Source organism: Dermacentor silvarum, chromosome 7 (genome assembly GCF_013339745.2).
Source record: "Dermacentor silvarum isolate Dsil-2018 chromosome 7, BIME_Dsil_1.4, whole genome shotgun sequence".
Classification (NCBI taxonomy): domain Eukaryota; kingdom Metazoa; phylum Arthropoda; class Arachnida; order Ixodida; family Ixodidae; genus Dermacentor; species Dermacentor silvarum.
The window spans coordinates 9,689,855-9,761,708 of NC_051160.1; the positions used below are offsets into that span (position 1 = coordinate 9,689,855).

Sequence of the window (71,854 nt, forward strand, 5' to 3'; positions counted from 1 at the left end):
TGAAAGCACCGTCTCGAGCATTCCGGGACTGTCAGGAACGGATAATCGAAGAGGCCCATTGCTTAAGGCCGTATGAGCCCATTAGCGGTACATCACTGCATGCTTCGCACCTGCAGGTTTCACGTTAGTGAAGCTACATTTCGCTCTTACGCATAATTATGCGGGACGCGTTTTTTCTTAGAATACTGAGATATGTTACGACCAGCGTAAACAAAAGAAATTCGATGCACTGAAGTAAGCGCAATATGCAATTACCTTTTAATGTGAGGGTTAATACAGGTGCATTAAGGATAAAATCTGCAACACATCGAAGGTATATTGGTTTTTGTGCAGGAGAAAATTGATACATCAGAAAAATGAGATAAAACTGTTTAAATAATGCTTCGAAAACAAATTGGCAATGCTGCTTATTCCCAGTCAAAGCGTTAAATATGCTATTGTAGAACATTGATTACGATATATAGTTTGCACGTTCGCTTTGCGAGCTTGATAAGCAGTCGCGTCTCGCAGCAGAAGTAACAGAACCTTGAAATAGGATAATTCATTGGGGAAAATGCGGATGAAAGCCCAAACCAACCGACTGCAACTAAATGGTCGCGCGTATAGCGTGACCATTTGACCGTAGCATTTGTCCGTAGTTGCATATTCTTTAAATTGTTCCGTCCGTAAAAGTATACCGCGCTACAACTGTGGCGTTTTCGTATATCGCGAGTAGCTTGTACAACCAGAAAATTGGGACGACAACCGAAGGCTACGCCTTCCTCGTAGTATTTACGAACTCGCAGCGCGCGTGAATAACGGAAACGCGCGCAAAACTACATACTGTCAGCTCCCGAAGCCAACGTAAAAAAAAAAAAAAAAAAAAAAAAAAAAGAACGTCGCGCGATTATATAGCAACGTAGCGTGTCACCAAACGCATAGAAATCACAGCATTGAACCTGACCTACGAGTTTTTATCGGCCCTGTTCGCGTGTCGGTGCTGATGGTACGTACCGCTTGCGCAATCCGCGGCTCCACTCAATTAGTTGCACTGTTTGAGGCTTGTTGAGCCAAAATTTATAGACAAAAGTTCAGTGCCCTTCCACTACTGTGAAGATGGAATCCAGCAAAGCTGGGACTATGATGGGTCTGCTATAGTGAACTTTGCTATAGTGAATTTATATATTATCATTATTGACTATATTGAGCGTCTTCGGCATGCTCGTCAAAGAGAAAGGACACCGGCGTCTTGTTTTTCTTGTTTTCGCCCGACGCGATGGCCAAGGAGTGCGTTTGCTGCGCCAAGTCCGCCCCATCGTCATAGACTAGTATATGAGCCACAGCGTTCGTAGCCGTGGCACACTGCATGGCAACGTCAGGATCCTGACGTCAGCATACTGGAACATGTGGTTAAACAAGCGTCCGTCCCATAGCGAGTCCAAAGGACCCCTGCTGATAACAGCGCTAGCGCCATCTACGTCACGAGACAAAGGGGCACAACGATTGGTGGGAGGTGCCGCCGCCGAGTATTGTGACACTTCTGAAAGAGGCATCGGCGGTGGCGAGTGGTATAACAATGGGCCATCCATCATCACTTTTCCTGTGCTAAGGCCCAAGTGGCGTGAAACCGCCACATACATGGAGCCAAACCACCCCGCACATGAAGCCAAAGTCAATGATGATGATGATGATGATGATAGTTGTTTTTTCTACACGCGGACACGATTCTGGGGGACCTAGCCCTTAACAGCTTCGCTGTATAAGTATCTATAAACATTGTGTTGAGCGACCGACGCCATTTCCCAAAACAAACCGCGAAATAGATCTCGGCGCAGAAGAAGAAGAAGTAGTTTATTGATGTGAAAAAGTAGAGAGGTCGGCCGGAATATGGAGCATCTGGCCTGCTACTCTACGTAAGGGAAGATGAGAAGGGGAAGAAAGAGGGTCACAATGGGGGGATGATAATGGGAGGAACTAGGTGAAAGGACACATTGCACAAATGATTATCACAAGCGTGAGTCCGGGCCCGTGTCGCCTAAGAAGCGTGAAAAAGCAAGCATTGCCTCTGTTGTCTGACAACTCTGTGGCCCTGCGCCTAGCAAGAGGTCCTCCGACAGTGGTCTATTATATAAATGCCTCAAGGTGGCTGCCAGTGTGAGTCTTTCGCGTGCATACTCAGGGCACACCACGAGCACATGGTCTATAGTCTCTATAACACCACACACTGAACATTCCGGGGAGTCTGTCCGTCCAATGATGTGCAAATATTTGCGCGTGAAAGCGACGCCTAGTCGCAGTCTGTGTATCAAGCATGTATGAGGGCGTGGAATTCCACGCAGAACAGGAAATTGCATATTGGGATCCAGCCTTTTAAGGCGAACGTGACGAGCGTCTGGCTGGGCCCAGTATGTTTTCGTCGCACTCCTCATTAATTTCGACAGGAGGCATGTGATGTCTGGTCTAGAGAACGGCACTACAGTTCGCAGGCCATTGCTGAGGGCGCGCTTTGCTTCAGCATCGGCTATCTCATTACCATTGAGCCCACAGTGTCCTGGGATCCATTGGAACACTATGCGGTGGTGTTTTTCTTGAGCGCATGAAAGTAGCTCGGCGATCTGCAGTGCGAGAACCTGATATGCGGTGTGGCGCAGGAAGCATCTCAAAATTTGCAGCGCGGGTTTTGAATCCATGAAAATGCACCATTCTTGAGGTCTTTCCCTGCAGATGTGGCGAATCGCTTCCCGTATAGCCACAAGCTCTGCAGCGGTTGAAGTTGAATTATGATCTAGAATGAAACCTCGAGTCATCTGCTGGGCTGGTATCACCACAGCTGCTGTCGATGCCGTTGATGACGCGGACCCGTCTGTGTAAACATGAACATAGGTCTGGTATTCTGACCAGATGTATGCCAAAGTAAGTTGTTGTAGTCCGCTAACGGCAACCATTGATTTCTTTAGTATGCCGGGGACGTTCACGCATACCGAAGGTTGAATCATCACCCACGGTGGTTTGACGGGGTCATATGGAAGGGCATAGCCTGATGTTATGTGGGGTAGATGGCTGCGGAGTGCACTTGTGAAACTGCTGTCCGACCGCTCATGTAGAACCGACGTCAATGGATGGCAATGGTGTCGTGTAAGTAAGCGTAGATATACTCGAAGTGGTTCGTGGGACAGGTATACCGATAATGGGCATACGCGGGCTTCCTCAATTGTGCCTTTGTTGGAGGCACGCCGTGGCAAGCCGAGGCATATTTTGAGTGCCTGCGCTTGAACGCTCTCTAATGTCCGTAAGCAGGAAATACTCAAGTTTGAGAGTATCGGGAGGCTGTATCGAATGTAGCCTATAAATAGAGACTGATAAAGTCGTAGTAGGGAGCCTTCCGTGGGGCCCCATTTCATGCCTGCTACGAAGCGAAGAACATGGCAAAACAGATTAAGTTTTTGCTTCAACATATTCACATGCCTCGACCACGACAAACCACGGTCAATGATAATGCCCAAGAATCTGTGGTGGGAGACATAAGGTATTATAACACCGTTAATGGAGATCGGATAGCGGCAGACGGATTTTCGCGTGAATGCAACCACAGCACATTTCTCAGCAGCTAAGAGCAAACCCTGACGCCGTATGTATCGTGAAGTAGATGACACAGCACGTTGTAATCTCGCACGTAGTTGTGGGCGTGTTGTACCAGAAGCCCAGATGCAGATGTCATCTGCATATGCACTGATGTGGATGATGAGCTGGAAGTTCGCTCACCAGGCGAATGAGGGCCACATTAAATAATGTTGGGCTGAGGACTCCTCCCTGAGGAACTCCACGGCATATCTGATGACGATTAGTCTCTCCGTCAGGCGTGGACATGTAAACGAAACGGCCGCTGAGATAGCGAACAATCCACAGATAGAGCCGGCCGCCAATTCCCAAGTCATCTAGGGCATCGAGAATGGCTTCATGAAGGATGTTGTCGTATGCCCCTTTGATGTCTAAGAAAACAGCGGCGACAAGTCGGCGTCGATGTTTTGCATGTTCCACTGTCGTAACGAGGTCAATGACGCTGTCAATCGAAGAACGACCTCGCCGAAAGCCGGTCATCATGTTCGGATAAAGATCATTTCTCTCCAGAAACCATTCGAGTCTCGCCAGTACCATTCGTTCCATAACTTTTCCAACACAGCTGGCTAATGCAACTGGCCGGTATGAGGTAAGCTCATAAGGAGTCTTTCCTGGCTTCAAGAGAGCAACCAGGCGGCTGATCTTCCACTGCTCCGGAACAATACCGGTGACCCATGTGTCATTGTAATAATTGAGCAGCGCATTGCGACCAGCCCTGCCAAGGTGAGAGAGAGACGAATATGAAATCCCGTCAGGACCAGGGGCAGATGAATGGCGACACGACGCAAGAGCAGCCTCTAATTCAGGCATCGTAAAGAGCAAGTCGTAGTGGTCACTGGGGGAAGGTGGCGCAAAAACTTCGAATTGAATTGAGGCTGGCCGAGTTGTGCCCACAATCATCTTGCAGAAATCGTCCGCTACCTCTACATCAGTGCGACGCTGGTAAAGGGCCAGAGCACTGAAAGGGTACCTTTCTTGTGGGGCAGAACGCAGGATCTCGGCGCAATTTCGACGGAAAATCGCTGCGACGTTGCGACGCTATGACCAAGAACCGGTTGGTCGCAGCCGAAAATCGCGGTGTCGGCATTCCGACTGCGGTTCTCGTCGCAGGCGACGGAAATCGCACTTCTGGTGCGATTGAAATCGCATCACAGCCCTAACACTTCTTTACTTTTGTAGGAAACTCTATGGGACGTACAACAGAAATGTTAGTAGATAGCAGCACAGTGGGCTTTCCAGTGCTCTTGGAGCCAACAAAATAACGGGGCCAAGTGAAGGCGATGCTACTCAGCCACCTAAGCTACTCCGGCACTCCGCATTGTTTTCATCCGAAGGCTGATTTAAACCTCATGTGCAGCGCGCAGCGCAAGCAGCATTTCAGAGACATACATCAAGAGCAACGGTCTTTTAACTAATAACGTTCATTGTGACTCTTGTGGTCTGTGGAATAACTTGGCCTTAACTTCTCTTCCGGGCTAACGAGTATACGCGCGATCTGCGCTCTGAAATTCGTCAAGACCCCCATTTATATACGAAAGCCATACGTACACAACAAAGGCTTAATTATTTCAGCATTGATTTCTGCGACATAACATGGCACTGGCACCGCGGTTCCGTAGCTACCAGCTGAACGTAAGCAAAACGATTCCATGGTGTCTTTTTGTTAATTATTTCGGCTCTGTTACGCGCGATGCCTATTGTCGGCTCCGACAGAGGTCGGCACTCATTGAGTAATTAGTTGTTGCATGTTCGAACCACCGTATCAGGGCGCTTTGGCAGTTCTACAAAACTTGTGTGAGGCTAGAATTAAGCTTTTGCGTGTACTAGGCTATCACCTCTGATATGTTGAATCTCTAGTCGGGTTAGCGTATAGGCTAGAATGGGGAATGTCTCTTGACATTCTGTGTTCTGAGTAAACTTAAAGGTGTTTACTAATTACGAGGTGCTTCTATATTTTTTTTTATTGCCAGTGCAATCGCTTGCTCCGAAATGGGAGCCGTTGGTGCGCCTTATTTCAGTGAGTTGCCGCGATGTGACGCTACCCAGAGGGTACGACTGCTTACGTCACGCGTGCGTCTGAGCGCGCGCCGCTGCCGTTCCGTAGGAGATACGGTAGATGCTTCACGCCTCTGTCCACGGCCGCCTGGATCGGCTGTATGACGAACTCAGATGTGTCACAAACACCACTTGTGACGCATCCTAGGCACGTACTCAGTGCGACTCCCCCCCCCCCCCCTCTCTGGTTATGCCACTGCTCAAGCCATAATTTGAGGATCATCTTAGCAGTAGGCATGAAAATATGATCATCTAGTTCAATGGATAGTACTTGGTTTGCTTATAAGAAGGGGTAACATGGCTTGTTATGGCAAGCTTACCCACATTTCAAGACTAACAAGAAACAGTTCACTGCGGCCTGCATCTAAGCTTTCTAAAAGGCATGAAATTATTTTCATTTATGAGATACGCAGTGGGGTTCATTTTTGACAGACTCGACTCATGCTGCAGTTTGAAATCTAGCATTTTACATACTTGAAAGCATGTAAAAGCTTCAGTTAGACTAACGTTATTAGTTCATTAGACCAACTCCTAGTTTGTGTATGACAGAGGACTGGTAAGGTAACATTTTACTTTGATACTTTATTTCTCCACTAAAAATATGAAAGCGGTAAATACATTTCAATCTGCCCTGCAATAGCAAAATGCACATAGCTTACGCTAGGAACCCCAAGAGGAAGGTTGATTTAGCTGTTCATACAACATAATTTTCAAGTGAACTCATACCAGCAAATCCAAAACATATCCAAAACAGTAAACCAGGCATATCCAGGCATATCCAAAACAGTAAACGTGGAGACCGAGCCAACAGCAACAATGCAGAACGCCACTGCCATTGTAATCCTACAACAGTAACCGTTATATTCTATTCCGGTGCATAAATCGCCGCTTGACCAGTCATCGAGATTATACACATAAGTACCCGTGCTCGAAAACGGAAACACGCGAAACAATATCCGACATAAATTCACATCATGTTAATACATGAGCCAAGACAGGTCAGACTTATTCAGCCCAAAACATGAATTCCCAATGCGGTTTTAAGCAGTTCAAGATTACGCGCCAAACTGACCTCACGCAGCGCGCAGCTGTATCCTTGCGGCAAGTTTCTAACTGGCACTAGCGCTGCACGTAACTTCAGTGGCCGCAGATTACCCATGGGCGAAACGCACTGTCAAGCGCGCGCCTAAATAAAACGAAGGCATGCCGCCAGCAAGTTTACGCCTTTTGTTATGTAACTCCATAGTTAAACAGCGCTCCGCACATAGTAGACTGCCAAATTGAATTAATTCAAACACAGAAGACGCACGCTAAGCACGCTCCGCATAGGCGCGGAATCACGGGCTGGTAAACAAACCTTTTCATGCAACCCCGCGCCTCAGTTCTTATTCAACAGACCGTGGCTCACTCAGCGTTCGCGATTTTCAAAGCTCTTACGGATAGCGGCAAGTGATAAAATCACATGCAGTAACCGCGACGACTGACTTTTTCGATTGACATCGAACGACGCAGCATGCATACCTATAGTCCGTTGTCAATCGCGGCGGCTAAACCACAGAACACCAATGACTGTCTGGCGATAGCATGTCATATACGTGAATGTGCCACGTAAGTTAGAAATCACTTACCACGGAGGATTTGTAGTTCAATACAATGAACAACTGTCCTCTTTTCGCGGCGGCGAAAGATGGCTGACACAAGTTCTTGGATGGCCTTGGCCCCTTGGCGCCTGCCGCAGTGTCACCTGTCACTTACCCGCTGGACTTAAAGCTGGACTACGCTGGACGGATCGTTTCTCCGGTGCTGTGCTGTTCCGCGATGTTGTGCGGGCGCGCGGTGGGGCAACTCCGAATAAAAAAGTAGTGCGCTGATCTCCGCACCCGTTTGCGCTCTCGATACCTGCTTTCCTGGGCCGATATTTTGTAGCGATGCCTTTTAAGTAATAATGCCTTTTCGCGCTTTTCGCGCTTTGTCAGTGGTCGGAGCGACGGTCCGCTCGCGTTATCAACGGGATCCGGCGGCCGTGAGCGGTGGATGATAAGACTAGAGTAGAATAAGTCATAATGCCTCGCTACAAAATCGCGGCCCTGCTCTCTTACGGTGTCCTCTTTGCTCTGCGTGCGTGAGCGATACGTCGCCATGTTCTGGACCAGCCTCCTGCAGTTTAAGCAGCAGTATATGCTACGCCTTGCTCTCTGTTGCCGCAAGAATAGAACCGGCATTCTACTCTCTCTCTCTCTCTCTCTCTCAATCGTAAGGGCAGAGTATAACATTTCAATCTCTCGCTGCGGATGGAGTGACCAATGCATTTCACTCTACCCTACATTTCGCGAGAGAGAGAGAGACATTTTGCCTTTTTCATTCATTCATTCTTTATATGTTTCTTTCTGCACAAAGGACAGAAAATGGAGTAAATCGGCCCCTTCACTCCTGCGATACTCCCCCTAGTTTTTAGAGTGATATGAAACCCTGCGCGAGACCTATTTAAGCGACAGGCGAAGTAATTAATTATTTATTATTGCGCGAGCAATTATATGGACTCTCCAGGCGCATTTCTGCCGTCGGCGTCGTCTTGAGGTTCCCAAAAAAGTCCAAGGGGGATAAAATCCTCTCCGCGCGCCGTACTCTGTTGCGCGAGTGAAGGCGTGCGAGGGTGGGCCGGCGATCGCGGCTCAATTTCGCGCACGCAAGGGCGGGAAGCGGGAAGGAAGCCCAAACGTCTTCCAGTCGCGCCAACGCTCCTGAGGGAAGGGGAGGGAGGGGGGGGGGGGGGTCGTTTTACTCCGCGCGCCCGCCCGGCCGCTAGTCTTTGGGGGGAGTGTAGAGAGGAGGGAGGCCGCGTAATACGCCACGTGCTTCCGCCCGGACAACTTAAAGGGCTTTAGGGCAACTGTATCTTGAAAGCCATCTGCGGCGGGGGCAGAGTCCTTCCTCCCTGCGCTAGGGTGCCTGTGCTGTTTTCGCGGCTTAGTTCGCGCTGATGCGAGCAGCGGAACGAAGGTCAATTCGCTCGCTGCTGCTGCGTTTTGACAGTGAGTTTCTGCAGCCATCGAGTGAGATGCGTTCATGTTTGCTGGAGCGCGCGTGATGCCATGCTTGTTAATTAAATCCTATGTTTACAAGTCTGCACGGTCGATAAAACTACTATCTGGAGACTGAGTGGCGCACCGACGGGGGGGGTCTGGTGTTGTAACCTCCCCCCTGAGGCCAAGTTAACAGCCCCCCCCCCCCCCCCCACACGGGTCCAGCCTCGCCAGTCCAACGTGTACCTTCAGTGCTCTGTTCACATTGTCATTACAATTCAGGAGGTGGCTTGAGGTCGAATTTTCCCTGATTAACAAAACACTTTATCACTGTCTTGGATTTATGCATTCACTCTGAAATTACTTCGAGTAAAACACTGAAGAAATAAACATTGTCATCTTCCTTGGTGTCACTATATTATTATAATTATTAGGCATTTTATTTGCTGTTGGATTCCTTTGGCCTAAAGCAAGGAAATTGCATATTATGCAAAGTGATTGCTCCCCCCCCCCCCCCTTACCACACCCACACAAATTACCCACCCCCCCTGGCAGAGATCTTGGGTGCGCCTGTGTCAACTAGTTTACTATCGTAATCGATGCTTCGCCTTTCGGGTGAAACTGCGACTTCTTTATTTATTTTGTGACCCGCACCACTAACATTTGCCCCTGCTAAGGCCACGGAGCCATCCTCATGAATGCATACGTTGAGTAAACCTCAGTCTTCTTCCTCAAACGTCACAAGGAGATCGGCTCGTGGTGAAGTCACGAGACGCAACCGCCAATCGTTCATGATAAACATCACCTTTTTTCTTCATCATTATCATCATCATCGAGGATGACACGCACATAAAGCAGCAAGCTGTGATCACCACCCGATAGTTCTTAATCGATAGAACGACGCAACGCCCATCACGCATCTGACAAAGGTACAAGCAATTTTGTGATTTCGATACTCTGACACATCAATTGATGCTTACTGTATAGCCTAAACAGTTTAATGCAGCCATCCGTCTTGGGTGTTTCGGTCCTTTAACTGTACCGGTATGCGCCATAGAAGCAGCCGATCGACGTCTTTCATCTAAGCTATCTGAAAGTCTATAAATTGTTCTCCGACTCACTCTCTCTCAGATTCAAGAAGCGGTGTAGCTTCGTAAGTTGAGCAGTACGTGTGCTTGGTATCAACTATATTGTGTTTACTCGCTTAATCATGTACGTTCGTTTTACTGCAAGTACGTTAGCACTGGTCTGATTCACTGCGGTATATATTAGTCACAGATCGAATTTGCACAGGACAATACGTGCAGCCATTGTGGTTACGCAAATATGTTTCATCTGCTTCTTGCAAAAGAAGTCTGGTGCTGTTATCGCAGTAGTGTTGTTTGTGCAACCTCATTCAGTGCATTTGTAGAGACGCGATCGTTTCTAAGCAGCTTTCAACGTGACAAAAAAAGAAAAAAGGACACAGTACGACCTCGACACTTCAGACAGACGGCTGTTCTAAACGTAAGTAAACGACTTACATTCGATTTTTGTGGCCTAGCTATACCGGCAAGGTGATCGATGATTAATCAGTAACAAACTACTGTTTCAGCGCCGTTATGGTAAGTATTGCATTAATGAAAGCCTGAACGCCCATTAATCGGTAATAAATTAAAATTTCAGACGCAAGCCTTGGTGAGTAGCTTAATTCAGGCAACGAATTCGGTGCATGAGTCATTTTCCTGCAATGCTCCTAAGAAATGTAAGGTAAACGCACTCTGTTGTGATGTGCGGGATCGCATGGTGTTCAAGTTGAAAGGTGGCTCGAACAAAACATTTTGTCCCATATCAATCAAAGTTACACGTGTAAAACTCGCGGTGATTCGCGCATTGCGTTTGTGCACCCTTTGCACCAATCTTTGCTTTCATCGTTCCGTACACACGTGACATGCGCGTCTATAGACCTACAGGTCCGAGGCCCAAACCACTCCGGGACAGAAACCCGAACGTCAGTTGCATTCCTGTGCCACTCGCGCGCGCACTCGTCCGTTCTAATTTTGCTAGCTTTTGCGCACGTCTCTGCCGCCCGTTTTCGTCGATGTTTTCCACGAAGCAACGACTCTTCTTTTTCGCATTCTGCGTTGGACCTATACAATGGTGCGGTAAGTTTACAAGATTTGCATTCTTCTTCTTCTTTTTCGTCTTTTACATTCGTAATCGGTCGACGCGTATTGATATGTAGCTTTCAAAGGGAGTACGAACATATACGTATATTCTAAGTTGTAGAAATTAACTCTACCGTAACCCGGCCCGGTTGCTTATAGTGGCTTTGGCGTTTCGCTGCAAAGCACGAGGTCGCGGGATGAAATCGCGGCGGCTGCAATTCGATGGGGGCGAAATACAAAAACGACGTCCGTGAAACGTGCATTGGGCGCACGTTAAAGAAAAAGCCTAGATAGTCAAAATTAATCTAGAGTCCTCCCACTACGACATGTCTCATAATCAGATCACTGTTTGAGCACATATAAAACCCCCAGAATTAAAAAAAAAAAAAAAAAAAAAAAAGCACAGCTCTACCGTACGGTTTTTTTTTTTTTTTTTTTTTTTTTCGCGCGTAGCTCGATCACGCTTAGATACACCGTGAAGGCTAGGAAAATTAGATATTTGAGCGAACCTTTCTTAGCTAACCCTCCCTGGAACTTCCTGGCCGTGGCTGCCGCTGCTCTCTCGTTGAACAGGCGAGTGCCTCACTACGTGAAGCATGTGCACACGTGACCACGTTCACGCGAGAGCATTTGCACATGCGCACGCCTAATTTCCATGAGGCGAAAGACACAACAATGAAACGGTAAAAAAAAAAAAAACTGTCGAGAGAGAAGGAAAGATAGGCGGTTGTTAAAAACAGATTAAAAAAAGCTGGCAGCCCTTCCACTGGGGTGGAGATGAATGACCAGCGAAGCTGTACTATGGTGGGAATTATGTATTTCCAATTATGACTGTTAAGATGTGATGGTGTAATTGGTTATTTGAACTATTGAATAATGAGAAATACATATGATTCGGCGGTTTTCATTTATTTAGTGATCACAAGGACCATGGCCTTATGGTCGCTACGGTACACCGCCATAGGGTGTACGGCAAAGGTTGGCACGTTCTTCATAAACACGTCCCCAAGCCGCGCGCGTTCGGTGCGAACACGGGCAAAACACCGCCGCCGACGACACCAGTTCTGCGCATTGCTTGTGTGACCGCACACAACCGCTGTCAAAACGCTGGCTACGTGACGAAACGGCTCGTAAACAACGATGCAATAAACATTGCATTGCATCAATGTTGCGACCGGTACGGTGCACAATCTAAACCATGCATATCATATTACACGTTCCATGTAGATGACGTTAAAGACGATATTGTATACGCATCGCAAACAGCTTCGCGAAAGTTTCGTTTCACAGATTGCGACACGCGCGTTGGACCTACTTAATTTTTGTAACTTGATAGCGAAGTCTTGTCTCCGATATGGTGGACCATGACGTCATCGACATCTTCGTAACGCATGACGCAGAGAAAAAAGATTCGCTGATCAATAAATAAATGTGCTGAACGCGTTCTTTCTTTTTTTCTTTTTCTGGCCGCGCTTGTCTGTGAAAGCGCTAGCGAGCGCAGGAGCGGAGCCAGCTAATGTATCATGACGTCATGACTTTTCGCATCAGGGTTTGGAAACCGAAATTGTTTCGTAAATTATTAAAGTTATTATCATGCTAAATCATCTAGGACGCTCTGGCGCTATAGCTTGCCAGTGCATATTGTAAGGTACAGTGTAAAATAATTTACATCCTTAAAAGTGAATACTGGTGTAAATCGCTCTACAACTCCATCCTATAGACCCAAAAAGGGTCTAAGAATTATCATACCGATTTACACCGAATCGGTCTACAACTCAATCCCTTACGCCCAAAAAGGGTCTAAGGGTGTTTTAGACAAATTTACACCGCTTTTTTTTTTTTTTTTTTGAAGGGTGTATGTTATTGTGCAGTGAGGTGTGCACCTTCAATCAACGCCACAAAAAAAGGACATGTGGAAAATATACATTTCTATACTACTGAAGATCGTCATATATAGTGGTCACTGGTGGCAGAATTAAAACTACAGTTCACGAGACGGTTACGAAGCATACACCGTGGTCACTGAACACGGCCCACTTCCCCCCTCTTCGCAGGACTCGACAAAGGCTGGGATTCTGTGCCTTCGAGCGTCGCCGCTTCATTACCTCCAACAGCTGTCCAAGTGCCTCGGGGACAACCACTTTCCAAGACTAGCGCCTCTTCCTTTAAATATTATGTCATTGTCACCACCGTCGTGATGATGAAACATTATACATATAACTAAAAAAAGAAAAAGTCGGCGAGTGCCTGAGCTAGCTACGGTGAAACTAAAATGAAAACATTAAGCGCGGTATATAGATCGAGAAACTATGTAGTTTAAACGCATACAGGAAGGCGCGGAAGCGAACAGCAGCGCCTGTGTAACGACACGTTGCGATACTGCGTTTAGTCAAATCAACAACAGAACACGTATTGCAATGATCGAGTGTGCCCACTGATGTGATAGCTGAAATGGTTCGTCGCGAAATAACTTTCTTTTTTTTTTTTTGCCCCTCCTCAACTTTTCTTTAAGCGAGACTTGAGAAATCGTCCTTCTTTTTAAAGTTTGCTTTATTCCCATGGTGTAGACAATTTCCCACATAAAGCAAATCATTGACGCTCATGTGTTATTCTTTTTTTTTGTTTTTTCTTATTCAGTCTTCGCAGAAGAGGAGACTGCGATACCCGGTAACGTATACAAGTCCATTTCTATCATACGGTTTTCGCCGGCATGCTTGTCAAGTGCTTTCTTTATTTTTATTTTGGACGCACTTTGCTGGCTTTAATCTTTCCCTGCGATTTTTCCCTGCGATTTTAATCTTTCCCTTTAATCTTTCCCTGCGAAAATAACGATTTACGAAATACCACGGAGGAAGGAAAGCCTCTATACATGAATGTCAATTCATGCAACTCATGCAGAAGAATACGAATCTCCCATAAGGGAGTTATCACATGCTTCAGAAGTCCTAGGGTACTGGTTGCCAGCTGCCCGAAATCTAACCAAGACTTTGCAAACACCTCACTATAACCGGTGGGGTTGCTGCGCTGTGTATTCCCGCGCCTTTCCAGACGAAATCACAATATGCGAGTTAAAGCACTCTATATAGATCTTTCTTATATCCGACGTTCCTGTATCCTGCGCCGGCTCTGCCGACGCCGCAGCATCCGGGGTTACACTGTTCTGGAAATTGACAACTTCCGCCATACTGTCATTCACCTATCTTGTCAGATCTGATTGGCTGAGAGAGCTATTGAGATTCGATACGAGAGCTCAGCATTCAAAGTTGCCAAACTATTCTCTCTATTCGAATAGAAAGGGACAGCAGGAGCTTTTTTCCCATCTATACTGGGAGAAAAGCTGATGCAAGTTGAAACTCTTTCCGAATGATTCCCCTGCAGCATAGCAGCGGTTCTTGTGCAGACAAACCAGTTCCCGAGCGAGCGCATGGAGGAACTCGCATTGTAACATACTTGACACCCTTAAAAGTGAATAAGGGTGTAAATCAATCTATATCTCCCATTCTTACGCCCAATAGGTTGTAACGGCGTGAGTTATGACCAATTTAAACACTTAAACATCAACAAGGCTGTAAATCGATCTATAACTCAAACCCCAACATCCAATAGGTGTAACGGCATGAGCTACGACCCATTTACACCTTTATTCACTATTAAGCGTGTAAAGTATTTTAGAATGAACTGTGTGCACAGCAGTTTCCATTTGTGAAATAAACATGTCTTGCCTTGGGTTGCTTAGGAATTTGCTCTGTCGATTCTATCAAAGCAGTTTTAGTATTTCGCCGATGTTGCCGTGTTCAGATTCCTTTAAAACGGTCTGCCATGCTGTAGTAATGCACTATTAGCTCCTTCAACGAGCACCGTCACGCAATTCTACGCGAGCATCTGCCGACATGCCATTTGTACGTTTCGTTATACATTCATTGTGACGGCGCACCTGATACAATCTATACAATTGTATTTCCTTTGTTTCTCATTTACAATCTACTCATTCGAACTGAAATCCAGGTGATAAATCAATTAGACGTGTCGATTATCGCCGAATAAGTGTTGCGATAAGGAGACCCCACGGAAGCTTTTATGCATCACTTTGTTTAGAAATTGTAAATAATCGGCATATTCCATTCGTTATCACGAAGTTGTTTTTTCTCGAATATTCGTATTTGGTTCAATTTGAAAATCACTAGCACTTTTTCCCCTTTATAAATGATTAGTTGAGAATTGGTGCATGCCCCGTTTCTACTTCCTATTGCCTTCGTCTCAGTAGCGCTGCTGCCATACCATGGTACTAAAAGTCTATCAAATTTCACAGGAATTTTATTCCCATATGACTTTGGGGCGACGTGACGAGTGCTACACACACGTGCGTTGCATGTGCAGGGATGTGCGATCGTCCGCCAGTGGCCCTCTGCCGAAAGACTGGAAGCGATCGCGAGGTGATGGTGGTGTACGACCCAACCGACGACACGTGCAACTACTATCGGCCCGGTCGTAGCTGCCTCGCCGGTGACAACCGCTTCCGTGACATGGCGTCCTGCGAGGCCGCCTGCAGTAAGAAGCAGTTTCTTTAGATCTGAGAATCAATCAGTCAACCACAAAGGTTTACGGACCACAGGCTCTCGGAAAACGTATAACTTCCTAGCAGCCTGCGACATACACATTCAGTAAAACCGCACGTCACAGTGTTGTTCGCATGTATTAGAAGAGGCGGGAAATGCGACTGCGTTTTGAAGATGTGGAGATATTCGGCTTTTTCTCCGATCCCGCAGTCCGTAAGCTTTTGTGGTAGACTGTACACGCTGAGTTGCGCGATACCTTCCAAAGTCATCACATGGATGCTAATTGAGTTTTAATTTCTTGCGTTACTCGAAGGTCCCAAACTTCGAAACTATAGAAACAAATACTTCCAATACTTCAGTGCACCCTCAATAATTTACTCATCATAATACCAAAGACTCAACTTAGTAAGTATCGAAAAGTGTTTGCGCGCGAACACGGTCGAAATATGGGGAAATATCTTGAAATGCGTGACGTAAACCCTACCGGCGCTCAGGTTTCGATTCGAAAGTTAAAGGGAAATTTGGACGATGTTTCCCGATACTAAAGAACCCTTTCCCGCTAATAGAGAAAAAATAGAGCGTTGGATAGTTTACCAGTTTAAACATGACTAGTGTTACCCTATATTATCCAATCATCGGCCTATTTTATCTTGCTCGGGGTTTGCAGCAGCTTTTGTTGAAAAAGTACATTTACGCCGTATCGCTTGAAAATAATCAAAACGTAGCCGTAAGCAACAAGTAAACATATGTATATTGCACAAGCATTGAAAGGACAAAATGTATTTGCTAAGCCTTTTTCGCATAAAGCATGGCCTATGGAGTTTTCCATAAAAATTACTAGAGGGCGGTAGTGTCTAAGGAAGCTCCAACATAGCCTCCTCCAACATAGCCTCCATGTGGCTCCAAGCATGGCGCTTCAGTCAACATGGGTGGCATTACACCCTAGTAGCATGGGAATCGCGGTTAGTAGATGGATTTGCCTAGACTTCGTTCTTCTAGCTTCAAATGGCTTTGTGATTGCGCTTCCAACAAAATCTTGCGCTAAAACGCCACAATTCACAGCGATTGTGCTTGTACGATCTTTTTTACCATCTTCTGATTTAAAGAAAGTAGAAATACTTCAAAGTCTGCGGAAATAAAGTCAGATGCATCGTAGTAAACGAAGACATAAGAACGTCTTAAGCCACAAGCGTAAAGATCAGACAAATCCATGAGCCAACCATCATTCCCCCCACGGTAGGGTGGCTGCCACCCTACCCACAGTGGCTGAACGATCGCAGCGCCAAATTTCCCTCTAGTAATTTTTGTAGGAAACTATGACATCACCAGTCGTCACCGAGATGGCTCCGTGCCACAAAGATCAAGCTCTTGTCGATAATGTTATTCACAAGAGACCAGATGTTCAGGCACTAAACAAATGCTGTTATAGGCGCCCATAGCAGGCACTTAACTTTCAATTACACATAGGTGCAAAATACTGTCCTTTAGGTCCCATGTATACGCTCAATCAGAACTTCAGCTGTGCGTCTGTGGATGAATTATGGTTTTCTGGGGAACACAGCTAGCCCACTACACCCCTGTTTTGTTGAGTTCATTTTATTTTGTCGATAAAACGTAATGAGGCAAGTTGCATAGGATACAAGATTTATGTGAAATTTATTTTGTCTAGACACCATGAGAAAATTTGCGAGCAGTGACAAACAAGCACCATAGCAATATTTCGATATTTCACGTTGCGCCTTTTTTTACCGAATATTGGTTTGTATGCAAAAAAAAAAAGAAGGAAATGCTCAACATCCACTGAAGTTAGGGGCACGTATTTGTACATCAGTATACATTCGATGATCCAACCCCGTCTGTCATTACAGAATTGTCACGAGTCGGAACCTTTGACAGTTCTTTCAGTACTAGAAACCCAGAATTTTTTCCCGAGACAGATTAAAATACTGAACCAACTCTATTAGCAACATGTTCATTAGGGATGGTGGCGAGACTTTCCTAAAAGTCCAAAATGAGCCCCATATTCCGGGTCAGAGTTGTGGCCGAGCAATCAAGTTTATCGATGATGTCCACCTTGAAGAAAATTCAGTGCCATTCCACTCTGTGAAGGTGGATGACCAGTGCAGCTGTGTATGTGGTGATTGACCGTTGTTCCGGTGAATCGTTCCAAGTGAGTTGGATCGGGGCCACATGGACAGTTCGCATTTCTTTCCGCCTCGTGGTCCTGGCAGGCAGCGCACTAATGCTTGGCGTCTGCGGCCCGCTCATCGTAGGTGGTCTATACTTCCGCCGTCGCTGCGCTCATTACCTTTTCTATGTGAAACCCCGAAGATTTCAGTGGGCGCCACAAGGTCGCACTACGCTTTAGAGCGATGTACGTTTCGCTTTGAAGCGATGCAACTTTCAGACGGCGCCGCAAGGGGGCGCGACGCGTCTGAAAGTTGCATCGCTTCAAAGCGAAACGTACATCACTCTAAAGAGTAGTGCGACCTTGTGGCGACGCGTCTTAAATTGTTTTACGATCCCTAAGTTTAAGAACGCCGCCATCCCGACGTTTTCATAGGACGCCACAAGGTTGCGCGACGTTGCCTATCTACCCCCGTTGCCGGACACGATTTCCTGGAACTTAGCCTATAACAGCTTCGCTGTAATATATCATTGTGCAGTGCAGTTTGAGCGCTTCTAACAGCGAAGCTCTCGGTGCAAAGCTGTCAAGCACTTTGCCTTTACACCAGCGAATTGTTTGTTGTAATAATCGGCTGCCTTCAGTCAAGTTCCTCAGCGGGTAATAACATTATAAATAAAAGAAAGCTAGGACAAAACATGGAGAAAGCCATTTTTTAGGCTCTGAAAATCTAACATAGGAACGAACCTCTAAGTAGGCATTTGGGAGCACAAAACGCAGTTCATGCTTAGAGTTAAATGGCCACGATGAGGACCTTTTTTGTAAATATATATGTTGAAAATTTAGTTTTTATGTTGAACACCGACAGCAGATGTACTGCTGCCGTACGAGGGCCTTCAGGCACATTCAAGCTGTATGTTGCGGGTTTTCACTTGGACGGCCCCCAACAAACTTGTTGGAAAATAAGAATATTCTGTGTTCTGTATAAGGCAAAAAATAGGGATTTGCCTAAAGGTGCGGTCTGTGCTAATTAGACTGAATTGCCTACAATTTCCTCTTCCATAAACGTTGTGGTCAAGTACACTGATAAGATTCATTATAAGCTTAGCTGAAAGCAAGCTTTAAGCATCTATTAGGCCTCTGCGAAATTTAAGGGCTTTGAAGGACTTCAAAATGGCAGTTTGTAGCGTTTGCTATGGGATGAAGATGTCTCCCAGTGATAAGCCTCATTAAAGTAGCACGTGCCTGTAACAGCTGTGTTTCCTGTAAGAAAGAAAATCTGGGGACGGTCCGCAGGTGGTCCACAACGCATGCCCGCTTGCTCGGCACCCGTGCACATGCATAACTGCGTTCCGGGCATCGACACCAACACCTCGACGTACTACCACTTTGGAGATTGGTGCCTCCACGTGGACAGGGGTTCGTGCCTCGTCGGCCAGGGCTTCAACTCCGAGGAAGAGTGTAAAGAGGCGTGCAAAGGTGAACACTTCGCAGATCACAATATTTTCTGCTCCGTCATGTGAACTTTCTCGGCAAGCTGGAGGATGCTCTGCTTTTTGCAGTGACAGCTATGATGAGCTACATCAGCTCGCGACATGTCCAAATACGTCCATCCATTCGTAAGGCGTGCCACAAAACTACTAGTAGTACTTTTTTTTATTCAAATATTTTCTTTGTCGTACAGCAAAGCTGTTAAAGGGCAACTGCAATGAAATATTACATTAGATAAATTTGATATAAATGAGTGGGATGTGACACTAAACCAATTTTGGAAAAGCCACAGAGCTGAAAATTGTATACATTTACTTAGCAGCATTTAAACAGCACCTAAGCAAACGATGCTTGCACCTGGTGGTGTCGCTATGACTTAAATCTTAGCATCGATGGCGAGACCCAACTTTACCGCAAGCCTTCACATACACACACACGCGCGCATTTGTGTATGTGTGTGTGTGCGTGTGCACGCGTGATTCCATATAAAAAAAACTGTTATTTTTCTAGCTGTTCACAATGCTTCCGCTCTTAATGCAAATGTCAAAATTTGCATAGAGGCTCTTCTATATCAATATTAGTATCTTAAACTAGGCTTTTTATGCCGTCCAAAATTTCTTTGCAGTTGGCCGTTAAATGTGTTTAAATGGCCGCACAAGTGTTCTCGTGCGGTGACGGTGAAAGCTGGCGGCGGCATGCGGTGGCTTGGTTGGTTGGTATCAAATGTCAAAGGTCAGACAGCAAAGCAGCCCCAAGCGGTCAAGGCATCATCGAGAACACGCAGCCGGATGCCGCCATCATTGATGAGTTATCACTAAGAAAAGCCAGCAAGGGGCCTTAGGAATGCGCGGCCAGACGCCGACATGCAGCATGCATGCAGCCATTAAACATACGTTGCATATAACGGAGAATTAATCTACAAGTAGTACTAAGCTCAGACAGAGCGAAGCATGTGAAAAGGCTTGTCTATAGCGAAGAATTTCGGAATTGCACAGGATATACTCGACTTTGCGTTTGAAAAGTCTCGATGGATTCTAGGCAGTGGCAAAACAAGCCGTTAAGACAACCTAAGGATGCGAGAACTCACTTATACAGCTTCGCTGTCCTTGAAATATGAGCTGCTCGGACTGGCATACATCCGGGAAAGAGTTTTTCTTAATCAGACAGACGATATTACACAATTTGTCCTGGTCAAGTTGATTACATAAAGAGGCAGACATTACTTGCACGACACGTGGTAAGCGCTGCACATGGAAACCCCAATCCCCCTCTCACACCCAGTGGTGAAGCAGTACGTGCCTTACACACACAAACCACAACCCTACGGCCTGCTCTAGCTTCACGTACACAGGAGATGTCGCCTGCAACACGTGCACCACCTCTGCATATAAAGTCATCATTGTTATACAACACAAACCTTGTAGGCCTTGTGTGTCTGCCCATGTGTACTACTCGCGACTGAAATAACCACGTCACTACGTGTGCAGAGGAGAACACTGGCCCAGCCGAGTGCGACAACATCGACTTGGGCGTGTGCAACCTGTCGGCACACCTTTACCAGGTGGCGTTCTTCCGGGGACACTGCGAGCCGCGGGCCAACATCTGCCCGAAATCAGTAGGGCTCACCAGCCTCGACCAATGCTCCCGCATGTGCCGAAGGTCAGACACAATTCGTATATATATCACGCCCCGCATGCTTACATACAATGTAAACAAAAGCTCGTTATAACGAACTCATCAGGACAGGAAATGTACCTCGTTAAAAGTGGCATTTCGCTATGTAGGCTTTAAAGAGTCCTGGTAAGGTGGGATGCGCACTCCAGCAGACCTAGTCCTCCATGCTTGTGCAGTAAAGAAAACCACATTATACCGAACTCCTCGGGACAAGAAACGTACTTCATTGTAAGTGGCATTGCGCCAGAGCTGAGAAGCTCTACAGAGCCATGTAATGAAGGCGGGGACGCACTCCTACAGTGCAGGAGCTCATAAAACATATGCTGAAACATGTTTGCGCTCTACGGTGGGGACACCACAGTGTAGAAATTCTGCTGACGGCCATGATTAGCTGCTTCAGTCTTATACTGGTTATTACGTGATGCAGTTAGGCTCAAGGTGCTGCCGTCACGTGGTGACCGTCACAGTGCTACTTGCCTCTTCCGGTTGATACGAAGAATTGCCACAGGTCACTGCTTGTGCTGTAACATGCAGTACCCTGCGGGTTTCTCGTTTCGAACTTGTTGTAAAGCGGAGCCCAACTCCCCTATACTTCAAATATTCTGGTTGAAAATCCATATGCTGTGGTCGGGGCACTGAAAAACTTTCAACAAGCAACAACAACAATTTACTGCACAACCAGCTCCTGATAAAGCATTTCTTTAAAAAACATTAAAATAAGTTTTACTATATATCTTCTAAAATTCAATACAGTCAATTCAAATGCTTGAATAAATTTTTAGCCATTTGGTACTGAAGAGAACGACAAAAGTTTACGGACAGTGAGATCTGAGGAAAACCTGAATATTTCTGCAGCCCGCGCATGCAGCCTGGTGTCCATATTTCAAACCTTCATTAACATGTTGGAATAACATCTGTATGGTTTTACTGGCTGTGGTCACAAGCTGGTCAAGAAATTGATTTTTTCCTGAAATCCCATGGTCCGTAAACTTTCGGTGCCGACTGAACATCACCATAATTGCACTGTAGGCACAAGGCTTCAAAGGAGGGTTCCAAATGCAACTGCAAAATGTAAAGAAACTTGAAATTCAATTGATACGGAGGCTATTTTACCATCTTGCCAAGACGGCAGAATACAGACTGCATCATTTATGTATACACAAGAATGCTAATCAGGTGCGTGCTTTGGCAAAAAAACATTAATAAATTTTCTACACAACTAAGAAAAAAGAACGACCCAGCCAGATTCTTATCTTTTATATGTACTGTGAGAGCTGTATTTACAACAAATAACAAAACGAAACAACCTGCTGTTTCTGACAATAAAAAATGAATTAATGAATAGTGTCACAACTACTCAAAACCATCACGATGTTCCCCGGGAGCAATGATGACAATGTCCGTGTGACTGAAGCTCCGAGATGCCCTGAAGCCTGCACTTTCTTCGTGCACTGTAGATTAACGAGTTTCAACCAGCTACTGCCGTCTAAATACATCTTTTCGTCGAGGTGCATACTTCAGACACCCATACATCTCATCTAAATACTCCCCCGAGCAATATTTCCCTCATCTCTAACAAACATATCTGAATACGCCCATACATTCACAATGTCGTAAATATTGGTTGGCCCATTCTTAAGACTACCAGTCTGAGTACTAGTGTCGTTCACAGCGTCGAACTTGAGCCTCACTCAGGGAATTCAGTTGACAAATAAGGAAAGACCAGAAAAAAGTGTAGGCCACAAGCTGTGGCCAGTTCTGATTTACTTTCCAGCACATGTGGCCAAAAAAATATGAGCAGTTGTACATAGGGCTGCACTGCGTTGATGCACTTGCCGACGGTCAGAGGTGCAGATGAGCCTACTGCGCACATAGCAAACTGCTCACCATCACATTGCAGTTTTGTTAGCACTTATGTTCTGTGCCACTTCACGTCAACTAGGACGTACCTTAGTCGAGAGAGGCTGTTGGCTCTCAATGGAGCACTAACATATCATTTTCAACTTTTCATTTTACTTTGCCTAAGTGAAAGTCCTCAACCCTGATAAACATAATATAGCTATAAGCTATATATTATAATAATACTATAACATATACTATACTTAGAGTTTACTACGATAGCTTTTCTACAAACCTGTTTCGGTTTAGTTTCCCTGGAAGTGTGTGTGTCATGACGGGATGACACAGGGGGTCACATGGAAGCAGGACGTTGTGACGTCAAGACTAGGAGTATGTGAATACTCTAAGCTTTTGAATAACGAATCGAATAGTTGCTATTAAAAAATATGAATACTTTTCTTAATAGCTTTCGGATATTTCAAATCGCCAACTGTACGCTATCAAGCATACAACTGGAGCAAATGAGTGACATGTTTAATCCTGGCGGCCATAGCAAGATCTAGAACATGAGAAGTTATTACAAGTAATGCAGCACACTGAATTACCCAGGGAGCCACACTTTTAAGGCTAAAGCCCAAATCCCATTAGAGCGATTTTGTGTGCGGCAGCTGTAAACGATGGCTTCGTGTGGCGAAACAGACCGTCGCGCAAACAGATTGCACGTTCTCGTCGCTCAATCGCTTGGTTTTGGAAATCTACTCGTCGCCTGCAAGTGCTATCCAATAGCGTTACTCGTCACACGGAAGACTGGCCAATAGAGCAAAGCTGTAACGGGATGTACAACAGTGATACTACCAGTTGTCACACGAAACAAGCAAACGATTAAATTTTGATACGTGTAAGAATAAAAAAAACCTACTGCAAGGCCTTCAGTAACGCTTTATGCTTTATGCAAAAGGTGGGGGGTGTGGCCCTTACACGAGTCTATACGGTAATGTTAGGTTTGATAGCTGAACCATGAAAAACACTTTTTTTTAAGTTCAAAGCTTTGCGAGTAACGCGCACAGGATTCCTTTGTAGCTCATTTCTATTACTGCATGAATTACAATTTTCTGTTCAACTCAAAAGTTCAACAAATGCAACCAAAAATTATTCAACCTCATGGCATTACATGTACCATCACTACTTTCAATTGCAGTGCATTCATCACGATCCCAGTGCCCACCCCACTAAGGCAGTGAAATGCTGCCTCGGTTGCACGAACATGTGCCCGTGCGTTGGTGCGACGCCAAGCGAAGACTGCAAATACAACATGAATGTCGTCTTCATAAATACCTTTTTTTTGCATCGGTGTTTCTACAGAAATCTGCCGCAGTGGAATACCACTTAACATAGGAATTGTGCGCCATCCAAGAAAACAGTCCTTGGAAATCCCTAAAGTACAGCATTTTCCAGAACCTGTGCAATCCGCATTTTTTTGTAGCCATATTGCAAAGGACAGGCTGGGTGAGGACACTTAAAATTTGTGAAAAGTGCTGCAAAATCCGGATCCTTGTGCTTCGAACAATTTTCTGAAAAAGTACCTGCGAATATGCCATATGTTATGGCCAGCCACATACTGAATGCAAAAAAAAAAATCTAACAGCAGCATCATAATGTGCCATTTGAATAGCTTTACGTACAAAGCTTTACTTCGATCCTGGCATCACCTTCATAATTCATAAACAGACAGTTAGTAGCGCACAAGTTCTGTGCTGAACTGATTTCTGTGAAATCCATTGCACATGTAAAAAAAGAAGGAAAAAAAAAAAGTAGATTGAGTGCAAAGCACTCCTAGCTTTTTTTTGTGGGGATGCGCAACTCGCACGCGACAATGTGCTCTTGGGACAAAGGAACGACAACACAGTAGTGCAAACAATCAAAAGGGCATGTATTGCATCTTTCATACACTAATACACGCTAGCCGAATTACTACCAACAGAACGTTCACATGGGCGCGCGACAAATCAAGGAAGTCCGACTCACCGCGACCCGATAGCGAGCGAATATGTTCGCCCCATGCTGTGACACCATCACCTAGTCGTTCACGTGTACGGTCACGCGAACGGTGGTGCGTTCGAACGATCCGTGTTCGTCCATACCAATGTCCTGCTCTCAGCCTCGTGAGACAGGTCCCGCGAAGCGGGCTGGCGCACGCGCGAAGTGTTCGTGCGTGTTGGTCGCCGATCCCAAGCCAAAAAGAAAGCGCCTTCTTCCTTCTGCGCCCAAGTCACCCCGCCGTTCAGTGGCGCTAGCATCGCGACACTCGCGCCATCTCTCGCAATGCGCCGCAACCACTATGACCACCGCCAGCGCTTAGCCACGCGGAGAAGCCGGATTATGGGAGATGCGAGCTATGCGGGGAAAACAACATTAGGGGACGCGTGCGAGTCGCGCAGCCCCACAGTTTTCAGATCACCTTTCAAATAAAAAAATTATCCCAATTACAAGCTTGCAGTCGGTAAACTATGTCTGTTGAATCATTTGAGCTGCCAAAATTATTATCACACATTTGGCTCTAAAAACATGCCATTATTTCAAAAGTACGTATTATATTTAAAAGACTTGCCAATAAGCCTAATTACCTTAAGTGCAATTTAAGTATACTATGTCTATGTCGACTTAAGATCACCCATCACATGTAGTTTACATAATTTCATAGTCTGCTATCATTGAGGAACTTTGAGCTGTCAAATGCCACGTTCATTCTTTAGTATATATATAAATCTATTTACAATGTTCCCATGCTAGAATTCATTATGACTCCTGCAGACTCCTAATTCTGTGTATAAAGGGTTTCATCTAATCGGGTGATCGGGTGCAAAGGAGAGCATTTCTATATTTTAAATTTAATTGAACAGAGACCCTATTAGACGCTTTTTTTTTCTAGAGGAAGTTTTACCCCTAGAACCCCAAGAACGGTGGTGTACCAAGATTTGGGTGCACATTAATGAACCCAATGTTTTCAAGATTAATCCAGAGCCCTCACTACGACACCTCTGTAGCTTTGGGATGTTTTACCCTAACAATCCATCAACCAGTCCTCAATGCTCAACCCTAACAATCAATGAACCAATCAGTCCTCTATGCTATATCTAACAGTCAATCAACGAATCATTCCTCGGTGCTAAAGCCTAAGAATCAATCAAAAGCCACTACTCAATGCTATAGCCTAACAATCTACAAACCAATCGGTCCTCAGTGCAAAACCCTAACAATCAACCACCCAATCAGTCCTCAATGTTATACCGTAACAGTAAACCAATCAGTCCTCAATGCTAAACCCAAACAATCAATCAATCAGTAATCAATGCTAAACCCTAACAATCTATGAACCAATCAGTCTTCAATGCTAAACCCTAACAACCAACCACCCAATCAGTCATCGATGTTATATCCTAGCAATCAATCAACCAATCAGTCTTCAATGCTAAACCCTAACAATCAACCAACCAATCAGATATCAATACGAACCAATCAGTCTTCAATGCTAAACCCTAACAACCAACCACCCAATCAGTCATCGATGTTATATCCTAGCAATCAATCAACCAATCAGTCTTCAATGCTAAACCCTAACCATCAACCAACCAATCAGATATCAATGCTATATCCTAGCAATCAATCAACGAATCAGTTAAAACACACAGATTAGCTTTCAGCGAGGTTTTATTAGAGCATCGAAGGTACTTAAACTGGGATCCTAGCATGCACATTGTTGAGTCAGTTTTTACAACCACAGATAACTCCTTCACAACTGCTCAGTACTAACAAAGAGAATAGGTGGGACAAACAAATAGGACAACCATTTGGAAAACAAATAAGACAACTGTACAAACAACTTGACAATCAGAAAAGCTTATCTACAGAAGGTTCTTGCTATCCAGGGCCTTCACTGGGTGCATTGTGCAGCTTAAGTTTTTCCTTGGCCTTCATGACCTCTTCCAGCTCTGTCGCCTTCTCACGTGCGCGGATGATGACTTGCTCTGGAATCTTTGCAAGTCTGGCTACATTAAGTCCATAACTTTTCTCAGCAGCGCCAGGCTGTAGACTATACAAAAATGTCACTGCATCTGAAACAAAAAAAGAAAGAAAAACTGGACAAAGATTGTACTGCAGCCAGTACAGCTTGCCAATACAATGAGGTATTAAGAGAAAGCTTTACCTTGGAAGGTGCTGTCTAAATGCATGGGAACGGAAAAATCTTTTTGCTCAGCATCCACTGCATTGAACTTAATTAGCTTTGTTGCATTTAAAATAAAAAGCTTACATGTTTTATTTTAGAAGTAGACTTTTTTTATTAGGTCATCAATATATATATTTTTCAACTGTTGAAGTGCCAGGACATCACAATGTTCACAATTAAAACAGCACGACAAAGGCTTGTGTCACTCATCTGTTCACTTACCTTCGACATCTGCTCACTCTGTGTCGTCTGCTCATTTCAGTGTAAATGATTTTTTTTTTCTTTTATTGTTGGTTTTTTCACGCCCATAACCTAACCAACCAACCCAAGTAAAGAGATTGCTACGCAGTTTGAAGAACGTTTTAAACAATGTATAGTGCGGTTTCATTTCAGTGTAAATGATTTTTTTTCTTCTTTTCTTGGTTTTTTTTCACGCCCATAACCTAACCAACCAACCCAAGTAAAGAAATTGCTACGCAGTTTGAAGAACGTTTTAAACAATGTATAGTGTGGGCCATTATGAAAGAGAACGCCTATTTGTGAAATGAGTTTGCCGACTGTCTGTTTTTTTGCCGAAGTGAGAAAAACTATTACGAGAAGCATTCAAAAATGGAGGTATTTAGCTTTTATCAGTACATTATATTGAAACCGACCAATTTGAATACCAATTAGATGTACCCTTGCATACTATACACTCATGCACAACCCGCTATGGTGGTGTAGTGGCTATGGCCTGGCATTGCGCTGCTAAGCCCCCCGAGGGTGCCGTATCAAACCCCAGCCGCAACGGCCGCATTTTGATGGGGCCACGTTAAACAACCCCCCTGAGACTCCCACTACGGCATGTCCCATAGTCATGTCATGGTTTTGACACGTCGAACCCCAGACTTTAATTTAAATATTTAGCTCGTGCACACATTTCAATGCCCCTCAAGCACAGTGCAATGGTCATAACAAGCAATCTTGGCTTTCTTCATGACACACTCGCAATTTTTGCTCAATTGCACTAAAAAGGTATATGTACAGCACGCCTAATGGTGCTCAAGACAACCCATGTGATAGCAGGGGGGTAATAAATTATGACTGAACTCATCTTTCAAGCAGCACAGATTTGCCTACACTTAAGGAGGTGTGTTTATACATGTGCTCTTTCGTGTGCTTATACATGTATAACATGAATGCAATAATGTATGCACCAATTATATGCAAAAATGGACTTGCATGTATTTAAATCCATCAATGTATGCACTAATAATTTACATGCATTGATGCCTTTACACGTAGAGCTCCAGCAAATAAATATATACATTTATTAATTGCATGCATTAATGCATCTACATGATGCTCGAGCATACAAAAATGAATGCAAACATACTCTCACTCAGTTATTAAATTTATGTGCATTAATTATGTGCGTTATTGTTTACACTAATGACAAAGATTAATATATTTATGTGCAATTTCAGAAAAGGGACGAATGCAAACCTTCTCTCAGATTCCTCTACACCGCTTAAAATAGTTTCGCATCACAAACATAATTCACAGAGCCCAATAAAAATATACTGGAAAATGACATTGGTCTATGACTTACCTTCATGGTCCACATCAAAAGCTGTGTGGCAGTTCACAACATTGTTAGGATATAAATTTTTCATCTGCGTAACTGGTGGGTAGTGTGTTACGAACAAGACCAAGCACCGTTTCTGTGAATGAAATGCAGACAGTCAGTCGCAGACTGGTAGTATACTATATTTCTCCACGTATAACCCGCCCCCACATATAACCAGCAGCCACAATTAGAAGAGCCCAGAAACAAATTTTTTTTAAAGTTGTTCTCAACCTCAATTTCACTACAGTAGCGCTTTTTCCTCTATTGCACATCTGTAATGGCCTCATGCTTTGAGGCGTTACTGAAAGTATACACTACACTTGCGCTTAAAGCCATCTTCCTGCTCTGCAGTGGAAAAAGTTCCGCAAGGAGGAAGCTTTCATTTGCATGTTTACAGGAGGTCCTCCTTGTACACATTACTAGGTACAGTGGAATCTCGTTGATACGATTTTAACGGGAACCAAAAAATAAAGCGTATCATCCGAAAATCGTACTATCCAACGTATTATCCAACCAAATCGTATTATCGGGAAAATAAAATAAAAGGTAATATCCCGAAAAACGTATTAAGCAGAATTGTGTCAACGAGATTGCACTGTATTTCCTTTCATACTGGTGAGGAGTTGTACAATCTAAATGCAAAAAGCACGTGTATCCAGCCTGGCAGGCGTGATTTATGTTGGCTGTCGAGTAACAAGCATTCCTCCTGCCCGACTGGCAGCACCAGCAACAGGGGCAGCAGGACTAACCGCCCGGTCTGGGCCGCCTCGTGCAACCTGCCAGACGAGGTTGACGTCGCACACAACCTGGGCCCGGCAATCGTGTACGAGATGCTCGACTCCATGGCCAACCATGCGCGGGCCACCAGCGACAAGGCCAACGAGGCCAAGCACACGTTCGTCGAGGGGACCTTCACAGACTCGGAGTTTGAGCAGTCGGTGGCCGACTACTCGCAGCCGTGGCTGCCCGAGATGCCGACGAATGACTTCGAGTCCACGACCAAACGCGAAGCGTATCAGATGGTGTACCAGACAGCGTACACCGACTTGCAGTACTACGCAGGTGGCCATGGAGCAGGCCACGCTGGACCAGGTCACCTACCACAAGCCCTTCCATCAGCTATTTGCCGATGTGCAGCAGAGCAATGTTCAACTGTTGTGCGAGCTGCGGTTCGGAATCGAAAGCTTTCAGCTGTACGGAGGGCCGGACGTGCCGCCTAGTGTGATGCCCGACGAGTTCCGCAACATCGAGGAAGGTGGCCAGCGCAACGTGCGCGACTACATCACCTGCGTGACTACGGGCGGCTCACCCGGCGCATATACGAACTTTTCACCTACTTGCGTGACCGCCACTAATGGCGGCGGGGCCGTGAATGTTGGTGCGGACTGTGCCAACCCTGCCTTCTGATTCGTTTCTGTTTACGTACTCACTCATGGACCGTGGTAAAACTCGCTGCGTATTGCGATTTGTCTGCACATGTCACCTCAGCAGCCGCCTAGACGATTCCAGCTCTATTACATCATTAGTTGCAAGTCAGTACCTTGTCCTTGTGTTTCATTCTTTCCATCCTTAAGAGGAAGTTTTACCTAATGAGCTCCTGTCTAATTACAGTCGAGCCTCGATAGAATAACGAACATGGTCAACAAATTACTGGATATAATAAAGTAAATAGAACATTGTCTTACTGACATTACAGACTAAGAGCTATATGTTTATAACGAAGTCTGGATATAACGAAGCTATTTTTGTGTTGTATGCCACTTCGTTATAACGCCATTCGGCTATACAGAAGCATGGAGAAATCGTTTTGCTTAGCATACACTGAACGGAATTTGATGAGGTTTGTTGCATTAAAAAAAAAAAAAAACTTGATATCTTGGGGCTGCAGGAAGAAAATTAGTCGGAAAGTTAGGAAGAAAGTAGACAGAAATTATGCATTGTCCATCACTCTGAAATATAAGGTTATTTGTGATTAGAACTAAAAAAACCCTTGTACGCATTGTAACAATTTCGCGCAACCTGTAAATTTGTATATCAAATTTGTTCGCTTCAGATGCTCCTAACCTTAAAGAACTGCGATGCACGTTTTCAGTACAGTGTTCTGAATTTGTAAGCTTCGTGCTTCAATTTCTATTTAGTTTGCCGCTTTTCGGCAATGTTAACGAGGCCCTGAATAAAAATTCTGCATCTTACAGTTGTTAGAGCTTACTTTTCTCCCGCAAATGAAAAAAAGTTTCATCTAAATTGGTCTCATGAGGGCATTTGTGCATTTTACGTGTATTTTAATGGGGAAATTGAAGTTAGCCACGAGCTAAAGCTTTCTTTTAAGTTGTGTGCAGTGTTGCTCTACAAAGACATCGGTAGCAGGCTGTGCATTGCATTTTGTGTTGTGGTTTGTTCAGAACACCGATCTCTAACTGCTTTTTCATGCTTTTGCGGGTGTGATAAAATTCCGTGCACCATTTCTATTACGCATTCTTCCAACATATGTTTTCCTAGGAATCCTTCGCAAAATCAGGTACGACAGTGAAATTCGCTTTGTTCGACTGTGTTCGTGAGTGCAAAAAAAAATATGTTAACAAAGTCGGTGAGATGCAGTGCTGTTGCTTCTTGCTGATGAGCTTAGGCAAGTTCGACCACGGCTTTAAAGGGGCCCTGAAACACTTTTCCAAGTAATCGTAGAAGGGCCTCACTATTAAAGTACGTCGTCCCACGAATCTCATGCTGCACATTTTTTCTAATACTTCAACTAAGAGGAGTTACTTGCACCTGACATCCGGTCTTCTCTTCTTTTTGTCTCCACTAGCACGGTAGAAGCTACACAGTGGGGAAGCTAGAGGGCAAAGCCCCGGCCTAAAAGTTGAACGCCGCGTCGGCGAAAAGGCTTGTTGTGGCACCCCGTGGCGGCCGCTATAAACCACGCTACAGCAGCACGCCGCTGCCACCTCAGAGGCCACACGCAGCAGATGCAGCTACACGCAATGCAAAGACAAAATTATTTTTCTGTCTTTTTGAGATCGCAGACATATTTTTATTTTCATATATTTAACTCTAAATTAGCAATTATGCATTACAGAGAATGTTCTCAGCGATCGCAAAATCAACCAACAGCGTTTGTCGGCCAACTGCTTTCAATCAGCTTTCGACAACGACATTGCAGGTGCGAGAGCAAGCGTCTGTTCGCTGCTTTTGACACGAGATTGCAATTCCCTGCTGCATGCAGTGAAATATTATTTGGCTCACATGTTCACAGTAGATACATTAACTTACAGTATTGTTTTTTTTTAATACGTTCAAGAAAGGAGACACGTTAACTTACAGTAGTGGTTTTTTTTTTAATACGTTCAAAAAGCATTTCAAGGCCTCTTTAACGACATCACTACAGCTTGCAACGGAAAAAAAACGAATTTGGCAGTAAAACCGACAAGCATGCAAAATCGAATTTCTCAAGCTCATGTTTAAAGTGTGGTAGCCACATAATGCTAGACACGACTGTGGAGAAACACCTCTCTTTCTCTCTCCGTATGCAGATGCTATCAGTATAATTCAAGGCCAACGGCAACAAATGTTTTACTGCTGGAAAAGCCTAGTTTCAGACAGTGTAGGTATAACGCAACCTTCATGCAAAATTTTACGTTTGAAATACATGTGTATGGTTCCTAGAAAGCTTACAGAAATAGATGTTCGACAATAAAAAGAAAATCGCCAGCATTGCCATTTGCCGAAAAGGGCACAGAACCTAGAATGCTAAGAACCAGTGCAGTGTTTTGGCATGACCTCCAAGATTGGGGCCGGCAGCCGCGGCGCGCTGACACTCTTGAAGGTGATGTGCTGAGATTTACATCAGATCCGCTAACCACCAGGCTTGCCCATTGTCTGCTAAGGCACTTTTTATAAGCTGTTGATCAGAAAATTTGACGATTATCAGCCCTGTTGTTTTGCCTAGATTGCTTCAATAGTACTGTTAGGAGTCAAATAAATTGCTAACAGCAGTGGTTGGGCCCGAAGCATCCAAATTGGAAAAAATCATGCAAAATCAAAGAATACAGAAGCAAAACTATTGCAGTCAAATTTCTATGCACTTCTCCTTGACTAACACTGGTCTCCAAAGCCTCAAAAATGCTTGAAAACTTGCCTCTTCCACGATGTGACGAAGTGTAGCCCAGGCGATAGCGGTGCCGTCGTGTGTGGCGGTGCCTCGACCCAGCTCGTCCAGGATGACCAAGGAGTGGTTGGTGCACTTGTCCAGGATCTCTGTGGTTTCCAGCATCTCACTGAGGAACGTGCTTCTCCAGCGAGTGATGTCATCCTCAGCGCCCATTCTGTTAGTCAAAAAGCACAACACAACCTTGCAAGAGTGCACTACGGGAAGGACACAAGAAAATGAACAAGTGCAACAAACATGGTGCTACTTTGAATTGGCACTTACTAAAAGGTCAGCAGAAAATATACCAAGAAAAAAAATATACATATAACACACAGACACAACGGATAATCTTGTGACCGAGAGGTTTGACAAATCTGGTCAGGTGAAATCACTATTACAAAAAAAATGCAGATCACTGACCACAGTCACGACATACTGTTGTTTCGAGACCCGTATGGGTGCCTTTTTCATACGGGTCCCTTACCCGTATGGATTTTGAAACTACTTTTTTTTTACCGTGGTCAGTGACTTGCTTCGTTCACAATAACAGATAATCTCTTGACTTCAAGTAGTCTGGACAAATGTGCAAAGTACCAGAGTTTATTATCCAATAATGCAGACAGAGAGCTGATGGTCTTCCCTTCAGAATGAATTTCTGCTGCTTCGATTCCCACGTGCACTTGTGCCCATCACGACTAATGGTTCAAAAAGCAGCGAGCACCCACACCTTTCACAGTGCTGCGACATGTTACATCCTTGTTTATATTGGATAAAAAACTCTAGTAACTTGAATTATTTGCATTTCATTAATAAATTACCGTCAACAGCACTAAAAAAAGGCCACTCTTACCACAAGAGGAGGATTGATAATCCAGAAAATGCAAAAAACAAAAGATGGTTGGCAATGCCACCTCAATGTTCGCGCACCAGTGCACCATCATGTCGTGGATGTTGATGACGCCTGCTAGCACTTGTTTCATTTTTTACCTGTGAACTGCATTTTAAAAGAGCCAAAGACTGAACTAAGCAAGTTTCGAGAATTTTAATTGAGTCCCAACAGCCCAAATATGAAGGCATGCGTTGAAATCTGTGACTGTCCCACTGACGTATCCTCTACGGGGTATCAGCATGAAATTTTAGAAAACGGAACTTTGACCTTCATTTTCTCATCTAGTAATCAGTCTAATTCCGTAAAAAGTTTTTAAAAAATACAGTTTTGAATGAATACTGTCTAAGCCTACATTAGTGCTTCTTTTAGTGTCCTTTTAACCACATGAAGACAAGATTAACTGCTGTGTCTGCGTGTTATCTTGACTTTTATTTTTCCTGGGCACCTTTCAATATGAAACGCCAGTTGGAAGTAACACTCTGCTTGTTGTGATTGTCTTCTCTGTAACATGCTTTCCTACTTTTGTCGAGGAAGAGCCTTACTAAGGGTACAAAGAAAAGGGAGCTGACAGGAATCCATGTCCTGTCACCTTCTTTCATTCCTTAAGAGGAAGCTTTCGCTCAGGTGCTCGTATCTAAATACATGTAAAAGGAGAATTCGTTTTTCTTGGCAACCACTGCACCAATTTTGATGAGGTTTGTTGCATTTAAAAGAAAAACTTAAAATCTAGTGACTGTTGGTTTCGAATTTCTTATTTAGGTTATTAAAAATTGGCGAAAATCACAAATTTTCAGAAAACGAAACTATATAGTTTGCAACTCTGTAACTCAGCAATGAAAAATGATATCACAGTTATGTGCATTGCATCTAATAGAACATCTACAGCGGACAAAATTGATACGCTAAATATGAATGTCAAAAAATTTAGTAATATGGAAATACAGCTTTTGCAGAACCCTTGCACACAACATAACAAATTCATGTAAGATATAAATTGACATATCGAATTTGGCTGCTTTGAATGATCTAATGGATGCCATTTACAGAACCACGATGTCTGTTCTTGATGCAGAGTTATTGATTTGTAAACTTCGTGCTTCTATTTTCTCGAACGTTCGAAGTTTTGAAATTCTTTTTAAAACATTCAGGCCCTAAATAGAAATTCTGCTTCCAACAGTCACTAGAACTTAACCTTCTCTCTCAAATGCTACAAATTTCATTAAAATCGGTCCAGGGGTTATCTCAGAAATGTGTTTATGCGTTTTACATGCATTTGAATAGGCCGTGTCGGAGTTGGGCCCAAGCTAAAGCTTCCTCTTAAGAATTGAGCACTAATTAAGGCTTTTCCTCCCCAAAGAATGTTTCACCAACTAGCCCAAGCAGCTACTTCGTTACAGCGATTTCATGAGTTTAATATAAATGACCAGCTTGCCCAAGTTCCCTCCCTGTTAGGCACAACACAAGGCTAACTTTTTCCCCTCTTGAGTGGACTGTTGAGATCCACATTTCAGGCAGCGTCGTCTGCTACATGCCACAGCAAGGAATGGAAAAGTAGAGAGCAAGTAGACGATCCGAAGCACTTCTCTTCCTGCTTTGAATCTTCCCTTCTTTTTCTTCTCCCTAGAAGCACACATCTCAACATGGACATTTTGCCTAATCATCCCTTCTGAAAACCTTTCACGAGGCCTTGCTAATGTTAAAAGGTAAACTGAGGGGTAAACATTAGGACCAGTCACAAAGTGCCCAAACTGTCACTCTTACTTGGTTGTGCTCGAATATCAAAATTTTCAAATCAAACTGAATGTGAATATGCATATTTGAAAAATGAAAGCTTGGAGTATACAACTGAATATCGCACATTTGCGTACTACTTCTTTCTCCCCATGTTATTTTTTCTATTGCAGTCAAGCCTCAAATAACATTGTCGTATCTGACAATAAAATTGTACCTTTTTATACCTGATATTCTTTAAAAGCATACGTGCCATTATCGGCAAAAACTAAATTGTCATAAGGTCTATGTGAAATAAGTGGAGCACGAGGTCTCTGACAAGCCTGAAGAAAAGGTCTCCCTTCAATTTTGATGGCCTGTCAGCAGCTTGCCGTGACCATACGTAGCTTATGAACGACATTAAATGAAAAACAAGTGCTTTTTGACATCGTTATTATGTAACCGTGCTATCAATGTGGTCACACTGGATCGTAATGTTAGCTTACAGGCTGCAGGCAAGCCAAGCCATTAGCCAAAACGTGCATGTCCAGAATGTGTCATTTTAAGTTGCTCTAACTGAATGTTTTACATTTTTTGCTACCAGAATACACACTTTGAGCTGCCAAATGAACAAAGAGCATTCACTTTGCTGGAATCACTACTGCCTTTGAACTTGCATCTTTAGCCTTGCTATAACAGTAGCATACTCATTAAAATAAAACAGAGCCAGATCAAATTTTTATTTACTTCATTTTACACTATAGTTTGCAAAATCCATGTTCATTCTATTAAAGTTTGGCAGTGTAGTAAGCAGAAAAGTATTCATTATAAACTATTAGCCATTCGAAGCTCTCATTTTCAAACATTCAGAGTTGATCAGAAAACTTGACCATTGGAACAACTCTATCAGCAGGAAACTCATCACACTGGCCCCACCATGAATCCCAACCTGACCTGACGTAGATGCCATCAATCAGGCTGATGGTTGCTGATTCGGCAGGCACATAGGACCCGAGGTGCGCCATGATGACAACGAGGGCAACCTGGCGCATGTACGAGCTCTTGCCACCCATGTTGGGACCCGTAATGATGCAACAACGCATAGTCTCCTGGGACAAAAAAAAATGTTGCTCATTATGAGAGTTCATGCTTGACAAAAGGTGACCGCTTGCCAAGTGCAGTCGGTGTTTTAGAGACAGATTCCTCCTGGAATGGCACTACCACCTTGTAGGTTCAGAAATGGTTCGAAGAAATGAAAGGCTTGTAACAAGAGTAGCAGGAAGAGCCAACTCACCATTAGGAGACAACCGTCAATATATGGCCAGCAATTACACCAATACACAGAGAAACTGTGACCGTTTCTTTATGACAATGAGTGTTGCAAAAAAAAAGCTTGCAATCATTCAGCTATGCAAGCGCAGTCAACCTCTGTTCAAGCTGCCAAGGGATGGATACTTAGTGCAGCCATTGCTTTTATTTGTCTGCAGTGAATGCAGGACAACGATCGAAATAAAGGCAGACCAGGGGGGCATGCAGGCATATGTGCATTCAGAAACATGTTGACAAGCTTCTTCCTTTTTTTGCGAGGGGGGACCACTTCTTCGACCCTACAATGTTATTTCCGCCACAAAATGGTCAATTGGGCAATTTGGTTGATTTGCATCTTGCAATTTTTTTAAGCACAGGATAGACAGTACACAATAGAAACAACAGGACTAGACACTTACTCGCAACTGAAAGATTTATTGAAAGGGAGCACAAATATATATGCAAAAAAAAGGGGGCGGGGGGTGTCACGCATGTGGAGCAATACAGGGGTGGCAAGAAACCAATAGTGAATCGTGAAAAACTGAAAATACATGTGGTCTAACTATCAAGAAAGGCAAATTCCTTATCATGGAGCATGACAATTTCTGCCTTTTTTATGTAAATTGGAGTGTCTTGCACATGAGAGAAGGAAGAACAAAGCGATATAAAACAACCGTTATGCAGACATCATTAAGTCATTGTGAAAGCTTCCCTTAAAAGTGTACACCACAGTTTGAAGCATGCGTCTCAACATGAGCCATGCAATGATGACCATGCAACATTGATGACCATACAACATTGATGACCATGCAACATGATGACCATGCAATGATGACCATGCAATGATGACTATGCAACATTGACCATGCAATGGTGTGGTCCCCTTACACTGAGATCAGTGTCGTTGCTCACGTAGTACTGCTGCGCGGAACTCAGCTCCAGCACTGGATGTCTTCCCTGGACAATTCGGATTGTCGCCGAATCTTTGGGCAGCATCTGTGGCCTGCGATAGCATTCAGTTTTGCAGATTGAACAGCGCAGCTGCTGCCAACAGAAAAGCGTTGCTTCTAAACTATTTATGGTTTCACTCACACCATGGCAGCAGTAAGCATGGGGCCCTGATAAACTTCCGATGGTGCGCCTTTGCAGTCAAGTTTAAGAAATAAGTGGTGTTTTTCTTTAGAAATCAGTGGATGGGGCATCTCTCTTGTGCATTAAAAAAAAAAAAAAACGAAGGAGCATCATGCCTCAAGTGCATCTGTAATTTTCCATGTATTTTAGAGCAAGATTAATTTGTAAGGTCATGATAATCTGCAAATTAAAAGTGTCAAAAATGTGCAACTGATACACTACTGTAGCTTGCCCCTTTCTTTCTTTACCTTCTAAACTTCATAGGCTATTTGAGTGTGAGAAATCAGCAGCTTCCAGGGCCTGTGTTTGTAAACAGTGGCAAAGTGGATGATGAACTACAGGGAGACTCATGCGGAGAGAGACTGGACAGTGGAGACACTGCTACTCATTGCCTACGAGTTTTTAATATGCCCAGAAATATTGGCCTGCGGTAGTATACAAAAAAAGTTCAAATTATGGGGCTTATCATAGTGAGGAAATGGCACTCACAGATTTTGACCCCTTGGTGTTCTTTAATGTACCTATAAACCAAACTGTACTTGTATTCCGCCCACATCAGGATGCAGCAATCCAGCTATTGAACCTGCAACCTCGGGCCCAACAGCAGAGTGCCAGAGCCACCACGTAAGTCAGCATTGTGCCACGCAGACGACACTGTGCATATGACGGGTGCTGTATTTTTTTTACAGCACTCGCCTTCTGTTGCCGTCTGCACAGTGCCATCTGCTGTGGCTGAGAATGGAAATTAGAAACACAAACACACGCTCAACTATCAGAAAGTCAAGGCACACGTCTGACCTGCAATATCCAGCCTGGGAAGCAGTCTCTGCCAGGGACAAGAAGCAGTCTACCGTGGCTATGCTCTTCACCGCCTGCTGGTAGTCTGTGTACCTCGCACTCAGCTTCCTGCAAGCGTAGCGACAACTGTAACTCCTACTACTATATATCGCTTTCATGAGCAGATGTCAAGTCTTTATGAAAAAAAAAAAAAGCTGATTACTGAATGCTGCAAAGAGAGACTAAGAAAACACCAATGAATAAGAAGGATAAGGCAGGATCAAAGCCCATCACCTACCAGAATACGACTGCATGCCTTAAAATACAGTCATGAAGCAATGTGTTTCATGACTATGCATGCAAACTATCCATGAAACTAGTTACAGGCACGTGAAGTGAACAGACAATGAAGCCAAGAAAAGCATATAAGCAATTAACTACATTTTTTTTAATTGAGCTACAGAATCCATCAGGAGAAGAAGCCAAATAAAGACAACACGCTGTCGGTGGAAGCCAGGTCCATATCTTACCAATTGGACGTGTTTTAATTGCCTTCATGTCTGCTTCTTCTTTCCTTACAGTTACAGTTACAGAATGGATCCCAAGAGAAGGGAAGCGCAGTCGAGGACGGCAGAAAGTTACGTGGGGTGATGAAGTTAGGAAATTTGCAGGCGCAAGTTGGAATCAGCTAGCGCAAGACAGGGGTAATTGGAGATCACAGGGAAAGGCCTTCGTTTTGCAGTGGACATAATTATAGGTTGATGATGATGATACTGCCTACAAAGCTACAAGCCTATTACCTCATGTAATAGTCTAATTCTTTGCTATCCCTATCAATGCTTTGCCATCTGGGTGAAACGGGAACTAGTTTTCTCAAGGATCGTCATAGGCAATGGGTACTTCTGATGTATCACAACTGAAACAGGCGAGCACTGCCATCTAAGCATGGTACTTAACAGAGTATACCACAACATGTAGCATCTTTGTAAAATTTAAGGAATAGATCTACTACAAGGCAACATACTGTTACAAAGCAAAGGCTTCTTACTCCAGGAAGGAAAGCCAGGACTTGCGGCTTTGCATAAGTGCCACTTCTTTGGCAACGCACAGGTCTTTGTAGAGAGACTCGACCACAGGTGGCCGAAACCTGCTTACGGCCTTCGTCCTAAACAAAACAAGAGTTAAACCAAACAATAAAGAAAGAGGCTCAGCACAAAGCAAAGCTCCAGAAACTATCTTTTTTTTTATGTTCGGTAATCAGTACTCTTAACTGCGTCTCCCTGCTGGTTGGTGGCACAACTTCACCGCTATCTGGAATGCACTGCCACGAAGAAATCAACATATTTCCTTACATATAACTATTTCTGCATATAACTAGCACTCAAGCTTGCAGTAAAATAAACATTGTTTTAATGAACAAAAATATTAACAGATTTGATAAAACAAAGTAAATCTATGATGTTTCTAGCTGATACTATTAGCTTGTAACAAATACATGCTTATAACAAATATCAGATAAAACAAAAGTATCTTCATGTTGGATATGACTTTGTTATAATTTATAAAGACAGTAAACTGCTAAACTTTCTTGACCTTCTTGAATCTCTGGTGCTGGCAACATGCACAAATATAAGAGACTAAATGAGTCATCTTTTGGCAGCATGCAGTTACGGTATGTACATGGACAGATAGTGTTATTCCATCTGAGGTAATCAAATCACACTGAGATGCTGGCTTCAAAATATAATTTCAGTACTTTAATAACGTGCATTACAGTAAAAAAACTTGACCCAAAACATAATTTGCTGTATCCTATGCGATTTCTAGTCAGCATTAATTGCAGCATTCGTTAATTAAGCAGGCATGGCTCAATTCAATTTCCCTTTATGGAGTACAGGAACTTTTCTTACTTTAGCATGCATCACTAAAAATCTCAAATAAGACACAAGGATACATACGAACTTATCTTGAACCAGTCCCGAGGTAGTGCCGAAATATTCTTGACAGGCACTTCAACAAGATACTGAAAAGATTTGCGAAACCAGAGGATCTGTTACCTTATGCACACGACGTATCAAGTAGCAGCTTAGATTATGTTGCAGTTAGAATGGCCAAATCTGTGTCATTTGCACTACAAGATATCCTACAACCTTTATACTAACACGATGCAATAACTAGTGCAGCAGCACATTTATTAAAGGGTCCCTCACCAGTGCTGGCCATTTTGAGTTGACAAGTGCAGTGTATACAATGCACGCTAACGATCATGTCTGCTAAGTATTACATCACTATGCGTCGCAGAAGGAGCTGAAATTTGAAACCGAACACCGTTTTCCCTTCTCCTCGTGGGAGCCGCGTTCTAAGCCGGAGGGTTGACGTATACGTGCAAATGCACCTACATACATGTGTCTTCTTCTTTCTGGGGTTTTACGTGCCAAAACCAGTTTTGATTATGAGGCTGTGCTGTGATGTCACTCATAGCGACACGTGACTTCGAGAATTATTCAAGGCAACATCTGTTATTTGTGTAATCTGTAGCTTCAATAGATGAATTAAGGTTTACAGAAATAATAAAACACATAAACTGAATGTCTACGAGTTTTTGTTTGACTTCGCACTGTATTTCCGTTTCATCTGCTTGTTCCCACGTCGTGCAGTCGCACGCGCTGGCAACCAAACTATGTCATTTTCTACTGTGTTCCAGTGTGATCATGTTCTGTGATCCACTTGTGCTAGTTGGGTGTTCTCATGCACAGCGTGCAAAATCGTGCGCTGCGCGCAACAAGACAAACACAACAGCTCACGCTTGAGGCCGTCAGCAGAAGTGCGCCGCACAGCAAAAAAAGCGAGAAAAAAAAAAAAAAAGAGGCGGGAACCGTGACGTCAGGTGAGTCTCCGACTGCGGCATGTGAGAACGCAAGGAAGGAATTTCCCTAGCGGAGGCTACACGTTGCAAGGAAAAAGACTGTTTTTCTTGGCAGTGGCACTCGCCACTGCCATATTACAATTTGTAAATTGCAATATGGGCCATCAGGTAATTCGTTAAAAACTTAATGATTCAATTATTGGTAATTATTCAATTATGCATTTCAATTTCTTGTGCAAGTAATGTCCGTCTCTTCGAGTAGACCAGCTCATGAACGAAAACTGTGCTATCTGCCACAGGCAACGTTTAAGAATTTTTGAAAGTGTTTGCTGAAACACTCTGTATTGTTTCTCTACACACAGCAGGGAGCATACACTATTGCTGAAAATACCACCTGCCCGTTCTACATTTTGAAACCCTTGTGTAGGTTCTTGTGTTCACTGCGATGCATTTATAGAAACAATGGCTATTGGTCAGATGTCATGATTAAGGCATGAGGCATCAAGTTCCATAGTTAAGGCCACCGGATCAGGTATATTTGTCATCCATACAACGTACAGATGACAGAGGCACAGAAAATAAGTCACTACTTCAGCTTGACTAGGTCTGTGCTTACTACATGTCGCCTTTAGCCTACATACAATTTATCTAATTGTTTAATAAGGCATTTGGATCAGCTATAAACACTATCATTAAAGGGGCCCTGAAACACTTTTCTAACTAATCATGGAATGGTCTCACTATTAAAGTACGACGTCGTCCCACGAATCTTATGCCGCAAATTCTTTTCAAGTACTTCAATTATAAGTGCAGTTATCGCACCGATACCCGGCTTTCTCTTTTTGTCACTAGTGCACTGGATGTTATACAGCGGAGAAGCCAAGAGGGCAAAGCCCCGGCCAAAAGTTGAGTGTCGCGGCTGTGAAAGGGCTCGTCGCAGCAGCCCATGATGGCCATGGTAGGCTACGCTACGCAGCAGGCCACTGCCATCTCAGAGGCTACGCATAGCAAATGCACCAGCTATGTGCAGTGCAAAGATGAAATGATATTTCTGTCTTTTTGAGATAGCGGACATAATAATGTTTTTCATTTATCTAGCTCAAAATTTGCAATTATGTATTACTGAGAACGTTCTCGCGATCATGAAATCAGCCAAGAGCAATGGTCGGCCAGCTGCGTTCAATTTTACAGCATTGCAGAAGCGAAGGCAAGCAATTGTTCTCTGCTTTTGACACGATATAGTAATTTCCCTGTTGCATGCAGTGCAAAATATTTGGCTGACATCTTCACAGGGGCCTTGTTAACAGATCGGCAACATTTCTTTTACTATGTTCAAAAACTGTTCCAGGGCCCCTTTAAGTAAGACTGCAAAAAAGTAATAACAGTTACCGGCAGTCCATTGACCGTTTTGTAGTTAAATGTGGCAACTCCAAGCTGCAGAGCTATATCTTTCGAAGTGAAAGGAGCTCCTGCTCAATGTTGATAACATTCTCATGGCACTTCAAAAGGTCGGGATAGTCAGACAAGTCCTTGAAGAGCGTAGCCATGTCATCATGCCTGTAAAGACATAACCGGATTCAATTTATCTTCCGTCTGATTCACTGGGGTCAACACATCTGTTTACTTCAATGGTCATTCTGCATGCGCATGCTGCAGTCAAATCGCTGCATAATGAATACCGGTTTTACAAAATTCCTGGCACACAAAAATTTGTGTTTATTCCCCATCAGTGCCGCACAAAACGAAGTGCATCGAAATTAAAGCCTTAACTAAGCCCGAAACGGGCACAGTTTTGCTTCAATTACGTTTTCGTGGAGCAAGCCCAGACACCGCCACTCCCGAAAAAGGTAAAATATCGTATTTATTCGAATATAAGGAGAGGTGTTTTCCCAGAATCCTTAGGCTCAAAGTCACTCCCCAACTTATACGCAAATTTTGCATTTAGGTGTGGCTTCACGGCATTGTGAATTTCTCCTTACAGTGTGGTTTACGGCAGCGCATGCCGCTATGCCGTTAAGCCACACCTAAAGGCAAAATTTGCAGATAACTCGCACTCCGCGTGGTGAAGCTCCCTTTCCCCCATTTCATGGTCACCATTTTGCACCAGTGTGCATACTTCAGTGCTTTCTCTTGGGTCCCAGAACTGCATCCTCGCCTTATAATCGTGACCGCCTTATAATCGAATAAATACGGTAATACATGAGAGTTACCGTTGCGAGTCCTGACGCTAAGAAAACATTGGCGACCAAAAAAAACGCACATGTCCACTGTCATAGAATACCCCCAAAAATAGCATTGGAAACAGCCATGCAACAGCCACCACCATTTCCATTGCCATCACAAGATGGTAACTGAGCAACTGTTCACACTAGCCTCTCTGTTCCCATTGTTTGCAAAGGCGATGACATGCCGCTTTCATTAGAAAAGCTCATTCAAAAGGTAAGTTATTTTACATGCTAAGATAATGGCAACAACAAGCCACATGTTTTCAGCATTCCCAAGTCATTTCTGCTTAAGAAAGTCGTAAAATTCAATGGCATGCAATCACTGCACCAGCACCCCCTGACAGTCAAGGCCAACTCCCATGAAGTGAGAGATGACAAAATCACCAGGAGCGTTCCCAACAGCCTTAATTTATTGGACAGGAAAGACACCGCCACATATTATGCACCCATTAGGGTGACACCTCGTGTAGTAGATACCTTTGATACTATATGCAGCTTCACTGGAGCACGTGCCGACGTCGTGATTGTTTATTTGAAAGAATGTGACAGCCACGTCATACTGCTGCTCGTGATTTTGCTATGCCTACTCGTTGCAAATCTGCATGCGATTTTGATTGTAGTAAATTTTCGTGGCCTTCCTTGTTTTTGATCACATCACTGTCAAATTGTGTGGGGCTCAGGAGCTATCATACTATGGCTTTTCTTGTACTGTACCTCTCTGGTGATTGGAACGGAAATTGATTGATTCCCAGGTCCACTATAATTCTCTTAATATCAACTAGAATATCATTTAGTCACCAGAGGGCAATTGTGGTTGATTACTGTCCAGCAATTTCAGAGCGTAAACATTTGTTTATCACCATATACTTTTCTCAAAGTCCAAGAGTGCGCTTACATACTTGGCTGAATTGATGTCCAAGCATTCAAGATGGCTTTCAACATCTCTCAAGAGCTTTGCAATGTTTACAAAGCAATTCCTCAGTGCAGTACTCGTGATGCCAAGCGAAAAGTCTGTGCTGAGTGACGCGAATGTCCTTTGTGCCCGGGACAAAGCGGACAGTATTTCCACAAGATCAGATGGCTTCACCTGGAAAAATTTTACAAGGAGCAACTAAGTCAGTAACGTGTGCCAAGAGAAGTTGCTGAAAGATTTTGCATTGTAAAGAATAACTATTTGTCATGGCGACATAATGATGTTCATTGCCAGGGAACTGTTTTTACAACCTACAGCACAGATCAGATGCATCTAGAAAGTCCTATAACAATGACACTGGCATCACAGTTGGAGACTTTTAGTTTTACTTCATTGCAGTGATGTGAAGAACTTTATTCTATTGCATGCTCAAACAAGCAATGGACAGGATAACGAGAAACAAGAACATATACGGCCCAGCCTTATTACACGAAGAAATAACTAATACAAGCAGCACACACTTTTTAGCACATTGGGCCGGTAGGTCACATGATTACTAGTACTCGGGAAAGGTGGCTGGCGTGTGCGTATACAGTAAAACATCGTAACAACGAAGTTGACGGGGGAGTTAGAATTAGTTTGTTATATGCATTACTTCGTTATGTCCATTATTGCATGTACTGCAATATGAATTTCAAGAAGAATTTCCCTTATTATATCTATTGTTCCATTATATCCTGTTTCGTTATAGTGAGTATCACTGTATTTATTTATATTTATTTATTTAGGTAGAATACACATTTCTTTATGTTCCGAAAAGTAACATGCATAGACTGCATAACAACATATGCACAATACACAAGGCAGTTTTCAACAGAAAGTTCATTTTGCTAGATCATCTTGATGAATCCATCCAGATAATCCATGGATAACTGAGACTGAATAAATCATTTTACTCCCTACCCGCCGTAGTTGCTTAGTGGCTTTGGCATTGCGCTGCTAAGCACGAGGTTGCGGGATCGAGTCCCGGCTGCGGCAGCCAAATTGCGATGGGGGCGAAATGCAAAAACACCCATGTACCATGCGGTGGACGCATGTCACAGGACCCCAGGTGTTCAAAATTATTCCGGAGTCCCCCCACTACAGCGTGCCTCATAATCAGATCGCGGTTTTGGCATGTAAAACCCCAGAATTTAATTAATTAATTTAATTTCACTCCCTGAAGCTAAATAATTAAACCATAAATAATATATACAGACAACCCATGGTTAGTATAGTGCTAACTGTACAGTCCCTGCAATAACAGTACAGTTCTTACAGACATTCCAGATAATGAATGAATTATTTAGCTCGCTGAAGCCAGATTAATCAATTCTTGCAAGCCAGTCTGCGAATTCTTGGTTTAGGAGCACGTTATAAATTACTAGGCAAATTGGATGCTTGCCTTCTTGTGCAAAATTGCACAAAGCCCTCGCTGAACATCGGGCATTCTCGAGAGAAACTTCCTAAGTTCGGGAAGACTCTTGGCTCCCATGGAAAGTATGCTCGAAACAGCATCCTGGCGTTCCTTGATCAACCTGTGTGAACACAAAGAAGCTTTTAGCAGCGTTTCTTCAGTGCAGCAACTATTACAAGCACACAGTGGTGATGTCAAGCTCAAGAAAGAAACGACACTGGCATGCTGGAAATGCAGATGCAGATGCTATGCTACAAGGTGTTCAGCACTGCGCAAGAGTATGAAGTTGGCCTGGTTGGTGCAAGTTCAATGTTGTTAATACTAGTATAGACCACTTGTAATGTAACTGCTTATAGGCAAGGATTGGATATTAATACGGTCTTTTCAGACTCCCGTTTATTATCCCAGAGCACTCTATGTACACGCGTATCGCTTATAGTGCAGTTGCGGGAGACAAAATACCGGTTACAGCGCGGCTGCCTGGAAATTTGTCAGTCAACCAAGACGGCGAACGCTCCCCTCAAGCCGCAGATATCCTCCGACGTAAAGCATGTGCGTGCGCTCGTCGAGCTCCGCGACAACACAGTGGCGAACAACCGGCGTCTATACTCCAGGGACACGACGCAACCGGCATGTCTGGCGCATTCCAACGTTGCTAGCGCGTGAATAGCTCGGTTCCATTTTTCGCCCAGCGTGCCGGCCATGCATCCCAGCGTTGCTCGTGCAGAGCGGGCAGAATGACACAATAGCGGGAGCGCGCGAAAGCGCATCCGCCGCCACGGCTCTGTACGCATTAACAAGCATGGTGTCACGCACGCACAAGCAAACATAAACACATCTCACTTGATGACCACGGAAACCTGCTGTCAAAACGCTGTAGTGAGGAGGCGCGGCAGCAGCAGCGAGCATTGACCTCCGTGCTGCGTCTCGCATCAACGCGAACTAAGCCGCGAAAACACAGCGCACGGCAGACTGTGCCCCCGTCACAGATGGCCTTGAAGATACAGCAGCCCCGGCGGGCGCATGCGGCCGCCTGGGTCGTTCAGAGTAGAGCGCGCCCCCCTCCCTACCCCTTCCCCGAAGCCTTGCGCGCGACGGCAGACGGCGCGTTTCCTTCCTGCTTCCCTGCCTTGCATGCACGAGATTGAGCCACGATTGCCGGCTCACCCTCGCACGCTTTCACTCGCACATACAGCATACGGCACGTGGCGACGATTTTATCGCCCTTGGACTTCATACAGAACCTCACGGTGATGGCAGAAATGCGCCTGGAATGTCCATATAACTGCTATCGCAATAAAATCGTTTTGGTTATAGTGCAGTACCGCTTATAGTGCGGATATTCCGACTCCGGTGACTTACGTTATAAGCGGTCTACACTGTAACAGTGCAAAAAATTGAAGAAAAGCAAGGCCCTGATTGTGACCATGGTTGTGTTATCTTGACTATACCGCCTGTTTAAACATTGGTTCAAAAAGACTTTTAAAATAATGCCTTTAAGAGTGCTGTTGCACCATTCCAAGTGCATTTCTGGAAGAGGCGGACATTACTTGCACGCCAAGTCACAATGTCCAGGAGGCTAATTGAAAATTCACTAATTAACATTTTAGTTATTCACTTCAGGGCACATGTTGCAATTGTGAAAGTGATGCTGAGACATAATGAATCCATGTCTACTTAGCACAAATCCCAAGGCCAGCACCACTTTCGGGATATCTGGCTTAAAGTGTGCCACAAAGTATGTTAGCATTCCAGTTAAGTTTCTGGAAAGTGTGCATCAAGCCATTCGCAATGATCTTAACTGGAATGCCATCCAATTACTTAGCAGATTCTGGGATAGGATGTGTCTACAAAGTTTGTGCTATTCAGTAGGATTTCTGATAAGCAGACGTGATTTCACTACTGCTCCGCTTCAATGTTAACAGCTAATTAGCAAATCTTTTTTTTTTTTTGTGAAGTGGACATGGCAATTTGTTGTGTAATAATGCCTGCCCCCTAAGATACTATGCCTGAACAGACCAAACCTTGCTATATGCTCCATGCCATTTTTGAAAAACTTGCTCGAAGTAAAAAACAGGAACACAAAAAAATACCTGGGGTTTATATTTCAATCCCTTGCTTTGTCCTGTCGCCCACACAGTTCCTACATGCAAAGTTGATGTTCAGGACTACCGTAAAAATGTGTTTCGCTTTATTAAAATGTGTTAGAAGCGCATTCATAAGCCCTTCCTTAAAATGTAATAGCTGTCTCCACAGTTTAGGGCAGCAAACAAACAAGATATATAATTTTTTCTATCAATCACGCAACTCACTCCAAGTCTGCCAACGGTTGTCCTATCCACGAGAAAAGCATGCGGCGGCCAAAGGCTGTCAACGTGTGGTCCAAGTGGCCGAACAGGCTGCCTTTCACTGTGCCATCCGTGGAGTTACGGAACACGTCCAACCTCCGTAGCGTCGCTGCCGTGAGATCCATTTTGTGACAGCCGCTGGACATGGGAGTGAAATTGCTGGAAAAGCAACCAAACAGGGTCAGAAAAGGAGCACTTCCATTGCCAGCTACACTACACGAATGTGCGGCCACTTGAAGCCTGTCAGGATACAGTGGAACCTTGTTGATACCATGCTTGCGCTAAAGTAGATTTGTAGTACTTGTTTTGAAGTTTCGGTATTTCTAAAAAAGCTAAACAACTTCAGAAGTAATCTTTAAGGGTGGTATCGTGCAAACATCTCGCTTTAAGAACATTTGCTTCACCACCTACATCACTAGCAGATGGTGTTCAACTTGCGCTCCTGTCCGCCGCGCTGGCAACCGCTAACGAAAGCGCGGCACCCAGCGAATCACGAGAGTGCAAGCGAACCTTTCGGAAACTGATAAGCTTATGTGATTGTGCCCCAGTTTTGCAACGCTTGCCTGATGCCCCTGAGAATTTCTGCTAGTTTGAACACTTTTAGAACTCAAGTTATCTTATAGCTCAAGAAACTTTCGAACCAAACTTTGGAAGTAATGTTCTAAAGTTTGAACTCTAGAAGGCACTTGCCTCACATCCCTGAGGATTTCCTCCAGTTTGAACGCTTTCAGGTATTCGAGGAGGGAGCCCAAGCAGCAGATGACGACTGGCGGGATTGCTGCTAGCTGGGCAATACTCGACGAATGCTTGTTGTTGCCAGAGTACAAGGTGGTCAGAGCATCTAAGCTGGGAGACAGCTTGAAGTAATCCGGTGGGAGTCGCTCCAAACGCACACCGTCACGACTGCAGCAACAAGGAACAAAGAATGCAACAGTACTTTCTACCACAACTGTTTTCGCCGTTTTACAGTACAGTGGAAATGCTTTTTCTTTCTTCTAACATCACTGATGCAAGCGCACCCACTAAGATGGTTCACAATGGCATTATTGTCATAAGTGAAACGATAACTTGTACCTTTTTATGGCAGGTAACTTCATAGTTGTCTCAAGGAACTAAATTTTAATTGATTTATTTATTTAAGTTTTCAATTAAATCCACAAAAGCACATCTGTGACTTAAGAAAAAAACATCAGCAAAGTGACTAGTGTGACAGCAAACTTTTACTCTGCAACACAGAACAGATAAATAGTATACTACTAAGCAAGTATGCCGGGTTAGCATAAATACTAAAGCATTATTACCTGCTATGGGTATTAGGTATAGCAGTATAATAGCTCTATAATAGCAGTATAATAGCACAAAGAGTGGCCATTATGGTCACTCTTTGTCAACCACTCCACTTTTAACTTACGGCTTACACATCGTCATCATCCATTTGCTTGTCTGTCTGATACATTATCCCTACTTGTTAATGCCACGAAACATGCCAGCCACAGAAGGTTGAGGCTGGCTGGTATTTCACTGCAACCAGTACTGCAGTGCCAATAGAAGCAGTGGATGAGAAACACATCAGCTAAACACCTTATTTAAGGCTTTAGCTGTTGCAATCTTCCTGCGAATTCAAGAAACTTGCTGTCGTAGAGCGTTTTATAGTACTTGAGAAATCTGTAACACAGGCTTGCAGACAGCGTGAGACCTATAGAAGTGCACAATCACAATTTCTTAGGCAAGTGAAGCTGTTCCACAATATAGCTTACTATTTATAGTTTGAAAAGGTAAACGTAGAAAACACATGAGACAAGAGGAGTGAAAAGAAACAAAAGAAGAGAAAGAGGAAAGGAGGACTCATAAACACATCTGTGTAGTCATTTTTGTTCCAGGCATTAAAATGACAACAAAAGAAAAAAAGAGAAAGAGGAGAGGGCAGCAAGAATGCACTTGCGTTGTCCTCTTCGTTCCTCTATGTCCGTATTTGCAACACCTACCTCTTGAAACTATGAATCTTCATAAATTTTCTCAGCTTTCTGTCATTGAAAGCTTACAATACATTGAACCCCTGAATGAAAAGGGGTAAACAAAATTTTCAGTAACATTGCATTTGATTTCAAGCCTAGACCACTATCCGCACTACGCAAGATAGCAACATATGTATACTCTAGAATTTGAAATTTGGAAGCGCTGAAGTGATGTCATGTCATAGCACCTCATTAGTATTTTCAACAGAAATGTACAGCACAAGCTTTGATTGTGAATAGGGGAATGCATTCTGATGATCAATGACGATCCTCTATGGCATCCCCTTTAAAGGGGGTGGTGACATATGGTCACCTAGCCTTTGTAAGCTACTTTTCTTCTACCCTACCATAATCTGACCATCTGCCTATCTCTTGCCTTATCTTGTAAAGTTACCTATGCCTGTGACGGTCCCATCTCTTCCCGTTTTTTTTTCCCCCACCTATGCACCATACATTTCTTGCTTATCTCGACCGATGACTAGTTAACGTTCCATAAGCTTTGAAACCCAGCACTTCTTGGAATTGGACATTCCCAATGGTTCTGGTTGGGTGAATACTTTAAAAATGGTACAGTGGCTGGTGGTGGCTGGTTAGTGGCTGATGCACTCTTAGTTCGTAGTTTCAGCAGACACACTACCTGATCTTGGACATGCGTCGTCTGCAACGGTCTGCTGCCAAACTGAAAGTCAAGGTGCATGAGCATGGGATCGTATGTTCTGTCATTTCGAGATGCTGTGTGGCACTAATGGTAGCACATGACACGCCAGTGCAATTAAGGAGTGCAACTCTAATTGTGCACACCACAAAAGTGCACCAGCTGCTTGCCAGGGTGCTCTGCCTGTATTGAGCGACACACGCTCCAATGTTCACTGTCATAAAACATTTGACTATGCGCTCTATCTTAAAGCCAGTGCCCACTCACCTCGTGCTCGTGAAGCTGCACACTGTCTTCTCCAACATGGGGTGGCACTTCTCGGAGAAAACAATCTCAACAGGTTGAAGACTCTCGAGCCTCTGTTCCAGTTCACAAGACGACACATTCTCTTCGAATGTGTCGTACAGAACTTCTCCAGTAGCTGGTTGGGCTGCCTGCACATGTGTTCGACCAGGAAGCACCCTTAACTTTTTAAGTGCAGTGCCTGACGACACTCGTCTGGCTCCCGATGCACACCCCTAGCTATGCTCAACATAATTCGTGAAGTGAAACATTCATAGACTGGCTGCACCATCTTACTCAGCAGTTGGTGTAACTAAAATTTTTTTGGTAGATCTTGCTTTTATATGGTTGATGGCATGACAAAGCTTACTGACTGTCTGTGTTGCTCATGTCTCTCGTTTTCCAATGGAGGACCAGCACAAAAAGCCAGCGTGTTTATTTAACAATGCAGCAATTCAAGAATGCCTTACAAACTCTGATTTAGAGAACTTCTATGTTTATTGCACGGGGTCTTCAAGTGACGGTGAAAGGAATGAAGAGTCCACATTGCATGAGCAACACTAATCATACTGTAGTTAAAAATTTTATTATCATAAGTCTTAGTTTTTGTTTGAACTGCCAGATTTAAAACTTTGTAAAATGTTCAGTAAGTTATTCGCAATAAATCGCTTTTTGATTTTGAAGCCTGCTAATGTATTACTTAGACAAATCTAATTTGTTGAGCTTCGGAAAAAACAACCAGCACCTAAAGGGTTAAGGATGAATGCAACCGCCACTCTCAGTGCAAATAAAAATCTGGCATGACGAAACCAAAGCAATCATACATACCACAACTCCGACAAGTAAGTGATCGGGCGTCGCACAGTCGGCTTCACATATAGACACCAAGTATCCTCCCTTGGCTGGGTCTTCACACCCTGTTGAGAGTTCTGGCAGTAATAAAAACATAGTGCAATAATGCTTAGGAAGGCTATTCCATGCTTTTATGTTGCCTTGGAAAACATTTGTTTATTTTCATTTAAAACTTAACATTTAAAACAAGAATACTCTACACAATGGCCCACAATGGCATGGAAGTCATTAAAGACAGAAAAGGTCATGCATTCTATGGCTTGTAACTTCACATTTATCTCAAGAAAACAAGCTTTTATTGATTTATTTATTGAAGTAATGAGTGAGTCTAATGTCCCAGAGCAATGCCTGGTCTGTGAGAGATACTACATTGTGTGGCTCATGCATCCAGATTTACACTAGTATTTCTGAATCCCTATAGGGATGTGGCCTCTGCTGCTGGAAATCAAAACTGCAAGCTCACGCCCTGTAACAGTAAGATATAGCCGCTGAGTCACCACCATTTGTAAAGCAGATGCTGTTCAAATATGTGATGCTGGGACTCACTAACACACATTCTACATTTCCAAAACAATTCAGCAGTAGTCTCTGCATGTTTGTGCTGATGGCTATCAGCATATTCAGTGATGCTAAACACCATGGCCCGTGAGATGTTTCATGTGTTATCACAGGTAAGGTGCCATACTACTGCTGCTGCATGCTTCATGTGCTGGTTGGTGCACTTCGGGAATTGCCATGTCATGACAGCTGCAGTGGCGCCAACCTACTGGTGACATTGTGCACTTCTTCAATGCACCTTGTGGAATGCGCCCTTCTCCAAGGTGGTGCCCCTACCTCACTGACAATGCCTAGAACTGCCAGCAGAAGGCGTAGACACCCGTACATTACCTTTTACTAATCTGGGATATGGACATATATATAACACGAGGATCTTCTCTGATCTCTCTTCTTTCTCCAATATTTTTACTTTATTTGCAGCCACACACAAATTCGATCACAGCAATAAAGTAACCTATCTAAACATTGAGAATGCCATTGAAATGTTTGCCAAGAAAACTTAGCAATAAGAATTACAATTAAATGTGAGCTGACGACTCCAGATTTTAAGTTTGATTTTGTATGTGATGTGACATGCCCTCACCACAGATAGCTGGATAAAAACTCTCGCTGTAGATAAGAGATGTGGATGACAGATACAGAAACAATTAAAATCTAGAACCAAAAATATACCACTTGATCGACGCAAGCTGTATGGCTTGCCCAAGCTACAAAGCAGCTCTGGCTAGTTAAGTCCTGTCTAACACGCCAACAATTCAGCCCAAAGGCCTTCATGCCGTAGCATTCAAGCATGTATTTACACTTGCTAGGAATGCTGATTTGATGGAACAGTTGTTCATCACGTATGTCTGAGTGCAGTCAAGCGGTAATGAATGTCGGAGACGCGCGAGGGCCAATACAGGAACAGAGGACCAATAACGTCGACTGCGACTCAGTGGAATGGTGTCTCGATGATGGGCATATTTCCAAACGGCACGCGACCTACAAGGTGCTTCGCTACAGCCCTTTGGCATGTGTCACACGATTTTACGAAACGTGTAACAGCTAGAAACAAGTGGAATGCCAGTTGATACTACCAGCAGCCCAAGTGTTCCTGCAAAAGTTGTACGGTTATAGCAATTAAATATACTACTGAGTTAATAGTCAGAACCATGAACTCTCAAAGCATAGTGTCATTGTCATGCATCACTACAAAATCAGCAGTACCTTCCCCAATCAAAGTTGACTTGGTGAACAGTGCCGTCAGTTCACGAGTGAACACGGTTGACTTCGACGCTCCAACTGACTTGAGTGCTGCCGACTCAGTCTGGCGGACTATGCCCACTTTGTGACCACGAGACACAAGGCGTTCCACGTGGAAACCCAGACGGTGAACAGGGATACTGGCCGTCATGAAGTTGTGGTCCCGATTGCACATGATACAAAGTTCACGGGAAGCCAACTGCGCAAACAGAAGTAACGCTGGATCAGCAACTGCAGTCATATATATCTGGCTTGCATGAATGTACTCAATCAGAAGCAGGCATTACCAAGGAGCTAGGAAAGGCAGGCGATTTTATACTACACAGCCAGAACTGCTCACAATGTACTTCCATTTAACTTTTGAAAGTGAATAACATGCGAGTGCATGCAATGTAGTTCAAAACTCTGGCTTGTGTAAGCTATCAATGAATTGAGCCTTTCCCATAAAAGTGAGAAACCGTTTGTGTAATAATTTGACCTGAGAAATCGAAAGCAGCCAATGATCAACAGAGGGGGGAGTAAACTGAGACGAAGGTGGTCAATTATTGCAATACATTTACACTGCATCAATATGCGCTATTCCTCTTTGTACACACAAAAGTACCCTGCATAGATAAGATACCGCCAAAGACGATAAACACAATATTACCTCCGCATCTTCTCCGAAAAAACGGAAACGATATCCGCACTCAACCAGCAGGACAGTGTTGGGGTGCCGCTGCTTGATCGCCACGACTTGGCTCTCAAGCGGCGTGTAGCTAAGAAAAAAAGAAAATGGACCCACGTGAAGCTTTCGGAGTATCTACTCATTCATACTATCACACAAGCATCGAGTAGAGTGTCTTCGTATTTGTGCTCTGTAGTATCATTGCACATAAGTGTTTATCGCACCAAAACTGACCTGGTTGGTTTCGAGCTCCCGGCATCGTCGCTTTCGGCGAGCACGTCATCGCTTTCTTTGGTCACCGTGGAGTCCGCTTGACGCGATGCCGCACCGAACCGGGAGCACAGTCTGTTTTTGATGTTTGTAAAGTCTCCGCTTGCCAGTCCTTTCCTTTTGTTCGAAGTGCATGCTGTCGAAGACGACGCCGCGTCGCTCGCAGATTGTTTGGAGTCCCTTTTCCGCGCCTTGCCACCACTGCCGTCTTTCTGCGATTTCGACGCAGCCCGGCGCCTGATTATAGCGCGGAGTTGCGCCGGAGGAACCATGCCTCTGCTCCGCGCGTGAATTACTGGCGTCCTTATTATTCCCGTGGATCACCTGCCACAGATTTTGATCGAGCACTCACCGAGAAAAAGAGCAGTTTAAATATATTTTACAGACACCTTGGTACGTACTTTAGTGGACTTGTCATCGCGAATTCACATCATGATCTTTGTTAAATAAAGAATCACGCGCTAAATGAAGGACAACACGGATGCCTTGTTCACACATGGGTACCGCCATTACGTAGAAACGAAACTGAAACCATTGGTTGAAATTCGGTTCCATAGTTTTGCTGATTCAATGGCTGATTTTGCGAATGAGCCAAGCAAAAATCCCTAGATATTTTTTTGGTTTAGCGGAAAATCTAGGGACGTTTGGCCAAGCAACCATTGCATGACTTCTCAGAATTTACAATACTGTTTAATTACCAGCTTTAAGAAATATAAGAAGAAAGTAAATTGTTTTTATCGGATTTGCTGTTTTACTTTCTCTGACGCTTACGTCAAGATGAGATAAAAAACAAAAAAAAACATTTGCGATTGTGCAGCTAAACGAGCCTACAATTATTTATTCCAGTATTAAACTGTTCAGGTGCTACTAACGTTACTAGATAGAGCGTTAGGTGCTACTGGGGAGATTAAAGCGTGTAGATGAGCAAAAGTGTAAAAAACACCGTGCGCAATCTCAGAGGCTATGCTCACACCCAGGTAGGACCATCTATCAGAGCGCAAGTACATGCTTCTTACGTATGTTTCTTTCCTCCATGGTAATCTGTAAGTTTATACCAAAGGTTAGGGGATTCGTGCGCAGGCGCAACGGCCTTAGGGAGTATCAGCACTTAACCATTAGTCTATGCATTCTCTAGTTTCACTGTTGCCCACAACGCCCACTACGAGTTGGCAATCTCAGAGGCTGTACACGCATTATGGAGGGAAATGAAAAACATTTTTTCGTGCTATGCCTCCCTTTAACGTGGCCTCGGAGCAACGTAACGTTGCCTCCGAGTTCTCATTAGCACATTTCGGAGGCCACTTACTTTCCGTCATATTTTGTGTTAACGTCGCTTTATGGCAGCACCTGTTTTGTCACCGCGAAGTGCGGGAAATATGGACGAGGGAAATTGGTGACTGGAATGTACCCATCATAGAGTTTCTAAATAAAAAAGTTATAGTAATATGAAACTCTATGGTACCCATAATTATCCATAATGTAGCCAGTGGACTCGTGGCGGCACCTCGCGGCGGCCGCGATGTAGCCGACCGCAGCGACCAATAGCAGCCGCGTATTGGAGTGTGCTTTACTACGAAATAAAGCACACAAAAAAGAGCGAGGATCATGAGGTTTTTTAAACGAGAGCGTTTGAGAGAAAGGTGAGTTTGCGCTCCGCTTGCGAGCTCCACGGACCGCGTAAGACAGGAGAACTTGGATGAGATGTTGACGACAGCGTATGCTACCAGCGGACTATGTTATTTCACCAAGCCCGAGGGGTGGCTCAAGGCTCCTTTAACCAGCGAAGTGTCCGGTCGGCAACTCAAGCCGCGCATGGGCCTTCACGACGGTTTGATGCGGTTACGCGTTTTTAGGCATGGCAACGCTGTAGAATGGGGGCAGCCATGTTCGGACGGATGGCTAAGCAAAAAGTATCAGAAAGGAAACTGCGACAAGCGCGCTCGTTATCGTTTCGTTTGATTAATGCGTTGGCATTTAGAATGTCGAAGTGTAAGAAAAGTGTACGTGTGTGAAGTGTGGGAAGCGGTCACGTGGTTGAGGTAGAAAGGGGATGGGTAGAGCTTAGAAGAGCGTGCATATGTGTATGTATATATACGGGCTGATACTTTCCAAGTTTTCCCGGAATTTTTAAGAATCGCCTGTTGCAGGTAACACAATTCTAGTCCTTGAGCTAGAAGGCGGACATAACTTCACGAGAAATCGAAACACATATTCAATTAATTAACAAAAATGCACAAATTAACTTATTTGCTTTACGGCACATATTGCGATTTACGAATTGTAGCCGCGCTAAGTTTGCAAGGCGTATTCACTTGTGTCGGAAGTGTGTCGAGTGAGCTCCTGCACAACGCTTTGCAATGCGGTGAACGCGGTTTAAATCAAAGATCCGGGACTTCAAAGGGGTGCGGCGTAATGCTGTCGCATTTATCTCGCATTTACCGCTAAATCGCCACTGGATTTTTCGATGGCACTTATAGGACGCTCAAGGAGCATTCACGCCGCTGGCACCGCCGCCGTGCTCTCCCGAAATTGGGAAGTTGGAGGGGTGATCCATTTAAAATCACACGCCGGATCAGCTGGAAGTGGAATCACATTTTATTGCGACAGCAATGATACGGACCCTCAAGGCATAACTATCTTCGTCGTGTTGTTGTGCTATCGACTCCGAATGCGCGGCTCGCTCGCAGAGAGGGGTTTTCCAGAGACGCAGAGTGCGTTTGGCTGCAAAAACCACGATCGAAGCGAAGCGGACGCGCCGGTCGACGCTCTGGAGGAGGAGGAGGGTGATGCAAGCTACGGTCGAATCAACGGTTTATCTCATATACAGGGTGGTAATAGTAGTAGTAGTAGTAGTAGTAGTAGTAGTAGTAGTAGTAGTAGTAAACTTTATTATGTAGACAGGGAGTGGGGGAAAGGGGTCAAACAGCGATGGGTGGCTCCCTTAGGGCTCCACTGGCCTTGGCCGCCCGCTTGTTTCACTTAACTAGGGCCAAACTTTAAAAAAAGGGGAAATGATACGTAGCTGGACAGAACCAAGGTGATGTTGTTTGCTGTCGTCGCTTGGAGATACTCAGTTTTTCTTTTTTTTGCATTCTGCCGAATTACATAATTATAGTCTTATTTAATTAATCAACTTCCGAATTATTATAATTACATGAAAAGTGTAAATGAGAAAATTGTAGAGCAACATGAACAACTCCCGATACAGCTCGCTGTTGCTCAATACGTGCTACATAAAAGTGTTTTTCCGGTTGTGAAAGATAGCCGCGAATGCACGCAGAGTGCCTCGAGCGGCCAGTCGCGCGGCAATTTTGCGTGTATTCGCGGACTTCTTTCACGCTCGGAAAAAACACTCCTATGTAGCACGTATTGAGCAACAGAAAGCTGTATCGGGAGTTTTTAATATTGGTCTACAGTTTTCTCATTGACATTTTCCATCTAATCATAATATTTCAGAAGTGCAGTAATTAATCAAGACTAATTATGTAATTAGGTGGAATGCAAAAAATAATCTGAGTATCTCCAAGCGACGGCAAACAACGTTAACCCGGCTCTGTCCAGCTACGTGGCATTTGCATATATATATATATATATATATATATATATATACCACCGGCCGAAACGTCAGTAAAATAATAGTATTTTTGTTGTTGTTAAACGTGTGAGCATTTCTTTCATAATATTTTCACCGGGTTCAGCGCAAGCTCCTAATTGACTAAATATATATATATATATATATATATATATATAGTTGGGGCATGATAGTTGGGGCACCCTGTATAAGCACTGTAAACGCACTGGCGTTCCTGCTGAACTGCTGAGTGTGCACACTGGGTATGGGTTCTGGGAGACTCACTTTAGGCGCCACCACTTCCGGATGAGCTGGTTTAGCAATGCGTCATGTAATGCGCCATGTATATCACGCCGAAAGTGATCGTCCGAGAATATACAACCCCTGGTCTGAGTATAGAGCGGACAGTAAACCGTCGAGGCAACGTCATCTAATATTTCACGGCGCGCTGACCAACGCCGACGCGTTTTCCCCCTCGGTCTCGTCTCGAGCACCATTGAGGGGCGACGCCTGCAACGCCCACTGGCGGCCCATCACAACATGCCAGCGTTTTGTGACGCCTGGTAGCTTCCGGGGCGCTGTTTCTTGTAACCCGGCAGCAGTTGCCCTTATACGAGCGGCGTCGCGCGAACATGTCGCACCTACGTATATAAGAACATTTGTCAGCCCGTACTGATCAGCAGTAAAAGGTCGACATTGCTTTTTTGCCATACTCAGAATGGAGCCACCTTCCCAGTGTCATCGTCAGCATTAAAGGCGTACAGTCATTCAAGGCCATAGTCGTTGACCATTTATCAGAATAACCTGCGCAGTTATGTGTTAATTTAATATCTTTTGTATTTTACATGTACAATATGTTGCTACGGTATTGGCATGCCTTTGGTATTGATCTGTTAGAATAACCCACTCTGTTAATTATATATATATATATATATATAACAATGTTGTTGACATTATTGCGATTGCATAAACGGAATGCACCCTAGAGCACTGCACGGGCTCGGGCTTTCTGCGAGTTATTCTCGGGCTTCTCAACTCTGAATAACCTGTATTTTTTCGGTCTCGGGCCGGGTTCGAGCCGGTTTCGAGTCGGGCTCGGGCCGGGCTCGGGCTTAAGGTAAAGGGGTGGCGGGCCGGGCCGGGCGGGTAACGTAGATTATTTCCGGGCCCGGGTCTCGCCATAAAAGTGTTGATCGGGCTCGGGCGGGCCGCCCAATGTAAAAACGGGCCCGGGCCGGGCCCGGGCCGCAAAAATCGGCCCGTGCATTGCACCCACCCCATCTTAAATGCCTCTTGGGCACTTGGGTATTGAAATAAATAAATAAATAAATAAATAAATAAATAAATAAATAAATAAATAAATAAATAAATAAATAAATAAATAAATAAGTACTGTCTGTGAAATTTGAGACGGGAGAGAGGGCACCGAGGGAGATGGCCTCAAGTTGCGCACGCGTTGCGCCGCTTGGAAACCGCGTGGACGGTCGCATCTACGCCTCCAAGGGGAGGTCGGGTAACCCAAACAAGTGGCGCAGAAAGCCAGCTGACCTCTTTCAACCCCTGTAACGTTGGTTGCTTTCAAAGGTGCATAGCATTCTTCGCCAACATGAATAAAGCGACCGGTTTCGCTTTCCACTGAAATTGAATAAACACAGACACGTGTTTCAGCACTCCTTATGCAAGGAAAGCTGCGCTGTATATAAATTCCAACAGGGCACGTTGGATCTACTGGATCACTTTTTTTATTTTTTCACTCTATCGACATTTTCGGAATCGTACAGTGGGAATGTGATCCTTATAGATCACATTCAATAATAAACCGTCAATCAGCGCTTTTACCTGGAGGTACGTGCTTAGGCGATTGAGAGTGTGAATGGGCCAGGGAAACGCGCGAAGTTGTGGAATGCGAGTGATTAGCGTCTCTACGGCCGCTCAACTTGATCGAGCGACGTGGGATTTCACCATCACGACAGCGCCCCAGCTGACACTGGATTGTTTTTGAAGTGGTATACAAGGCTTTTCTGAAACGTATCCGACCATATGCGCCAGAAAATAAAAAATGGTAGGGTTAAGTTAAGGGTTAATACTCCATTTGTGGCTTAGGGAGTAATTCAGAGGATGTCAGGTGTCACGTGAAGCCGTGTAGCACATGGTTTGATCGAAAGGTGCTTGGAGAAATGAAAAGAAGCAGTTTTAATTGTTTTTGTAATACTTTTATTACACGTGCTGCCTTGCATCAAGCACGAGTCAGCGCGCTGCGTCATACGCACGACAGATCGCCGCGGTGGACTAGAAGAACACTCGTCTATGTACAGAGTCACAACCTTGTTTGCGATAGTTCTTGGTGGACACATTTTGTAAAATCATCAAAGCTATAGAAAATGCGTGTGTGTGTATGTGTGAGAGAGAAAGGGACATTTACCATAACAGAAAAGCTGAGAGGGCGACCTGAACTGCAGTGTTCTAGCCTACTACTCTGCGTTGGGGTAAATGGGAAGGGGGGGGGGGGGGGGTAGTGAAGACGATGATAAGGAAAGAGAAGTAAATGCGCATGAATAAAAGAAAAGACTGGAAACACTTGTTGCAATCGCATATGCAGTTCACCTTCTCTCAAGGAAGTCGCAATTGAATTAATGGCCTCACACGGGAATGAGGCCATGGACCTAAGAAATGTTCTATAAAATGTGATATTTAGCACAGATGCATTTCTTTGTTCTCTTTCAGATAACAAGCCCAGTCAGGACTTCCCTCCCAACCACATTTACATTGAGGAACGGATAGATAGATAGATAGATAGATAGATAGATAGATAGATAGATAGATGGATAGATAGATAGATAGATAGATAGATAGATAGATAGATAGATAGATAGATAGATAGATAGATAGATAGATAGATAGATAGATAGATAGATAGATAGATAAAGTCCCAAAGCAACAATATGGTTCTGAGAGACATCTTAGCGAGGAGCTCAGGATTAAATTTGACTACACGGGTGTCTTCAAAGTGCACTTAAATGTAACCAGATGCGACGGGAATCGAACCTGCCACCTCGGGCTCAGCAGCAGAACGTGAAAGCCACTGAGCCCCCGCTGCGGTATATTCGAATATGCCCAACCAGTGACGTATCAACTAGTGAACCAGTGCTCCCTAGCGATGTCCAGACACACACTCCATCTGGGTGCTCAGCTGAATTTTGGCGGCCGTGTTGTCTAATCCAGAATAAAAACTACCCAGTTCGATAAGATTGAAGAGATTTTTCTGATCGTGACCACGAACCACAGACCGGAAAATGAAAGTCGACAAAGCAGTGCCTTCACGGCTACGAAAACAATAACTGGTGAAGCATATCTTGCTAGCTTTTGATGGAACCCGAATTTTAAAATGAAGTAAAACACACAATATAGCACAATTAACGTACATAGGTTCACGACTCTGGACATCCTATTGAAGAAGACCCGTATGCTCCGCACCATAATCCTATATGGTCATATTGGTTTATGGGGACTATAATGGGGGAAGGGGGTTCCATACAGTATACCATATGATCATATAGGGGTATGGTACAGGGTATATGAAGCATACAGATCTTTTTTAACCATATTATACAGTGCGCATATAAGTCCCTATAACACATGTAGATGTAGAAATATGTAACCCATAAATACTCGTACCAGCCATTGAAGCATGACAGAATGTACCAGAGACATGTACAACATACGGTTCACGGATGGTGTAGTCAACACTACCATGTTGAAGACGTGACAAGAACATGAGGTCTGTACTAGTGTTCCAGCTAATTTCACGTCATGGTCCTTGTGTGTACTTAAGAGGGCAGACACACATACTATATTTCCATGGAACTATAACGTACAAACAAAAAAGAAATATATGTTTGTAGATGTGAAGACACTTTGAAGGCTGCAGCAGCACGCACCGCGCACCACCAATTCAAGCAGGCACACGCGAATATCGGCATCCACAATATACATACTGTATAGTCATAAGGCTTATTTGGCACTGATACACTTTTGGAATGTATAAGCGTTGAGGGTAGTGATTGCACGTTGTTTTCGTCCGAGCGAAAAACAAGTTGCAGACGGAACAGGATACATCGGGGACGCGTCGATGCGGAGCCCCGTCCCACGATCATGTCCGCAGTGGAGCCTTCGGGCTGTGATCTGTGATCGCCGCAATGACAATATTGCCACGGCTCAAGCCATGAGCGCAACACATTGAATCTCGCTACCATTGTTCACACAGTCGCACGGGCGATTATCGTACTCATTTCGGGCGGAAGTGACGTCACGATGATGTCCATGTTCAACCTCGTGCTGCAAGTCCTGCGAACGGTACTGTAAGAACAGTAGACACGACCACTATACTTACAGCGAGGTTAGCAAGGTACCCAAAGAAACACCATCGCCGCAGCCAACGCATATATGCCTTCTGACTCCAGACAAAAGTGACATTGCAGTCGCACGCGTCGGCTAATGTTCCTCACTCCTGCCGGAAGTGACGTCACGAAGGCGAGTCGGCCGCCAGGCAGCGACACCGATGCACCCGCCGCAGCGTCCTCTTGCGGAGCGGCGGTTTCTGGCCGGGACACACGAATGTGACGCGGACCGGCCGAAACTTGACCGGCTTGCAGGCGGCGCATGACACGAACGCCGCCGCGCCTCCGCGTCCTATCCCGACCGCATTCAGCGACGTCGCCGTGCCGTTGTTCCTGTCCGAGGCGCCGGCGACCGCGACGTTGTAGCCGTGCGGAACGTAGAAGGACTTGCACTGTCCGTAACAGTAGCGGTTACGTAGCAACGCCGAATGACAGCCTCGCTCCCAGACGCGCTGCACTAGCGGGGCTGTGCGGCACCAGTCGCGTCGAGGCCGCTGGTCCTGGTCTTCGGCGTCGTCGTCTTGCTTGTTGTGCTGCCGACGGTGGTGGTGGTTCTTGCGAAAGTCCCGGACCACGATGGCACGACCCAGTACTAGTCCTGGACCGCCGTCCGAGCGAAGCACACGTTCGACGGGGGATCCGTTGCCGAACGGATGCTGCAACCGCGTCCGCCGAGGGTGGTGCGTCGCCGACGGAGACGCCGCTGATTGACGCGTGGCAGGCGATGACGTCATAAGCGGCAGGCTGGCGAGCACGAGCAACAGCCCTTCCGGAATCCGCATGTTTTCGGCGAGAGCGCAGTGTTCCCAGACAGTCTGGTATACCTGCGGAGTGACACAATAGGACAATCAGTCGGACAATCACGTTATTCGGGTCGCTGCTTTCTAGGTGATCTACAGAAAATCTAAATGACGTAAATTACACTGCGCTGCAGAAGTAACGCCACTTTACTCTATGTTGTAGAGCGGCGTGTTCGGTTATTTCGGTTATTTGAACGTCAGCCTATGCCTGTATATACACGCAAATGGAGCCCGTGACTTCGTGCCCGACCAAAGAACACCGTATATTGACACGTGTACTTAACGCGACAATATCGTACAGATAATATATGTTTAGTAAAAAACCGCCTAAAACATAGCCCGGGGCTTCTATATCGCACCCATATGGAAGTCAGCTGTGTGGCCCGTAAGCTTAGCGTGTGTCGTGTGCTAACGCATACGTAAATGTGACATATTAGTTACGTGGAGTTATTAACGTTTTTACGAGAGCTTCCGAAAACTTGTATTTAAAAATATCGGTTTCATGGGCTGTGGACGTCCTGATACAAGCTACTCAAAGAACCGTGATATACTTTTTCTATTACTTAGTTGGCGAAGTTGCAACATTTGTACTTTCTAAACTTTTCGAATTTTCGGAAATATTTGGTAAAAAGAAATGGACACTGAAATCAAGAATCTGCTCTTAACTGTGTCTATAGGTTTTAAATGTTCTCGGTTAAATTCAACAAAGCTAACACAAATCGTTAACCAAACGACAAACAAAATAATTTCTGCTTTATCCTGTATTTGAGCCCCAGAAATAAAGCTTTCGCTTGACTTGCGCCAGTATAGAAGCCACCATGCATTGCAGTAGTTTGATTCCCGCAGTCAGCCAAAATTTATAAATATCTTACTTCGACCAGCGTGTCAATACCGGCACCACACTGGGTTTTTTGTCGAAAACCAGGCTCGCCAAGTTGCGCTCATGAGTCAAATAAATGTTGTATAAAATTTCAAACAGAAGTACTTTGCTTAGGCTTTGAACTGACTTGTCAAAAAAATCTAATGTCGTATGCTATACCACCATAACATGTGATCAAATGAGGTTGCATACAAAACATATGTGTTCATGTGAGACTGTTAGATATATATGGACTCTGTGACACGTGAGGATTTTTTCGGTAAGTGCGGATCCTGCACGACAAGTGATCGAAAAAATAGAGTGGCGCGATACAAGGACAGTCTGCATATTCCAATTAACGCGTGCAGGACAGCTTCCTATTCGACATATTTCGATCACAAGATGTACACAATGAATAACGCGCAAAAAACCGAAAGAGCTCCTGGCACCTCTATGATAAACGACATTTCAATTCGCAGACATCGAAGAATTAAGGTTGCTTCCATGATTGTTCTATAAGACTGCACGACACGGCGGTATTCATCCGAACAATGACTGTGCCGCATCGCTAAACGTTACAATACGAAGGACATGTATAGGAGAGTAAAACCACATGTACTACACCCTTGAGCCTAAGGATCACACGTGGAATGGAAGGGCCGTTTCAATGTCTACACTTGTCAAAAATTGAAACGCGAACCGCAACGAAAACCAAGGAGCACCTTTTACGCGTAATTAGTCGTGTAATCGCTCTGCAGCCACTTTATAGGCATGGATAAGTCCCAATTGTACGTTTTGGAGTCTTAATTAAGCTGATGTTACAAATTAAGGTGAAGCTGAAAACGAAACAATGCAACGGTGTCGCTTCGGAATATTTAGCGTTCTCATTTTTGAGCACTGTACAGGAAATAACGTTGCTTCTGTTATTCCTTCATGACAGCATGCATGGCATGAAATCGATCACCTGAACTATAAATTAGTTTCATGACTGCGCGTTTCCATGTGAACAATGTATTATGGGATAATAAATTAACCGCATGAACTATGCTATTGAGCTTTCTCGTGATAAAAACGACCTTTCGAGTGTCAGAAAGTCAGTAACGTTGCTCTCGTCGAGACGCGACATCTTCTTGACGTCATTCGCACAAAACCACGCGACTGTGTCACGTGCGTACGGCAGATGTCGTAGTAGTCGTAGTGTTCGGTCTATACACGTAAAGACGGTTCAGTCGCAACGCGCGAAAATTTTGCATTCTATGTATTGTGGATGTAGCAGACGTCATTGTCTGAACTATCGATGAAAGCCTCGAAGGCGATTGCACAGTTTGATGAGAGACGCATGAATGTGCATGTTTGAGCACACGAGCAGTTCAGCTAATTAACGCCTAGCAAATATATTTCGAGCATTTCTCCATTCGTAACACTTGACCCACAAAACACCAAACTTGGTAAACAGCCTAAGCTGATAACCTATCAGGTGTGCGATAATAATTGTCACACAACCATCAAAATTAGAACTGCAATCTTTGCAACTTTTGACACAGAGAAGTACAGATTGTTTTGTGGGAATTCAGGAACTAAACCACCTAAACATCGACGTGACAGTCGGAGAGTGTAATCTTTCTACTGCTGGTGAAAGAGTAGTAAAATGTACCTTTTACTTTGCCTAGATTTTTCCTCACGCTGATATAATGATGACAGGAACGGGATTGCAGCCATTAGTATTTGCACGATTATAGTGGAGGAAATGGTCAACCTTGCAACTGGTGTCAAATGTTTTATCGAGCTGAATGCGCAAGTTCGTCCATTCTCTTTCCCGTGACCATGGAGTTTATATAAATTGTACAGGTCAATTGCGCAGGACCCTGTGCATACTTTAGTTTAGTGAAACCGCAGCTGCAGCTATTCAGAATGTGCAATAAGACGAATCAAATTAATAACACAACACAGCCAGCGACGTGGATCACTATATTTAATTCTTCCCCGGTCTGCAAAGCGATTTTTGCCCGTATGTGAAGCGTGGATGCCCGGGACATCCGGTCAATTATTAGGTTTATGGGAAAAAAGTGATGAGTAGCTCGCAAGAACACTTACCACAAGCTTCTGTCGATGAAAGAAGTCGACGCTGTTCTTTTCGGATCTCACATAACACACGTCGGCCCTGGTTCCACAGTTTTTTGACGGCACCGCGCAATCTGATCAATCCAGTGCTCTCGGCGCAGAAATCGTCGACTTCCCTCTCGAACAATAATCTCGAATAAAAGATATAGAGATTTTCACGAAAGGAAAGGCGAGAGAATGTCGGTTGTCAAATACCGCGCCTACTAAAAGCGAACGGGGTCTGTGAACACGAACGAAAGCGCTCTCACGTCCAACAATTTTTAAGTAGGGCGGCTGACTACGGCGAGTACTCGAATAGAGAAGCAGACGACGCGCGCCACGGAGAGGAGCAGACGACGCGGCGGCGGCGCGTCTGCTCCGCGGTGGTCATGGATCAACCAATAACATCGCGGCGCGCTGCGCCACGGAGGAGAGGGAGTCACGTGGCGCCCTCTCCGAGAGGGCGTGGCAAAGTCGCCGCCGCCGCCGTTCAAGTTCACTTGGCGCCAGTCGGCCAAATGGCGTCGTCTGCGCCGCTGGCTTCGCTGCGGCCGTCGTCTGTTTCGCGCTCCCATGCGCCGTGGCCGTTCAAAACCCCGTTGCAAATCAAAAACGCTTTCTTGCCCCCCCCCCCCCCCCCCCCCTCCTCACAGCGGGAGATCTCGCGCACCTCTACTACGTTCTCTTTCTTCACCTCTCTCTCCATCGCTTTGTGTATCTGTTGCTGATTTTCTGCCTGTCAGGGGCCTGCCCCTCCGCCCCCCCCCCCCCCCTCCCTTGTATATATGTACGTGCGTTCCGCAACATGCGTACCTGCGGGGATCTCATTTTTTTTTGTCGTGACGTGCTTATTTCGGGGCTGTTTCTGTTTCGCTCTTTTGTCGGAGCGGCTCTCTCGCGCTTCATTTACCGAGTTCCTTCCTGGACGGGCCTTCCCCGAGTAATTGCGTGCAGCACTGCCAAGGCTCGCGTCAGCGCAATCGGCCGTACGCGATATTCACACTTTCGAACGTTACGTGACTATACTGGTGTTTTAGGTATCATCCTATCAAGCGGCGGGTCTGTTAGACGCGCGGACTCTCGCCGAACGCTCGCCGTTATTATACGCACGATCAGTTTTCGGTTTAAATTAAAGCTCTCGTTAAAGCGGGCACTCGCCCTGCGCCTTCGACAATACTGAAAGGTTTTAGCAACAGACGGAGCACGCGCGGCAGACGCGTTTTTACTGCCGACGTTTTTGAGGTGGATTAGGCAGACAGAAAGGGAGCATTGGGAATGCTGTTGCCCCGTAATCGTTTCCTTATACTTATATTATCTTTGTTTCGGCGAGGAGGGAAAAAAGAAAAACTGTCGGGCGTGTCTGGTTCCACTAGTTACCTGAATGCGAACGCGTGTTGTTGCGCGCGGTCTATAGACCTCAAGAACTATCATCTTGTAGCGAAATTGGACGGAAAGTGCGAAGTGATTGAGCACTCTTGGCAGGTGATATTTCTGCAGCTCTGAGAGAAGCTGACAGAATGAACGAAGACGAACTGGAACGGAACTGTCAGCAACCCATTCCGTTAACCAACGGACAGCCTAGTGCTGACAAAAAAGGAAAATATGAAATAGCAAGACTAGTGCCTTCTTCACATCTCTTGATATGTTTGCACTGTTTCGAGCTGCAATGCATTGGAAAAGTTATGCCTATAGAAACATTTCTTCAGCATAAATAAAAGAGACAGGAAAAGAAAACGTTTTGACATGGCGTTCATAAAGGCGATTAAAACCTAACGAAGACCACCACCAGCCTTGACGAAAATTCCGCTTATCGAAGCGTTGAATTCAGTGACAACCCTTGTCTGACCACTGTTTATTTTTTTAGTATATTTTTATTATGTAGAAGACGTCAGTATATACAAGTGTCTGGACACGTAGCCACAAAGCTAGTAGATGGTCCTTGACAAAATAGGTATACAAAAAAGCAAAACAACATTTTTGTATTTATTTGTTCAATACTGCGATCCAAAATGGGTCCAAGCAGGAGAGGGCAAACATAGATAGGCACAGCCACTGCAACAAAATGCCAATGAAGTTTCTCAATAGAAGAACATTTCAAATGCTAAACAAGACAAATACATCACGATCATCAAAAATAATAAAAGCAACCAGGTCAACACAACCAAAAAAATAATAATAACACATGAACTACTCCACTGAACCAAGCAACTATGAATCATATGCGGCAGCCAATTCGAGTCATTTATTGTTCTGGAGAAGGAAGAGTATCTGCAAGAGTTTAGCCGTGCAAAAACGGGTTTCACACTCTTGTGCTTGTGACGAGAAGCTCCAGCCGTATCGTTTTTTACATGCTCTTCGGGTTTTATACGAAACGTTGCAAAATATAGTAAATGGACGAAGTTGGGTCTTGCTGGCTTGCGTCTGTCCTTCAACGAGTCTAATTTGGTTGAGGGGAGCATCTCTGACGGAGAGCCTCTTCGACGCATTTCACACTGATTGGCGCGCTCAGTTGTGTGTGGCCTTCCTCCATTAGCAGCTTTATGCGACGTGCCCTGAGTCTCTCCTTCTTTTACCTCACACTGTCTTCTTTCTTCTCTTCTTCAATTTTTATTCCTCGAATCGTGACAGTGTGTTATGCCTCGATCTTCCTATATATGTTTACACACACACACAAACACACACACACACACACACACACACACACACACACACACACACACACACACACACACACACACACACACACACACACACACACACACACACACACACACACACACACACACACACACACACACACACACACACACACACACACACACACACACACACACACACACACACACACACACACACAGGTCCCAAGTGACTTCCGGTTAAGCCCTCTGAAACCGCTCAAGTTACACTACCTTATAAATATTGTGGGAGCGGCGCAGCTGCCACAGTCTTGCTGTTCAGTTACAATGTTTGACGAGTCACAATATCTAATAAATATTGTGGCAACGGCGCGCTCCCGCAGTCCACGAGAGCACTAGGCACCGGTCCTGGCCGCGTGGCACAAAAAAAAAATATATATTTATTTTTTCTTGGCTAAATTGGCTGTCAAAAATGCACATCTGGAAGTTTTCTGGGTCCATGAACACATTGTTATTGCTTTAAAGGGTCTGTAAAGGGTGTATTGTTTTAAGGAAATGAAAGTGGACGAAAAGGGATATTTCTGTCGGAGCTAATGCGAGGAAGACCCAGCTCTGACAGCGTTGGGTTTCGAACTGTTGTTTTTATTTATTATCGAGCTGCATACGCTGCGCGGCCGAGAGCTAACTTCCTCTTCCTTGACGGGCGCTGCACGCGGAGCGAGTTATGGCCTGCGGCCCAGGCCCGAGACAAGGGTGCTACAGGGCTCATGTTGGCAAGCGTGGGGAATAGGGCCGATTAAAACTGGCGGCCTCGGTCGGTGGTGACGATAGAAGGGCATCCGAAACGCGACACCAAGCCGCTCATGAAAGCCGTAGAAACTGTCTCTGCCGCAGTGTCAATAATGGGAAACGCCTCTGGCCATCGGGTGAAGCGATACACACATGTGAGCAGGCAACAGGCCCCACGTGATGACGGGAGAGGGCCGACAATGTCGAGGTGTACGTAGGAAAACCTCGGGTCTGAAGGCTGAAATGGGGAGTTAGACGTGACGGTATGGCGGTGAGCTTTAACACGCTGGCGTTGAAGGCAGGTTCGCGCCTAGCGACGGACGTCTGCATTTGATACTTGGCCAAAGGAAGCGAGTGGTGACTAGCTTCTGGGTCGCACGAATACCAGGGTGGCTCATGTTGTGAAGTTGATCAAAAATTGCGCTACGAAAAGCCAGAGGCACGAAGGGTCGAGGAACACCAGTGGATGTCTCGCACGTTATCAACGAGGAAGAAAACGGAAGCGGGCACTCAGTGAAGTACAGGGATGTGGATAAGGAACGAATGCAATGCAGCTGAGAGTCATTGCGCTGGGCGGCTGTTAGTTCCTCCATGTCTACTGGTGGTTGGGCGGTCAGGGCATCGACGCGGGAGAGTGCATATCAGTGGCAGCATTTTCCGGCCCATGCAAGTGACGGAGATCCACTGTGAACTCGGAGATAAAGCACAGTTGGCGGATCTCCTGCATGTGCAGTGTAGTTGCTGTGATCCCGATGGATGCAACCGTCAGGGGCTTATGGTCTGTGACGACGTGAAAGTCCCGGCCCTCCAGAAAGTGGCGAAAATGTTTAGATGCGAGGTACACTGCAAGGATTTCTCGACCGAATGTGCTGTATATATACTTAGCTTCAGGTGGCTTCAGTTTTTGCGAGAAAAAAACCAGGAGGCTGCGAACCAGATATGTTATGCTCGAGAACTGCACCGACTGCCACGCTCGATGCATCGGTGACGAGATGCATTGAGGCATCAGGAACGGGATATATGAGCATGGTGGCGTCTGCCCGCGCCTTCTTGGCAGTAGCAAAGACAGATGCAGCGTCCTCAGTCCACTCAAGTGGCGCAGCCGGATCTTTTTTGATAGCCAGTAGGTCGGTCAGAAGCTTCAGGAGAGTGGCACACTTCGGAAGAAAGTGGCGATGAAAGTTCAGTAGGGCCGGGAATTCTGAGTCCATTTAGTGAAGTCGGGGGTGGAAAGTCTTGAATTGCCTTCACTTTGCTGGCGAGAGGTCGGATACCTTGTGGGGTGACAAATTGGCCAAAGAACTCGATGGTAGCGACGCCGAAGAGGCACTTGTTCGAATTAATGACGAGACCGTAATCGTCAAGTCGGTGGAAAAGGGCGCGCAGGTGAGCTACGTGCACGCTCGGGGCCGGAGGAGCTTGCGGCGAGAAGATCATCAATGTAGGCGAACACGAAGTCGAGACCGCGCGTGACCTCGTTGATTGTGCGCTGAAAAGATTGTGCAGCGTGGCGCAATCCAAAAGGCATCCTCATATATCGAAGAGGCCAAAAGGGGTGATAATGGCTGTCTTCGGAAGGTCAGCGGGCTCCACAAGAATTTGATGATAAGCTTTCCCTGAGTCAATCTTCGAGAAGATCATGCACCCAGCCAAATTCGATGTCTTGTATTTGAAGTCTTGTATGTGAGGAAGTGGATAACGATCTGGTGTTGAGAGCGCGGTAATCCCCACACGGTATCCAGTCGCCAGTATATTTATTTGGCACCATGTGGAGCGGCGATGCCCAGTTGCTTGAGGAAGGTCGCACAATGCCGAGTTCAAGCATGTGTTCAAACTCGCGGCAAGCGATGGCGAGGCGGTCTCCAGACAGTCGACGGGTCCGAGTTGAGACGGTAGGTCCAGTGGTCACGATGTGGTGAGTGATGGAGTGCTTCACCGGTGACTCTTCGGTATGCGGCTTCGTAAGATTGGGAAAATCAGGAAGGATTTTTGCGTACGGCGAAACGGGTGCGAGAGCTCGAAGCCCCGTCCGCGAGGCGGTGCAGAGTAC

At 44.8% G+C, this 71,854-nt stretch overlaps 4 protein-coding genes across 6 annotated transcripts; 1 reads left to right on the forward strand and 3 right to left on the reverse strand.

Moving 5' to 3' along the window:
* Positions 1-13,305: 13,305 nt before the first annotated feature.
* Positions 13,306-19,054, forward strand: LOC119459412 (uncharacterized). The gene is made up of 3 exons (XM_037721200.2): positions 13,306-13,489; positions 15,200-15,370; positions 18,800-19,054. The coding sequence occupies exons 2-3, from the start codon at positions 15,202-15,204 to the stop codon at positions 19,024-19,026; spliced, it is 396 nt and encodes a 131-aa protein (XP_037577128.1). The 5' UTR covers positions 13,306-13,489; positions 15,200-15,201; the 3' UTR covers positions 19,027-19,054.
* A 7,143-nt stretch (positions 19,055-26,197) lies between these two features.
* Positions 26,198-39,462, reverse strand: LOC125946615 (DNA mismatch repair protein Msh3-like). Its single transcript, XM_049670159.1, has 7 exons — positions 39,352-39,462; positions 38,325-38,432; positions 37,284-37,398; positions 36,042-36,196; positions 32,477-32,663; positions 28,324-28,435; positions 26,198-26,619 (listed from the first exon to the last, which is right to left on the reverse strand). The coding sequence occupies exons 1-7, from the start codon at positions 39,384-39,386 to the stop codon at positions 26,426-26,428; spliced, it is 906 nt and encodes a 301-aa protein (XP_049526116.1). The 5' UTR covers positions 39,387-39,462; the 3' UTR covers positions 26,198-26,425.
* LOC119457528 (DNA mismatch repair protein Msh3-like) lies at positions 39,385-55,155 on the reverse strand. Of its 3 annotated transcripts, none has more exons than XM_037719122.2 (12): positions 54,617-55,155; positions 54,365-54,473; positions 53,680-53,914; positions 51,892-51,992; positions 51,049-51,215; positions 48,802-49,014; positions 48,076-48,270; positions 45,752-45,884; positions 44,294-44,481; positions 42,559-42,726; positions 40,262-40,326; positions 39,385-39,468 (listed from the first exon to the last, which is right to left on the reverse strand). In XM_037719122.2, the coding sequence occupies exons 1-10, from the start codon at positions 54,922-54,924 to the stop codon at positions 42,612-42,614; spliced, it is 1,764 nt and encodes a 587-aa protein (XP_037575050.2). In that variant the 5' UTR covers positions 54,925-55,155; the 3' UTR covers positions 39,385-39,468; positions 40,262-40,326; positions 42,559-42,611. The 3 variants fall into 3 exon arrangements, with proteins under 3 accessions (XP_037575050.2, XP_049526111.1, XP_049526112.1); XM_049670154.1 differs by having other exon boundaries at positions 44,290-44,481; XM_049670155.1 differs by lacking the exon at positions 54,365-54,473 and having other exon boundaries at positions 54,617-54,743.
* A 5,980-nt stretch (positions 55,156-61,135) lies between these two features.
* Positions 61,136-63,489, reverse strand: LOC119459413 (gremlin-2). The gene has a single exon (XM_037721201.2). The coding sequence runs from the start codon at positions 63,400-63,402 to the stop codon at positions 62,746-62,748; it is 657 nt and encodes a 218-aa protein (XP_037577129.1). The 5' UTR covers positions 63,403-63,489; the 3' UTR covers positions 61,136-62,745.
* Positions 63,490-71,854: the final 8,365 nt, after the last annotated feature.

Bases quoted from the DNA above. Each gene is read 5' to 3' on its own strand.
- LOC119459412 (XM_037721200.2), top strand. From the start codon at position 15,202: ATGTGCGATCGTCCGCCAGTGGCCCTCTGCCGAAAGACTGGAAGCGAT. The intron at 15,371-18,799 runs GTAAGAAGCAGT...GACGGTCCGCAG, and splicing joins GTCCTGCGAGGCCGCCTGCA to GTGGTCCACAACGCATGCCC.
- LOC125946615 (XM_049670159.1), bottom strand. From the start codon at position 39,386: ATGCAAAGCCGCAAGTCCTGGCTTTCCTTCCTGGA. The intron at 37,399-38,324 runs GTCAGACGTGTG...ATGCTATCGCAG, and splicing joins TCCCAGGCTGGATATTGCAG to GCCACAGATGCTGCCCAAAG. The intron at 36,197-37,283 runs GTAAGGGGACCA...TTTTTGTCCCAG, and splicing joins GCAACGACACTGATCTCAGT to GAGACTATGCGTTGTTGCAT.
- LOC119457528 (XM_037719122.2), bottom strand. From the start codon at position 54,924: ATGGTTCCTCCGGCGCAACTCCGCGCTATAATCAGGCGCCGGGCTGCG. The intron at 48,271-48,801 runs GCAAGTGCCTTC...TTGCTTTTCCAG, and splicing joins GAAATCCTCAGGGATGTGAG to CAATTTCACTCCCATGTCCA. The intron at 45,885-48,075 runs GTGAGTTGCGTG...GTGTTCACACAG, and splicing joins CAACCGTTGGCAGACTTGGA to GTTGATCAAGGAACGCCAGG.
- LOC119459413 (XM_037721201.2), bottom strand. From the start codon at position 63,402: ATGCGGATTCCGGAAGGGCTGTTGCTCGTGCTCGCCAGCCTGCCGCTT.